Source organism: Natrix helvetica, assembly GCF_964273705.1.
Source record: "Natrix helvetica genome assembly, chromosome: 9".
Classification (NCBI taxonomy): Eukaryota; Metazoa; Chordata; class Lepidosauria; order Squamata; family Natricidae; genus Natrix; species Natrix helvetica.
This window is the reverse complement of record NC_138560.1, coordinates 3,306,428-3,360,290: the sequence shown is the minus strand read 5'-3', so window position 1 is coordinate 3,360,290 and position 53,863 is coordinate 3,306,428. Positions and strand designations below refer to the sequence as shown.

The 53,863-nt window shown below is 46.5% G+C and overlaps 2 protein-coding genes across 3 annotated transcripts; both read right to left on the bottom strand.

Annotated features, from left to right (window-relative positions):
• Positions 1–12,814: 12,814 nt before the first annotated feature.
• TGFB1 (transforming growth factor beta 1) lies at positions 12,815–36,474 on the bottom strand. Of its 2 annotated transcripts, none has more exons than XM_081962566.1 (7): positions 35,433–36,474; positions 25,623–25,786; positions 24,432–24,561; positions 24,086–24,163; positions 19,064–19,220; positions 17,320–17,476; positions 12,815–14,811 (listed from the first exon to the last, which is right to left on the bottom strand). In XM_081962566.1, the coding sequence occupies exons 1-7, from the start codon at positions 35,833–35,835 to the stop codon at positions 14,653–14,655; spliced, it is 1,248 nt and encodes a 415-aa protein (XP_081818692.1). In that variant the 5' UTR covers positions 35,836–36,474; the 3' UTR covers positions 12,815–14,652. The 2 variants fall into 2 exon arrangements, with proteins under 2 accessions (XP_081818692.1, XP_081818693.1); XM_081962567.1 differs by having other exon boundaries at positions 14,716–14,835.
• Positions 36,475–40,740: 4,266 nt separating this feature from the next.
• On the bottom strand, positions 40,741–44,801 carry B9D2 (B9 domain containing 2). Its single transcript, XM_081961489.1, has 3 exons — positions 44,566–44,801; positions 43,585–43,710; positions 40,741–42,087 (listed from the first exon to the last, which is right to left on the bottom strand). Exons 1-3 carry the CDS (start codon positions 44,651–44,653, stop codon positions 41,774–41,776), a joined length of 528 nt encoding a protein of 175 aa, XP_081817615.1. The 5' UTR covers positions 44,654–44,801; the 3' UTR covers positions 40,741–41,773.
• Between the last annotated feature and the right edge of the window lie 9,062 nt (positions 44,802–53,863).

The following is a 53,863-nucleotide window of genomic DNA, read 5'->3' as shown; positions in this document are numbered from 1 at the left end:
TCCCTAGCCCCATCCAGCCTCTTGAGGGTCACCTAGGACGGAGCCCTGTTGAGGACGGAGGGCCAGCTCTGAACCAGATCTGAATAGACCTCTGTTCTGGTTCAGATCACATCCCCACGTTTGGCTCCCACCCCAATGGCCAACCTTGAAGGAAGCCTCAAAGCATCAAGGCACCTTCATGGTTCCATCAATGGTGAGCATCAGGAGATGGTAACAGGCAGAACAATCAGTGGAATGACTTGCCTCTGATGTTGTAGGTGCTCCATCGCTGGAAGTGTTCAAGAAGAGATTGGACAACCCTTTGGTTGAGGGTCTTCTGCTTGGCTGGGAGGCTGGACCGGAGGACCTTGAGCGTCCCTTCCAACTTTGTTATTCTTTCTATGATCCCATCTCTCCATCTCATCAAGCCACAGAAAGCCTGGAACGGTATAGGATCTGACACAGGCAGGGGGCTGGACTAGAACAGGGGTCTCCAACCTTGGCAACCTTTAAGAGTTGCGGACTTCAACTCCCAGATTTCCACAGTTGAAGTCCACAAGTTGCCAAGATTGGAGACCCCTGGACTAGAAGGCCTCCAAAGTCCCTTCCACCAACCCTATTGTTCCATGTTCAATGGCGAGGATCAGGAGATGGACATGTTGGTAGCTCTTCTCCAGAGGGTCCTTCTCGGTCCTGCCCTCTTCTCCCCACAACTCCCGTGTTGTCTTACCCAGCCCTTCTTCAGTGACCCAGATCTCTTCTCCTCACCATCCTCCTACCGTTCCCATATGCATGTCTTTTGATGGCCACCACGTTCCGCGTGATCCATGGAATGAAAGCTCTTCTTCCTGACCTCCTTCCCCTCGGTCACCCCAGCCTCCTCGGTGGACTCAGCCCTAACCCCTGGGGGGGGGAATCCGGCAGGGGGGTGGGAGGTGGCGGGTGGGGAGATCTGTTCCTAGGCTGGGCTGGATGTATCATAGATGCGGCCGGGTCTGGATTGTAGCTTCTGAGTCTCCGTTGCTCCTCTGACAGCTCCTTGGAGGACAGCCAGGGACCCGTTCGTGACCCCGTTCTCCGGCGTCTTGGGTGGTGGCGTCTCCGGAGCATGACTCCAAAAAACACCGTCTGCCTCTTGAGATTAGACATGTAGCAGAGAGACAAGGGGTGTAGGTCCTGCTGGAGCCCCCCAGGCAGGGCTAACACTTTGGGACAGTAGGATCCGTCCATCCTTTGAGAAGGAACATTCAAAGACCACCACCCGATTCTCAGCAGGAGGACGGCCACCAAAGCTTGGAACAAGATGGGCAGAGACCCTCTCCCCATCGTCCTCAGATCTGGGTTTCTAGCTGATTTGGGCTTGATCCCCCCACCCCACCCCGCTTCAGATCTTGGTGGTTTTGATCGAAATCGATCGGGAAGCGACAACACAAGACGGCAGAAGCTCCTCCTGTCTCCAATCCGTGCCATGCTTTTCACGCACCATTCTGAAGGCCTTCTGTTTCGATCAACGTCCAGGATTCAGTCTTCACGAGACAGAAGACAAGCAACGGTTAAAACCTCGAGGCAGGCGATGAAAGGAGACACGCAAAGCAAGGAAGATGAGATCCGTGGGTGCGTTTCAACGACGTTTGGACGTAGGGAATTGGAGCCCTGATAAGAGAAGGGGTGACGTTTTAGGCGCTTTGTGTTTCTTCATCCTCAACAACGTTAAGATGGGTGGACTTCAGCTCCTAGAATTCCCCTTTAAAATGGGTGAAGAAGGAGGAGGAGGAGGAGAAAAAGAAGAAGAGGAGGAGGAAAAAGGAGGAGGAGGAGAAGAAAAGAATAGAAGGAGGAGGAGGAGAAAAGAAGAGAAGAAGAAAAAGAAGAGACAGAGAAGGAGAAGAGAAGAAGAAGAGAAGGAGAAAAAGAAGAAGAGAAGGAGGAGGAGAAGAAAAAGAAAAAAAGAAGGAGGAAGAGGAGAAGAATAAGAAGAAGAAGAGGAGGAGGAGAAAAAGAAGAAAAGAAGGAGGAGGAGAAAAAGAAGAGAAGAAGGAGGAAAAGAAGAAGAAGGATTTTCCCTGTATCTCCCTCCCCCCAACACTCATTGAGCCTTGTGGCCAAGGGAGGATTCAAACTGACCTTCCTGCTCCTAACTGACACCCCCTCCCACAGTATTTTGGGGTGTCTAACCCCCCTCCCTGGCTAGAGAGAACTCAGATGCTCTCCGGGGGGAGAGTGGGGCAGTCATCAGACCAGACGCAACTCTGGATCATTTTTCCAACCGTTATGACCAAACCTTCCGGGGGGGTGGGGGGGTGGCTCAGCCAACACCCCCTTCCCATGATGCCTGGGGGCAGGGATCATCCAGGGCTCCGACTCTCCTCGGCCTGGGAAACGCTGAATTGTGGTTTGCAAATTCTTTTCAAGTTCTCCCACTTTCACCCCCTCGTTGCTGGTGTCAGCAGGAAATGCCTTCCGGATAGGTCAGCTGAAGCAGCTACTACACACAACTCTCCCACCCGACACACACACACACACACACACACACACACACACACACACACACACGGGGCCTCGAATGGCCAGCCGAAGGCTACTGTGCACCGGCTACCTTTCGCAGCCGAGGCAAAACCTGAACTCAAGACCCCTGGAAACTCCCCTGAAAGGAAAGCACCCAGCGCTTCTCCCCTGTTTGTGGGAGATCACGCAGATACTCCGTCTGTGGAGTAAATTCGACCAGGAAAAAGCCAGGGGGAAATTTAAAAAGCAGCTTTAAAAATTCAGTTTTTTTCTATTTTAAAACCCAGAAGAAGAAGAAGAAGAAGAAAAAAACCCAGTTTTTCCTGAACTTCTGCAATTCGAAGAGGTGCGGACTTCAAATCCCAGAATTCCCCAGCCAAAAAAAAAAGAAGAAGAAGAAGCCTGAGCTTTAAAATTAAGTTTTTTTTTCTATTTTAAAGCCAGGAAAAGCCTTTTTTTCCCCCCTCAACTGCTGCAAGATCTGCGGACTTCAACTCCCAGAATTCAGCTGGCTGGGGAATTCTGGGAATTGAAGTCCGCACCTCTTCGAATTGCGGAGCAGCTCCGGATTATAACCCCCCCGCCCATCGTTTAAGGAAAAAAAATGAGATTTCAATCTAGTTATTAGAAATCAGTGCAGCCGTGGCTTCCCCATTGACTCTGCTTGTCAGAAGTCCCCCAAAGGAGATATAGGGGTGACCCCTGGATGCTGCAACCGTCATAAATATGAATCATTTGCCAAGCGTCCAAATTTTGATCACGTGACCATGGGGATGCTGCAATGGTGGTCTGAAGAACAGTCATCAATCAATCCATCAAATTAGAGCTGGAAGGGACCTTGGAGGTCTTCTAGTCCAACCCCCCGCTGAAGCAGGAGACCCTATAACTATTTCAGACAAGTGACTGTCCAGTCTCTTCTTAAAAACCTTCAGTGATGGGAGCACCTACAACTTCTGGTGGCAAGCTGTTCCACTGATTCATTGTCTTCCTTGTTAGGAAGCTTCTCCTTAGTTCCAGGTGGCTTCTCTCTTTGGTTTAGTTTCCATCCATTGTTTCTTGTCCTGCCTTCTGGAGCTTTGGAGAATAGGTTGACCCCTTCCTCTTTGGGGCAGCCCCTCAAATACTGGAATCCTGCTGTCACGTCCCCCCTAGTCCTTCTTTTCTCTAGATTAGCCGAACTCAGATCCTGCAACCGTCCTTCCTATGTTTTACTCTCCAGGCCTTTAAGCGTCTTAGTCGCTCTTCTCTGCACTTTTCCCAAAGTCTCAACATCTGTTTTGTAACGGGGAGACCGTACCCGCTTGCAAATATTCCAGGTGTGGCCTTACTCAGGATGTACACGCTCGAAAAAGACTTCATAAAAACGCAGAAATTCACTTTTTTCAGCGCCATTATTGTAACTTCGAATGGTCGTAAATCAAGGACCACCGACCCTGTTTCCCTGAAAATAAGATCTCCCCGGATCATAAGCCCAGTTGGACTTTTGAGTGCATGCACTAAAATAAGTCCTCTCCTGAAAATATTGCAACGCAGCAGCAGCCATGAGGTGACCACGCTCGCTACCTCCTGCACCCCAAAAATAATACCTCCCTCTCCCCAAAAAATAAGGCCAAGCGCTTATTTCAGGGGTCAAAAGAAAATATAAGACCCTGTCTTATATTCAGGGAAACATGGTATATTACCATAATAGTAATTCAGTTCTCTAACGTATGGTTTCCTCTCGGCCTCTTCCAAGCCCAGCACAAAATTCACCCCCCAAAAAATCCCCCCCCACTGCTGTGAATCACTTTTCCAGCATGAAATCAACCCTCCCATCAGTGCAATATCAAAGAGACAGACCAATTCAGACTTTGAAATGCGCCATTCGATGCACCGGCGACGGCCCTGAGGTTAAGAGGACAGGATTGGGTGTCAGCCCATCCAGATAGTTTTACAGGCTCCTGGGGGCGAGAGGTGGGTGGGTGGGGAGCATTCCACATCTGGATCCAATACAGCACCTCTGGCCACAGGGATGAAGTGGGTGGGAAGAAGGCTCAGTCCAGACAATGACACCCACCCATCCCTTCCCCGTCTCCGTCCCCTTGGTGAGGTCCCACAACACCTCTGGCAAGAGATCTGGGGATCTGGTTCTTGGCTGGGTCAAGGAAAGACGTTCGCATAGCTTTCAGCTGACCCGCTTAGGGGTCTTAGTCACTTTCCTTCCAGGGATCAAAGCTGCTCAGAAGCCGCTCATGTTAGCCCCCGACGGGAGAGGCCCAAAGGGAAACAGCTTGGGGGAATTATATTTTGGCAGGTGGGTCTGAGTTGGCTGCACCGTTGACAGGCGACGGCTGGGAAATTGTTCTAGCAAAAACTAGACTCCTGATTTTCTAACTCTTAGAAGAGGGGATGTGGCATACTGGCTGAGGGATTCTGGGAGTTGAAGTCCACATATCTAAAAGCATGCCAGCTGGGGGATTCTGGGAGTTGAAGTCCACGTATCTAAAAGCATGCCAGCTGGGGGATTCTGGGAGTTGAAGTCCACGTATCTAAAAGCATGCCAGCTGGGGGATTCTGGGAGTTGAAGTCCACGTATCTAAAAGCATGCCAGCTGGGGGATTCTGGGAGTTGAAGTCCACGTATCTAAAAGCATGCCAGCTGGGGGATTCTGGGAGTTGAAGTCCATACGTTTTAAAGCATGGTGCCTGGGGGATTCTGGGAGTTGAAGTCCATCCATCTTACAGCATGCTGGTTGAGGGATTCTGGGAGTTGAAGTCCACGTATCTAAAATCATGCTGGCTTGGAGGGAGTTTGGGAATTGAAGTCCATACCGTCTTAAAGCATGCCAGATAGGGAAAATCTAGGTCATAGCTCTTAAAGCATGCTGCCTGGGGGTTCTGGGAGTTGAAGTCCATATGTATTAAAACATGCCAGTTGGAGGAGCCTGGAAATTGAACTCCATCCGTCTTAAAGAATGTTGGCTGGAAGATGCTGGGAATTGAAGTCCATCCATCTTAAAGCATGCTGGTAGGGAAATCTACACATCTTTAACTTGTCAAGGTTGAGAAACATCAGAATACAGAATAGAATAGAGCTGGAAGGGACCTTGGAGGTCTTCTAATCCAGCCCCCTGCTCAAGCAGGAGACCCTAACCTAGACCATCTCAGACAAGTGACCATCCAGAGAAAGGAAAGGAAAGGAAGAAGGAAAGAAGAGGGAAAGGAAGAACGAAAGGGGAAAAAAGGAAAGTCCAACTTTGGGGTGAGTAATTCCCAGTGCTTTCTCCACCCTCGTCCTGCGAGAATTACATCAGTGTTTGTTTGCAAGCTTTGCTCTAAGCCGAGGGAAGGATTTATAGCTGTGCCAGGAAGACCAGCCACAGTGGAGCAGGGGGTGGGGAGGAACAAACAGCCACAAGATTGAGCAATTCTGCTCCCAGCACCGAGCAGAAGTGTGCAAGAGAGTTAGCCAGCCCCTCTCCCTCGCTTTTGGCATGCTTGGCTCGAGCAAGAGAAGGATTGTGGAATAGACGCTGGCTTGTTCCTGCTGTCGGAATGCAGAAGGTGCATCGGGGTGGCTTAAGCACTCAAGAGAATTTGGCCAGAGAACTACAGGACTCTCCCACACCTCGGAAATACACCAGTCTCATCTCCTTCACCCCCCCTGCCCCAGGAGAGGAAAGCAGCCATTTCTGTAGGAAGGGACGGACGAGAGATCGTGCGGTCACCCAACTCTGAAATGGCCCTCTGGTTGGTCATCAATAACCGGAATTGGTGCCCTCTGGGACCTTCTGGGACTCTTGCGTGCAAAGTGCCAATCCACACCCGGATTAGTGCATTCGTTTATCTTCGCCAACACGAACGTCATTCCAAATGGGCAGCCCAGTGGCCAAACAGTTTCAAAACAGAGGCCAGGGTGGTCCATCCGTCAAACGGAGCTGCATCCCATCCCAGCAGAGAAGAGTCATGGCCACCACCACCCCAAAAAAGGAGGCCAGGCTGGGTTCAAGGCCACCAGCGTTCATTTTAGGAGGCTCTGAACAAGCGAGTCACAAGTTGGTCGATGGGAGAAGCACCCACGTTTGGCTAATGGGCACTGGCAGGATTGGGAAATCGGGCAAGGCTCAGGATGCTGCCAGCATCCAGATGCCAAGAAAGAATTTGACGCGCATCAGGAGGGAGGGAAAGTGTTGCAATGAGGGGCTTTTTAGGGTGTAAGAAACAGATGTGGGTGAAAAGACCAGAATTCTCCAGTCAACGTACTTTAAGATGGATGAACTTCAAGTCCCAGAATTCTCCAGGCAGTATACCTTAAGATGCATGGACTTTGAGTCCCAGAATTCTCCAGCCAGCAGCCTTTAAGATGGGTGAATTTCAACTCCCAGAATTCCCCAGCCTTTAAGATGGGTGAATTTCAACTCCCAGAATTCCCCAGCCTTTAAGATGGGTGAATTTCAACTCCCAGAATTCCCCAGCCTTTAAGATGGGTGAATTTCAACTCCCAGAATTCCCCAGCCTTTAAGATGGGTGAATTTCAACTCCCAGAATTCCCCAGCCTTTAAGATGGGTGAATTTCAACTCCCAGAATTCCCCAGCCTTTAAGATGGGTGAATTTCAACTCCCAGAATTCTCCAGCCAGCAGGCTTCAAGATGGTTGGACTTCGACTCCCAGAATTCCCCAGCCTTTAATATGTGTGGACTGCAACTCCCAGAATTCCCTAGCCTTTAAGATGGGTGAATTTCAAATCTCAGAATTCTTCAGCCAGCAGGCTTTAAGATGGGGTGAATTTCGACTCCCAGAATTCCACAACCTTTAATATGTGTGGACTTCGACTCCCAGAATTCCCCAGCTAGCTGACTTGGGTTAGGCTTAGGCTGGCTGGGGAATCCTGGGAGTTGTCGTCCACCCATCTTTAAGTGTCTAAAAGAAAGTTGCAAACTGACCGATGCACCACCCTAAAGCTACAGGAGGACCTGGGAATTTGCTATTCAGCGTGATCTGAATCTGCAAATCAGTCACAAATTCTTCAGACAGTAAATTGATTGGCGGACAAGGTCTGCGGCTCTGTTGCGTTGAACTGGTCCTCATGAAATGCTCCATTTTCTGGAGGCGCGTCCTTTCTTCCCTGTTTACATCCCTCAATGGCCGGCCAGCAGGAATGTTTGCCGATAGAGTTTATACAGCAAATGCTTGAAGCTATTTTTAAAGTTCGTTTTGGCTCCCGTCCCAGTTTCATCCAGCTTCTCCGTCAGGGTCTCGATGGGCCAGGAAATAAATACAGGTGGTCCTCGACTTAACAACAGCTTATTTAGTTGCTGTTTGAAGTTATAACGGAGCCCTGGGAAAAAAAGGGAGTTATGGCCATGTTTCACACTTTATGACCGTGGCAGCATCCCCACAGTCAGGAGATCCAAATTCAGACACATGGCAACGGACTCATCGTTAGGACGGTTGCAGCGTCCCATGTCATCCCCTTTTAGTGACCTTCTGAACAGTAAAGTCAGAAAAAGTTGGGCGCACTCTGCACATGCTTGAAAGCACTCTGTCCAAAGCCTTCGAGGTGGCTGAAAAATACACAGAGGGCCAGCCTGCAGCTCCCCCCCGTTTCTGTCGGTTCGAATCCTGCAAACTCTCTGAGAACTCAAAAGTTTTTGTCGTTGCCGGCAAGCTGTTACTCACACCGCTTCCTACCCAGGAGAGAGCAAAGAAGAAGGAAGAAGCCGTGTCATTTCCTCTCCCCGTGATCAACGGCTTCTCCCTTTTTAAAACTTCTTTCTGGAAGGATGTATTTACCTGCCGTTCGCCTCCCCATTGCGAAAGGCCATGTGTTTTTTCCTGTCGGCGGCCCTGAACAAAAGCTGTGGCGGTGCAGCTGACCCAAAAGCTTCTTTCTCTCCCTTTAGAATAGAATAGCAGAGTCGGAAGGGACCTTGGAGGTCTTCTAGTCCAACCCCCCTGCTCAGGCAGGAAACCCTCTGCCATTTCAGACAAATGGTAGTTTGATTTTTTAAGATGGCAGCACATTGAAGTTTGATTCAAATCAACACCCAATTCCCCTTTGACCACCCTCGTTGCTATTTAACCATGATTAATCAGATGCTCTGGGTTTACACAATTAGCACCCAGCAGGTAAACCCTGGTTAGTTTTTCTGCAGGTGACTCAGCGCCTTGGATTCAGCCCAGTTATGATGTTTATGACTCATAGGTAAAGGTTTCCCTCGCATATATGTGCTAGTCGTTCCCGACTCTAGGGGGCGGTGCTCATCTCCCTTTCAAAGCCGAAGAGACAGCGCTGTCCGAAGACGTCTCCGTGGTCATGTGGCCGGCATGATTAAACGCCAAAGGCGCATGGAACACTGTTACCTTCCCACCAAAGGTGGTTCCTATTTTCCTACTTGCATTTTTTAATGTGCTTTCGAACTGCTAAGTTGGCAGAAGCTGGGACAAGTCACGGGAGCTCACTCCATTATGCGGCGCTAGGGATTCGAACCACCAAACTGCCGACCTTTCTGATCGACAAGCTCAGCGTCTTTGCCACTGAGCCACTGTGTTCCATTTTATGGCTCACATTAGCTTGCAAATCAACAAAATGGATTAATGAGTTACAATACAATAGTAGAGTTGGAAGGGACCTTGGAGGTCTTCTAGTCCAACCCCCTGCTCAGGCAGGAAACCCTCTGCCATTTCAGACAAATGGTTATCCAATCTCTTCCTAAAAGTCTCCAGTGTTAGGGCATTCACAACTTCTGGAGGCAACTTCTGTTCCACTGATTAATTGTTCTCACTGTCAGGAGATTCCTCCTTAGTTCTAATTTGCTTCTCTCCTTGATTAGTTTCCACCCATTGCTTCTTGTTCTACCCTCAGGTACCTTGGAGAATAGTTTGACTCCCTCTTCTTTGGGGCAACCCCTGAGATATTGGAAGACTGCTATCATGTCTCCCCTGGTCCTTCTTTCTATTAAACTAGACATACCCAGTTCCTGCGACCGTTCTTCGTATGTTTTAACCTCCAGTCCCCTAATCATCTTTGTTGCTCTTCTCTGCACTCTTTCTAGAGTCTCCACATCTTTTCTACATCGTGGCGACCAGAACTGAATGCAGTATTCCAAGTGTGGCCTTACCAAGGCATTATAAAGTGGTATTAACCCTTCACGTGATCTTGATTCTATCCCTCTGTTGATGCAGCCTAGAACTGTGTTGGCTTTTTTGGCAGCTGCTACACACTGCTGGCTCCCATTTAAATAGTTGTCCACTAGGACTCCAAGATCTCTTTCACAGTTACTACTACTGAGCAAGGTACCACCTATACTGTACCTGTGCATTTCATTTTTCTTGCCTAAATGTAGAACCTTACTCTTTTCACCATTGAATTTCATTTTGTTAGATAGTGCCCAATGTTCAAGTTTGTCAAGATCCTTCTGTATCTTAAGCCTATCTTCTGGAGTGTTGGCTATTCCTGCCAGCTTGGTGTCATCTGCAAATTTGATGAGTTCCCCATTTATTCCCTCATCAGGTTAATCAGGTTAAGACCATTGTGTTGAATGGAGTCCTGCCCTCTTCAGAGAGGTGGTGGTGTTATTGTGGGGAGGGGAGGAAGCGTTGAGTTTCATGCCTTGAGCCGAGACAGGATCTAAATTTAATCAATCATAAATGCATCCACTCTAAAAAATATGCTTCTTGCATTATTTGGTTCGGCTTTGTGCCCTGGATAAGACGAAAAGGGGCTTGAGATAACAGCCTTTTAAAACAGCCCCGGGGATAATAATAGTAATAATAATAATAATAATAATAGTAATAATAATAATAATAATAATAATAATAATAATAATAATAATAATAATAATAATAATAATAATAATAATAATAATAATAATGCCAAGCAGTTTTTTCCGCTCCCTATAAATTGCATTTCCTGATCAGATTGTGAGACTCCTAAGCAACACTCCGAGAGGCGGAACAAATCCCCCGAGAACATCTGGCATCTCCGGCAAAAACAGCAGCCCATCATGAGCGTCTCCATTGTGAAAGCGGCACTCAGCATGTGAAAGAATCGCATGCATCCCAACGAAAACAAACAGCCTCCACAATTATGTTTGAACCCCCCAAAATAGCTTGGCTTTCTTCCTTTGCAGGCTGCAGGAGAGAGAGAGAGAGAGAGAAATGAAAGAAATTCCAGGTTTTTTTTATTCTTAACGGACAGATGGCCAACGTCTTGGCAAAGCTGTGTGTTTTTTCTTCTGTAAAAGAAACCCCCCCCCAAAAATGCACTGTCACAAGGCTGCATTTATAGAGGGATAGAAGCACGATTGCGCGTTAAAGTGTTCATACCGCTTTATAAGGCCTTGGTGAGGCCACACTTGGAATCCTGCGTTCAGTTTCGGTCACCGCGATGCAAAAAAAGATGTGGAGACTCTAGAAAGAGTCCAGAGAAGAGCAGCAAAGGTGATTAGAGTAATATTTTAATGTGGTGTGGTTTTAATCTTCCAATAATCATTTTTTAAACTTGTTTTATAACCTGCAAGCCGCCCAGAGTCACCATGTAGGAGAGGTGGTGGCATAATAAATTAAATCAAGGAGAGAAAGAGGAATTTCCTGACAGTGAGAACAATTAATCAGTGGAACAACTTGCCTCCAGAAGTTGTGGGTGCTTTAACACTGGAAGTTTTTAAGAAGAGATTGGACAAGCATTTGTTTGAAATGATATAGGGTTCCTCTATCCCCTATATTCCCCTGACCCCTTGAGCAGGGGGTTGGACTAGGAGACCTCCAAGGTCCCTTCCAATGTTTGTTATTCTATTCTATTCTAAATAAATAAAAATCAATCTATCAGTGCCATGCGGCAGCATCCAACATTGTGGCAAAAGGGGTACCCCAACATTTGTCCTCCTCAGATCCTGTAGTCTCTGTCCACAGTGCCACTGCCTTTCTTTTTTCATTTTAAGAAAGAAAGCAGCTGCCCAAAAAATCCAACACGCTTCTAGGCTGCATCAACAGAGGGATAGATTCAAGATCCCATGAAGGGTTAATACCACTTTATAAGGCCTTGGTAAGGCCACACGTGGAATATTTGCATCCAGTTTTGGTCGCCACGATGTAGAAAAGATGTGGAGACTCTGGAAAGAGTGCAGAGAAGAGCAACAAAGAGGATTAGGGGACTGGAGGCTAAAACATATGAAGAACGGTTGCAGGAATTGGGTGTGTGTAGTCTGATGAAAAGAAGGACTAGGGAAGACACGATAGCAGTCTTCCGATATCTCAGGGGTAGCCACAAAAAAGAGGGAGTCAAACTATTCTCCAAGGCACCTGAGGGTAGAACAAGAAGCAATGGGTGGAAGCTAATCAGGGAGAGAAGCAACCTGGAATTAAAGAGAATTTTCCTGGCAGTGAGAACAATTAATCAGTGGAACAACTTGCCACTAGAAGTTGTTGGTGCACCATCACTGGGAGGCTTTGAAGAAGAGATTGGACAACCAAACGTTTCTTTGTTTGTTTGTTTACTTATTTATTTTATTTATTTATTTCATTTATTTCATGTACAGGTAATCCTCAACTTACAACAGTTCATTTAGTTTGAAGTTACATGGGTACTGATAAAAAAAGTCCCGACTGTTGCAACATCCACACAGTCATGGGATCCCAATTCAAATGATTCGTGTTTATGACGGTTGCAGCGTCCCTGGGCTCACATGACCCCTCCCCCTTCCCCTTTTGCGACCTTCTGACAAGCGAAGTCAATGGGGAAGCCAGATTCCCTTAACAGCCGTGTTACTCACTTAACAACTTCTGGGATTCGCTTAACCACCATAGCAAGAACCGTTGTAAAACGGGGCAAAACTCATTTAAGAAACGTCTCACATCGCAAGAGAAACGTTTGCAGTCGCAAGGACAAAATGGTTTTTATTCATTGATTCACTCTAGGGGACGCTGCTCAGCTCCGTTTCCAAGCCGAAGAGCCAGCGCTGTCCGAATACGTCTCCATGGTCGTGTAGCCAGCATGACTCAATGCCAAAGGCGCACGGAACGCTGTTACCTTCCCACCAAAGGTGGCTCCTATTTTCCTGCTTGCATTTTTTACGCGCTTTCGAACTGCCAGGTTGGCAGAAGCTGGGATAAGTAACCGGAGCTCCCTCCGTTATGCGTTGCTAGGGATTCAAACTGTGGAACTGCCGACCTTTCTGATCGACAAGCTCGGCGTCTTAGCCACTGAGCCACTGTGTCCTTCCTTGCCACATACCCCTCCCCAATTGTAATATCAGGCTAATGGGCTGCCTGGGTTTGTCCCGAACTTAGTTTAGGATAAATGGGGGACCTTTCCTTGCCAGGTTGTGCGAAGAAAGCCATCACGCGTGAAGCCACAATACGGTTTTTATTGGTTTGGAAGTTGCACGTTACATAAATACAGTCCATTTATTAAGGCAAGTTTCGGATGGAGCTGATTTTGCAAAACAGTGTGTGGCCCCAAATGTACTACTGACACCGTTAAGGTTAGAGAGAGAGACAAAAGAGCAAAATTGGGGCAGATCCTTCTCTTATCCTGGGAGCCCCGGGGAGCAAGTCTTGTCCTCTTGAAGAGAGAATCTTTCAAGGCAACCCCAATTCTTGACAAACTTTTTCTCCGAACATTCAAAATCCCCTAGCGTTAGGCTCAAAAACGGTGAAAGTGATGCTTTACAGCAGGGGTGTCCAAACTTGGGAACTTTAAGACTTGTGGACTTCAACTCCCAGAATTCCCCAGCCAGCCACGCTGGCTGGGGAATTCTGGGAGTTGAAGTCCACAAGTCTTAAAGTTCCCAAGTTTGGACACTCCTGCTGTACAGAGGGTCCTCGGCTTACGAACTTTCTTTTAGCAACTGTTCGAAGTTACGAGGCCACTACGAGAAGTGACTTTCGTCTCTGTCCTCACGCTTACGACGATTGCAGCATCCTTCTCCTCCCCCCCCCCCCCCCGGTCACAAGATCAAAATGCAGGCCCTTGGCAACCAACCGGTGCAGCATCCTGGGATTACAGGGATTCCCACCCCTTGGCAATCTTTGCAGCTGCATTCGTTTAACGACCGCGCAATTCACTCAACGGCAGCGATTTGCTTAACAAAAAGAAAAGATTGCTAAATTGGACACTGCTCTCTTTACGACGTGCAGTGGAAATTGTTCTGTTTGTGTTCGTAAGTTGAGGACTTCCTGTATTACTGTCCCAACTGGAATAACCCATCCACCCCGCCTTTTTCGGTGTTATATATGCCAGCACTATAAGAGCCCCAAAGAGTCCCTGATCCCGTTTTTCCTCCATCCAATTTCTCCTCCAGCATCTTCTAACACCAGTGGGAAGCCAGCGTGGGGCGGGGGAAGTGGGGACAGCAGAGCCACAAGGTAGAAGGGAGAGTCCTTCACCCCATGCAATTTGGGTTTTTTTCCAAGAACGAGGTCTGAATATTGTCCGAATGACCACATCTATGAGCTGGAAGACGAGTGTAAAGATGAATTTATCCGGTTTTGGGAATGCCGTCTTCCCTTCCCCACCAGATCCCAAAGCAGAGAATCGGGCATCATCCGGCAACCCAGGAACTCCGCCAAAGTTTGGGCATCTGAAGAAATTCCCTCTGGATCGTCTGGACTAAACTGTCCCAAAGTCAGCCTGGCAGGCCTTCAGCCGTTTTATCCCCCTTTTACAATCCCTGACCCCAATAACATTTTAATTCCTTATTTCCTTTTGCCGTCTTGCAGCAAATTGCTTCCTCCTGCTTCGGTTTGCAAGAGGAGATTTTATCTCTTCCCGGCCCATTTTTTGGTCGCTGCGTGCCTCTCTTCCTCTTCCTTCTTCTTCCTCCTCTTTCTTCCTCTCTCTCTCTCTCCTGAAAAAGTCCTCTCCACCACCGAAGCCAAAGAATTGAAAAAAAAAAAGACCATCCTCACCCCTCCCCAAAAACATAAATTTACCAAATAAAATAATAATAATAATAACAACAATAACAATACAAGTTGTGTTTAAAAACAAAACAAAGAGAGAGAGAGAGATTCCTTTTTTTGTGAAGACAAAAAGGAAAAAAGACGAAAGGAAAAAAGGCACAAAGTTTTAGCAGAGGGGGGTGGGGGGAAGCAAAGTCGGCATCCTCACAGTCCTGACTCCTTCCCCTCCCCCCCCACCTGCAGGGATCGTTCAGACATTCCCAAGTCCACCACCGATCCTTTTTCTCAGCTACACCGGCACGATTTGACAATCATGTTGGAAAGCTGCTCTACTTTGGCTTGCCGGCCGACGTAATACACGATGCCCAAGGGTTCCAGCTCATCGGGGACACAACAGGGTGCAGCTGAGGCCGAAGGATTGTGCAGGTTGTAGAGTGCGAGGACCTATGCGAAGGAGACAAGAACAGCCTGCTGAGAAATGCAAGATCTCTTAATAAAGAAATGATTATCCTCCCACTTTCGGCTATAACCGTGTTGCTTGTATTTTTATGATTCATATTGTTCTGTTTCCCAGTTGCAATGGATGGCTGTGAAGGTTGGACCATAAGGAAGGCTGAGCGTCAAAGAATGGAGGCCTTTGAACTCTGGTGCTGGAGAAGACTCCTGCATTGAGTCCCTTGGACTGCAAGGCGATCAAAGTGGTCAGTCCTAGAGGTGGTCAACCTTGACTGCTTTTTAGAAGGCCCGATCTTGAAGATGAAACTCAAATACTTTGGCCACCTAATGAGAAGGAAGAAGGACTCCCTGGAGAAGAGCCTCAGGCTGGGAACGATGGAGGGCAAAAGAAGAAGAAGGGGATGGCAGAGAAGGAAGTGGCTGGATGGAGTCACCAAAGCAGTCAGCGTGAGCTTCAATGGACTCCGGAGGATGGTAGAGGACAGGAAGGCCTGGAGGAATGTTATCCATGGAGTCGTGATGGGTTGGACACAACTTCACAACTAACAACAACAACATTGTTCTGTTTGTCTCCTAGTATGACTTGATTGCTTATTAGTAACCTATGACTATCGCTAAGTGTTGTGCCTTATGATTCTTAATGAACGTATTTTTTTCCTCTCTTTTTTCTTTTCTTTTTTTCCTTTTGTGTACACTGGAGAGCAAAGACAACTTCCTTGTGTGTCCAATCACACTTGGCCAATAAAGAATTCTATTCTATTCTATTCTGCCACACCTGGAGTGCCACATCCAGTTTTGGTCACATTACAAAAAGGATGTTGAGACTTTGGAAAAAGTGCAGAGAAGAGCAACTGAAACGATTAAAGGCTTGGAGACTAAAACATGATGACGGACGGCTGCAGGATTTGAGAAAAGAAGGACTAGGGGGGAGATGATAGCAGGCTTCTGGTATTTGAGGAGCTGCCACAAAGAAGAGGAGGGAGTCAACCTATTCTCCAAAGCCCCTGAAGGCAGGACAAGAAATGATGGATGGAGACGAATCAAGGAGAGAAGCATCCTGGAATTAAGGAGAAACTTCACAGTGAGAACAATTGCCACCAGAAGTTCGTGGGTGCTCCCATCACTGGAGATCTTTAAGAAGCAACCATTTGATTGAAATGGTTATCCAGCTCTCCATCCTTCCGAAGTGGGTCAAATGAGGACCCAGATTGTTGGGGGCAATAATGCTGGCTCTCTAAACCCCTTGGAGAGGGCTGTAAAGTACTACGAAGCGGTATAGAAGTCCAAGTGCTATTGCTATTATAGGGTCTGTTGCTTGAGCAACAGGGAGTCGGACTAGAAAGCTCTCCAAGATCGCGTCCAACTCTATTCTGAATTGAATTGATTTGGGGAGGTTTGGTGCGGCATGATTTGGTTTGAGGATTGTCCTAGCCAAACGAAGCCTTCGGCACAAGTCTGGACCACCCATAGTTTTCTTCCCTACTCTCTTGAACCCAACTGGGAGAAAACAGGCCATCAATCTTGGCTGGCCAAATGCCAGTCACTTGCTCAACTTTTAGCTAATGCTTTCTTCGTAGGGAGGCGCCAGGCTGCAAAGCCAACCAGGCTGCAAAACCATCCGTAGGCCTGGTGCCTTGGTTTTTTCATCCAAAGCCAGGAAATTAATTATCCTCCTTCCTTTATCAAAACAGCCAAAGTAGAAAAACAGAAATATCCACAGTGTATCCAGCCCCTAAAAACCAACAAGGTCAATAATTTGCAAATAGATTTAGAAGTTTAAAAATGTTGAGCCTGCTTCACAAGGGGGGAGGAATTAATGTTTTTGCAATCTATTGATCAATATTCAACTGGAGGGGGGGATCATATATGTTTACAGGCAATCCTCGACTTACGACCACAATTGACCCCCCCCAATTTCTTTTTGTTGCTGCGTGCAAAACGTTTGTTAAGTGAGTTTTGCCCCATTTTACGACCTTCCTTGCTACGGTTGTTAAGATAATCACTGTGGTCGTTAAGCTAGTGACAGGGTTGTTAAGTGAAATCGGCTTCCCGGTTGACTTTGCTTGTCAGAAGGTCGCAAAAGGGGATCGCGTGACCCCGGGATAATGCGAGCGTCATAAATACGAGTCAGTTGCCAAGCGTCTGAATTTTGATCATGTGACCACGGGGAGCGCTACAACGGTCGTAAGTGTGAAACAACAGTCATCAGTCACCTTTTTCAGTGCTGGGGTAACTTTGAACAGTCGCTGTTGTAAGTCAAGGACTACCTATGGTTGTGCCTTTTTAAAAAAAAATACACATTTTTAATGTCTGGTTCATTTTTTTGTTTTTTTTTGTTTTAAAAATCCCTTTTTTTAAAAGTTTTGAATTTAACATTCTGAATAAAAATAAAAAAGATGAAAAGCAAAAAAAAACAACCCCAGTATATTAAAAATGAACTTTCCGGACATTTCTGACAGGTGCTGGGCAGTCACCTGTGAAGGGAACAAGACTTACCTTGCTATATTGAGTATCTGAGCTCCAGAGGTAAGGACAAGGCCCCATGCAGAAATTGGCATAGTAGCCTTTAGGTTCGTAGATCCACTTCCATTTTAAATCTTTTCGGAAATCGATATAGAAACGCCGTACGCAGCAATTCTTAGCTTCCAGGGCTCTAGGAAAAAGGAGCCAGAAAATACCCTTAAGTCCTTTTGCTCTGAACTTGGGGACCTCCAATTTTCTGAATGGAATGGAACGGAAGGGAACGAAACAGAACAGAAATAATGTAATGGAATGGAATGGAATGGAACAGAACAGAATAGAATAGAGCAGATATAATATTAGAATCGAATATAAATAGGAACAGGAACAAGAGTAGAGTAGAGTGGAATGGAATGGAACGAAATAGAACAGAAATAATGTAATGTAATGTAACGGAATGGAACAGAACAGAATAGAATAGAGCAGAAATAATATTAGAATCGAATATAATAGGAACAGGAACAAGAGTAGAGTAGAGTGGAATGGAATGGAACGAAATAGAATAGAAATAATGTAATGTAATGGAACGGAATGGAACAGAACAGAACAGAATAGAGCAGATATAATATTAGAATCGAATATAAATAGGAACAGGAACAAGAGTAGAGTAGAGTGGAATGGAATGGAACGAAATAGAATAGAAATAATGTAATGTAATGGAACGGAATGGAACAGAACAGAACAGAACAGAATAGAGCAGATATAATATTAGAATCGAATATAAATAGGAACAGGAACAAGAGTAGAGTAGAGTGGAATGGAATGGAACGAAATAGAACAGAAATAATGTAATGTAATGTAACGGAATGGAACAGAACAGAACAGAATAGAATAGAGCAGAAATAATATTAGAATCGAATATAATAGGAACAGGAACAAGAACAAGAGAGGAGTAGAATGGAATGGAATGGAACGAAATAGAATAGAAATAATGTAATGTAATATAACAGAATGGAACAGAACAGAATAGGACAGAAATAATATGAGAAGAGAAGAGAGGAGAATAGAACAGAACAGAACAGAGAATAGATAATATACCAGACTAGAGAGAAAATTAGAATAGAATAGAATAGAATAGAATAGAATAGAATAGAATAGAATAGAATAGAAAATAGAATAGAAAATAGAATAGAAAATAGAATGGAATGGAATGAAATAGGAGTAGAATAATAATGGAATGGAATGGAACGGAACAGAGTGAAATAGAAAAGAATGTTTTGTTTGGCCAAGTGTGATTAGGTCAACAAGGAATTTGTCTTTGGTGCAGAAGCTCTCAGTGTACATGCAAATCAACAGAGTAATAATAATAATCATCCTAATGATACCAATAAGGGAAGGATAAGAGTAATACAGCCTTGCTACTTTAGCAGTTAGGGGTTCAGCTGAGAGATGGCACAAGGGGAAAAGCTGTCCCTGTGTCTGATATATTTATTTGATTGGTTGATTGATCAATAAACTTGATCAATCAATCAAAGTTTTAAAACAGCCGCTGGTGGGAAGCCCCCCAACCTAGCAGGAAGGCGGGGTCAAGCACAGAGTTAGCCTGGAGTCTCTGTGCAACCCCAAAAGGGCTAGGAAAGACCCTCCCCAAATTCCTTGGAGCCTTATCTATTTGGAGGATGCCAATCTGGGGAGATTCCTGTATTAGAGGCAGAAGGTAATAAAGTAGTTAGCTCGAACTCTGCCTGTTCACGCCTCACTTAGTGACGCAGTGACTTACTGGCTGCTGCAGAAATCTGCATCAGGGTTGGCCCGTTTTGTCCGCTTGTGACTCGAGGAATCGGCCCGTTCTGGCGTGGTGGCCATGATCCACAGGTACGGCCGCTGCTTTGATTTCCCAATTAATGGGCCCTGGTCCCCTCTTTTGACCCTGGTGCCTGCAAAGGGAAGGGGATGCATTGACTTGCCTTCCTCGCAAAGTGAGCCAGGATGCTCCATGGAATTGGGATCTGTTGCGACTTTCTCCAAAGTCAGCTCGAAAAAACCACTCGAAAGTTTACGGTTGATGCATTGGGGAGGGAAGGAAGAATCCGAATTATAGGTACTCCTTAACTTTCCACTGTTCTTTTAAATCAGGGGTGTCCAAACTTGGGAACTTTAAGACTTGTGGACTTCAACTCCTGGGGAATTCTGGGAGTTGAAGTCCACAAGTCTTAAAGTTCCCAAGTTTGGACACCCCTGTTTTAAATAGAATAGAATAACAGAGTTGGAAGGGACCTTGGGGGTCTTCTAGTCCAACCCCCTGCTTAGGCAGGAAACCCCACACCACTTCAAACAAATGGTTATCTAATCTCTTCTTTAAAACTTCCTGTTTTGGAGAATGTACAACTTCTGGAGGCAATTTCTATTCCACTGGTTAATTGTTCTCACTGTCAGGAAATTGCTCCTTAATTCTAGGTTGCTTCTCTCCTTGATTAGTTTCCACCCATTGCTTCTTGTTCTGCCCTCAGGTGCTTTTGGAGAATAAGTTGACCCTCCCCTCTTTTTTGTGGCAGATCCTCAAATATTGGAAGACTGCTATCATGTCTCCCCCAGTCCTTCTCTTCACTAGACTAGACATACCCAGTTCCTGCAACCGTCCTTCATATGTTTTGGCCTCCAGTCCCCTAATCCTCCTTGTTGCTCTTCTCTAAACTCTTTCTAGAGTCTCCACATCTTTTCTACATCCTGGCAACCAAAACTGCATGCAAATATTCCACATGTGGCCTTACCAAGGCCTTATAAAGTGGTATTAACCCTTCACGGGATCTTGAATCTATCCCTCTTTTTATGCGGCCTAGAACTGTGTTGGATTTTTTGGGCAGCTGCTTTCTTTCTTAAAATGAAAAAAGAAAGGCAGTGGCACTGTGGACAGAGACTACAGGATCTGAGGAGGACAAATGTTGGGGTACCCCTTTTGCCATAATGTTGGATGCTGCCGCATGGCACTGATTGATTGATGGATTGATTTTTACTTGTTTAATTTATTATGCCACCATCTCTCCTACATGGTGACTGTGGGCGGCTTGCGGGTTATAAAACAAGTTTTAAAAATGGTTATTAAAAGATTAAAACAACACAACGTTAAAATATTACTGGTAGCCCTCGATGTACGACCGCAGTGGAACTCATTATTTCTGTTGCTAACAGTTGTTAAGTGAGTTTTGCCCCATTTTTGGCCACTTTCTGGCCACAGTTGTTAAGTGAAGTGTTAAGGGAGAGAGGGGAGAGAGAAAGGAATTAGTTTCCGAGTTCAGAAATGACTCCTGCATTCGTTCTGGCCATCCTTTTGACCAAAACCTTCCTCTTAACTCCACACTCGGCCGTTACTCATCCATTCTGAGAGCACGCGATGCAATTTTGGCAAGCAAACCAAAGAGGCGAAATCTTCTTTTCCTCCCTCTCCCTCCCCAGGAGCAGAAGGTCAGTAACAGCTTGCAAAAATCTGACCGAAGCTTCTCTGTAAGCCGGAAGTCACCCCAGAGGGTGCCTGCTGCATCCCTGCATGACTCAAAACCTACAACTCCCAGCCACAAAGGTTGGCAGGAAAACGGCCGACAAGAGGCGGAAACTCTGAGACGGAAACAGGAAGGAGAAGTCGCTGCGTTCACCAGCGATGCCTCTGTTCTAATTTGGGAGGAAATAAGGTGTGTTTTGACAGCAAAGTTCTTAAGAAGGGTGTTATGCCTTGCAAGCAGAACACCTATAGTGGACTCCATGCATGGCCCCATCCTGGTGGACAGGGTCCCCTGCTGAATTTTGGTCACCATGATAGAAAAAAGATGTTGAGACTCTAGAAAGAGGCAACCAAGATGATTAGGGGACTGGAGGATAAACCATAGGCAGAACGGTTGCAGGAACTGGGTATGTCTAGTTTGATGAAAAGAAGGACTAAGGGAGACATGATAGAAGACTTCCAATGTCTGAGCTGCTTTTCAAAAGGCAACTGAACTTCCTTATGTATTTTTTTATTTTAAGTTTAATTTCTCATCAAGAAGCTTCTTCAGTTCTAAACTGAAGAAACGTCTTGGATGAGAAATGCAACTTTAAAAAAAATGCAAAAGTTCTAAACTGAAGAAACCTCTTGGATGAGAAATGCAACTTTAAAAAAAATGCAAAAGTTCTAAACTGAAGAAACTTTTTGGATGAGAAGTGAAACATTTTCAAGGGAAAAAAATCAAGAAAGTCCAGTTATCTTTTGAAAAAGCATCTTTGGGACAACCTTGACCTGGACAGTTGAGAATCTCCATAGACATTTGAGGGGCTGCCACAGAAAAGAGGGGGTCAAGCTATTCTCCAAAGCACCAGAAGGCAGAACAAGAAGTGACGGATGGAAACTAACCAAGCCGAGAAGCAACTGAGAACTAAGGAGAAATCTCCTAACAGTGAGGACGACTAACCAGTGGAATGGCTTCCTGCAGAAGCTGTGGGTACTCCATCATCACTGGAGGGCTTCAAGAAAAGATTGGAAAGCCATTTGTCTGGAATGGAATAGCCTCCTGCTTGAGCAGGGGGTTGGACTAGAAGACCTTCGAGGTCCCTTCCAACTCTTGTTATTCTATTCTATTCTATTCTATTATTCTATTCTACACTATTCTATTCTACACTATTCAATTCTACAATACTGTTACTTTCTTTTAGCTGACATAACTCAGTCAGTGTGTCTGGGACGGTGTGTATGTGTTATATTAGTGTGCACAGTTTTCAGCAATTCCGTGAAGGAGATTCTTAGCAGGCTGTACCATATGGGGTGTGTGTGTGAGAGAGACACATGCATACACACACACGCACACACAACTGAGTCAGTGGGCTTGGCACGGCTTGCATACACATCCCCCCTGCCAGCCCCCCCCCTACCCCACCCCAAAGTCTTGGGCTGAAAGAACAGCAGGCATCAGAAGAAGGAAGTTGGCTGAACCAATTTCCCAGAATAAAATTTGACTGTATGAGTTGCAGTTGCGAAGTTTTGCAGGCAGCAGAGATGTGCAAAGGGGGGGGGGGAATAGAGAGGGAGGGGAGAAGGGGAGGCCTCTGGTCAGGGCCTGGGTCTCAACTCCCCCATTAAGGGACACGGCCAAAGATTTATCTTCTGAATACTGGTGGGTTTTTTTTTCTCCTTTCAATTCCCTGCAAATTATCTTTAACCCGGAGCAGCCTTGCAAAGCCGCCATGTGAATACAGGGAGCACATTGATGCATCCCACACTGGCCCATAAACCTCTGTTGACAGAGCAGGAGGGCTGGAGTCATCTAACAGGCTGAGGAGCTGGCCTGGCTTGGCAGGAGTTTGATTTTGCCTGCTGGGCAGCCCTGACCTTTGCGGTTTGCAGCGTCCACCACAGCTTCGCCTATGAGCTGCCTGGAGAGGCTTCCTGGCTGCAGTGTCACATGACCAACAGGAATGTTGTGAAGATATTTCCATCAATCAGAATAGAGCCGGAAGGGACCTTGGAGGTCTTCTAGTCCAGCCCCCCCCACCTGCTCAAGCAGGAGACCCTATACAATTTGACACACAAGTGGCTGTCCAGTCTCTCTTTAAAAACCTCCAGTGATGGAATGCCTAGAAGTTCTGGTGGCAAGCTGTTCCGCTGGTTAATTGTTCTAACTGTCAGGAAGTTTCTCCTCAGTTCTAAGTTGCTTCTCTCCTTGATTAGTTTCCACCCATTGCTTCTTGTTCTGCCCTCAGGTGCTTTGGAGAATAGTTTGACTCCCTCTTCTTTGTGGCAACCCCTGAGATATTGGAAGACTGCTATCATGTCTCCCCTGGTCCTTCTTTCTCTTAAGCTAAACATACCCAGTTCCTGCAACCGTCCTTCATATGTTTTAGTCTCCAGGCCTTTAATTATGCTAGTAGTTACTCTCATCTGCACTTTTTCCAAAGTCTCAACATCTTTTTTGTAATGTGGTGACGGAGACTGGATGCAACTCTTCCAGGTGTGAGGTGATTAAGGCAGGGGTGTCCAAACTTGGGAACTTTAAGACTTGTGGACTTCAACTCCCAGAATTCCCCAGCCAGCCATGCTGGCTGGGGAATTCTGGGAGTTGAAGTCCACAAGTCTTAAAGTTCCCAAGTTTGGACACCCCTGGATTAAGGCTTTAGAAAGCGGTACTAATGCTATGTAATAAAATAAAAGGAAACGAAGGGGAGAAAATAGTACTCTGTAAGCCGGCCAGCGTCACCTGGCAAGGATGACAAGTAACGGGAGCTCACTCCGTTACGCGGCGCTAGGGATTCGAACCGCTGAACTACCGACCTTCTGATCGACACGCTCAGCGTCTTAGCCAACTTAGCAGTCCCTTAGACTGGACATAAGTCACTGTTTTCAACGCCGTTGCAACTTCAAAGTGTCAGTAAATGAATAGTGATGAGATGAGGAGTCTCTCCCCATAGATCAGGGGTGTCCAAACTTGGGAACTTTAAGACTTGTGGACTTCAACTCCCAGAATTCTGGCTGGGGAATTCTGGGAGTTGACGTCCACAAGTCTTAAAGTTCTCAAGTTTGGACACCCCTGCCATAGATGGAGTGGTGTATGGGAGCTATGATCCTTATTCTGGGAGTTGAAGTCCACAAGTCTATTCTGGGAGTTGAAGTCCACAAGTCTTAAAGTTCTCAAGTTTGGACACCCCTGCCATAGATGGTGTGGTGTATGGGAGCTATGATCCTTATTTAGAGACTTAAATTAGCAAATGGGGTCAAATGAGATATTGGGTGGGGCAACCCCCCCCCTCATCCCCCGCCCACTCCCCCTTGCCCGGTTCTTACCTTCAATTTGTATCGCTAGATCATTTCGTTGGCCATCACAGGAACAGTGAGTGCTAAGTCGGAATCTCCCCAGCTTGTCTGAAATACATACGTTAGGATGGGGGGGTGGGGGGTGAGGATTGGAGCCCTCTCCGAAGCCAGCAAGCTGTTTTAGAGAAGCCCCTCGCTCACCCCCAAAGCAGAATCACTAGAATTCTGGGAATTGAAGTCCGCCCATCTCAAAGCTGCTACGTTTGCAAACAGGATTCTGAAAACGAGGTCTACCTTTTCGTTGGCACAAAGGAGAGCCGGCCCCCGGTGCCCCCCGCCCCCCTCCCCGGTCATGCCTCCCCTCCTTCCACCTTACCTCTACTTGCGAGCCACAAGCGGAGAACAGTGGTGGCATCGAAGGAGAGCCATTCTTTTTCGCTCTTCACCTTTAACGACAGCCCTTGAAGGTAGTACCAAGTGGAATCATTCCCTGAGTGGTCTTTTTGCTATAAGGAGAGAGGGAGGAGGCAAAACGCCTTAAAGGGACAGCTTCTGTGGACATTTACAAAGCCCAGCAAACGACCCTTGCCTGCTTTGTCTCGTCTAGCTTTTGGTTTTAAAAGAAAAAGGTTCTAGTCCTCAAACCCTTTTTTGTTGTTGTTTTGGCTTTTTTTCTGCCCTTTGGGCCAAACGAAACAAAGCTATCACCCGTTTCGCAGCAAGGCGGGGGGTGGGTGGGGGGAGATCAAAGCCAAGGGGTTTATAAAAGCACGTGAAAAATAAAACCGCAGTTTCCCTCTTTTTTCCTACTAAATTTATCCACTCTGGCGTGAAGAGACTTTCCAGAGTAGACTATAAAAACAGAGGGGAAGATTTCAGATTCCAGTCCTGTGTTCCAATCCTGTTTTTCCTCCATCCTATTCTGGGCGCTTTTTTTTTTTGCTGTGGTTATTAAGTGAATCACTTCAGTTGTTAAGTGAATCATGCAGGCATTAATCGAGTCTGGCGTCCCTTATTGAGACTTTGCTTGTCAGAAGCCAGCTGGGCAGATAAGAATTGATGATCATATGACCTTGCGGCAGTACAACAGGCATAAAGACATGCCAGTTGCCAAGCTCCCAAATTTTGATCACGGGACCATGTTAGTATGATAAATCAGTTCTCTAAGTTACTTTTTGTAACTTCGGTCGGTCACTAAACGAATGGTTTACCTCAAAGAGTCCCTGTGCTCTGGGAACGGTTAAGGAGGAGCTGCCCTCACCGCCTTTCTCCCACACCAACTCTCCAAGCTTCGCTGTCTCTTGCTCCTCAAGGAATGCAGCCCCTCCCTTCTGGGAATCCAGACTACAGTCTACCCCACCCTACCTAGTAAATCTCCAGTAACTTTGAATGGTCAGTAAACGAATGGTTTACCCCAAAGACTCCCTGTGCTTTGGGAACGGTTAAGGAGGATCTATCCTCACCCTCTTTCTCCCACAACAACACTCCAAGCTTCGCTACCTCTTGCTCCTCAAGGAATGCAGCCCCTCCCTTCTGGGAATCCAGACTACAGTCTACCCCATCCTACGTGGTAAAGCTCCAGGCGCTGCTCTTGCCCATGTCCAGAGGCTTGCATCCTCAGCTCTGCCCGGTACAGCAAGTTGGGGTCACTAATGGCATTCCGGATGTCTTCGATGTCGAATCCAAAGTAGACATTTTGGTTATCCTTCTTGTACTGATCGCCGTAGCTTTCTAAGAGAGAGGAGACAGGAAGCAACAACTGGAGATGAACAGAAGACCCATTTTATGACTGTTCATGCTACAGTGGTTAAGTAGCAAATCACCGAAGTTGTTAAGTTAGTAAGTTACGCTTGGCAGAAGGTCGCAAAAGGGGACCGCTTGAACCCTGGGACACTGCAGCCGTCATAAATACGAGTCGGTTGACCTGAATTTTGCGTGCAAAAATGTGGCAACTTGTATACGTGTAAAGAACGGTCGTAAGTCACTTTTTTCAGTGGCATCGTAACTTCAAACGATCGCTAAGCAAACTGTTGTAATACGAGAACTACTCATAATCAGGAAGATTTCTAACCTCGGGCTCCCTTTTTACCCAGCTCAACAGAATCAGCAAATCACTGAAATCTCCAACACTGGAAGTCTTTAAGAAGAAGTTGGATAACCATTTGTCTGAAATGGTGTAGGGTTTCCTGCCTAAGCAGGGGGTTGGACTAGAAGACCTCCAAGGTCCCTTCCAACTCTGTTGTTCTATTCTATTCTATTCTACTTTACTCTATTCTAAATTCTTCATTATTCTATTCTATTCCATTCCATTCCATTATCTATTCTGATACTAATTCTATTCTTTCAATAGACTTTATATTCAAGATCTGAGCCCAGCTATATGGGTCAGGACCAGTTGTATGACCTCTGGGGCTCAGCTGTTTTCAGAACACTGGTTCATCCATCCATCCATCCATCCATTCATCCAGGCAAACCGGAGGATTTCCAAAACACATTCACCAACTCAACCCAACCTCATTTCTCCCCTCCCCCCCTTTTATTTGCCCGTATGACTTCGTCACAGCATCTATTTCAGCTACAGGAAGGGTCTATTTTTAAAGTCTCTCTTCCTTGGGAGATCAAAGGAGCTTTGACTTTGGTCAAAGAGACAGAGACCATGGGTTGTGCTTTTTTTTGTTTTGTTTTTTCAAGTTTCTCTCCAAGTCTCCAACCACAGCATTCGGGATTGTTCGTTTGTCAAAAATATGCACCGTCTTCCGTTGCAAACAAACAGGACACAGCAATTTGGAGAAAACAAAGATAGAATCCAGGGCGAGGAAATTGGAAGGAAGAAAGGAAGAGAACCTTCAGAGAAGGAAAAACAAAAAAAAATATTCGTAGATTTAATAAAAGAGAAGAGAGCAAGAAATTGAAAGAGACACACAGAGAGAGAAGATAAAGAAAAAGAAGAGAAAAAGGAAGATACAGAAAAAAGAAGATAAAGAGGAAGAAAGAGGAAAGAAAGAAGAAAAAAGGATAAAGAAAGAAGATAAAGAAAAAAGAAAGAGAAAAGAAGATAAAGAAAAAAAGATAAGAATAAAGGAATAAGAAAAGAAAAAAGATAAAGCAAGAAAGAAGATAAAAAGAAAGGATAGAAAGAAGAAAAATAAAAAGAAGAAAAAGGAAAGAATGAAAGAAAGAAAGATAGAGAAACAAACATTCCCAGGTTGCCAACTTATCTAAGGAGATTGACTTTGTCTGCTCTTCTGCTCACAAACGGCAGAAAGCAGCCAATGTAAGTTTGTGGACTTAGCCATCCAGCCCAGGAAGAACTGATGAAAGAAAATATATATTGTGTTTTTCAAGCGAGCGTCCTCCGAACTCCCATGAAATCATACTGTGTTTTCCCTCCCAGATGCCGGGAGTCTGACTCAGTCCTGGGGTCATCTTTGAAGCTGCCAAAATTATTATTCAACATTTGGTGGTCTCTACCGTAAAGCACAGAAGCCCCGTTGGGGGGGAGAGAAGCAGGAAAATTGGCTCCGCCCTCTCCTCCTCCTCACCCCCCCACGACCATCACCACTAGGGACCACTTCCTTATCAGTGGTAGGACAGGGAAAATGGCCCCCAGATTGCCCACTTCCCCTCTTTAATGGATGTGGTCATCCTTTTTTTCATTGTTTCCAGATGACACAGCCGGGGGGAGGACGGGACGGGGGACGGACAGTGACCGCAATTTCTTCCAAAAAAAAAAAAAGGAATTTTGCAGGCTGATGTTTTACAGCTGCACAGAGCCAGATAAGGTGTTGGGCCTTATCAGCCGGAGGAAATTCCCAAACTATTTTTGGGACTTTCCAACATGACAAAGCCCAGAAATAAAACAAGCTCCCCGAAATTATAGGGCGAACCCAAGTTCCCTGCGGACGTCAGTTTTCCTGGCTGCAAAATGGGAAGATGTTGATGAGGTCCTTAAAAAGGGCTACTAAAAGAAGAATCTTACGTGGAACTTTAAAGAGTGCCCTCTGGGGAGTTCTGGGAATCGAAAGCCCGTGGATCTTAATGCTGTTTGGGGTATTCGGGGACTTAAAGGTAAAGGCTCCCCACGCAATCGTTCCTGACTCTAGGGGGCGGTGCTCATCTCCGTTTCAAAGCCAGAGAGCCAGCGCTGTCCGAAGACGTCTCCGTGGTCACGTGGCCGGCATGACTCAACGCCGAAGGCGCACGGAACACTGTTCCCTTCCCACCAAAAGTGGCTCCTATTTTTCTACTTGCATTTTTCAACATGCTTTCGAATGCTAGGTTGGCAGAAGCTGGGACAAGTCACGGGAGCTCACTCCGTTATGCGGCGCTAGGGATTCTAACCCCCGAACCGCCGACCTTTCTGATCGACAAGCTCAGCGTCTTAGCCACTGAGCCACCGCATCCCTTCTGGGAGTTAAGATGCTTCAATTTAAAGAATGCTGCCTGGGGAATTCTGGGAGTCGAAGTCCACATACATATCTTCAAGCTGCCAAACACTGCTTTAAGTGATTTTTTTTTTTAAAAAACAAAGCTCTCCTTACTTCAGTGTAAACCTGTGGACATAGGTATGAACTGCCATGGCAGGTATATGAATCATGGTAGGCCTATTTCTCTCTCTGAAATAGTCTCTAGTTGGACTAGAAGACCTCTAAGGTCCCCTTCCAACTCTTGTCATTCTGTTATTCTTCTGCTCTAGTATGAGATGCGCAGAGGCAGCTCCCCAGACCTCCAGGGGTTGAGTGAAGCACCTCCACCTTGGAGATTTGGGGAAGCACCTGGGCTACAAAAATCAGCGCTGAGGATTTAGAATTAGAATAAGAGAGTTGGAAGGGACCTCGGAGGTCTTCTAGTCCAACCCCCGCTGCTTAGGCAGGAAACCCTACACCACTTCAGACAAAAGGTTGTCCAATCTCTAAAAATAAATTTATCACTCCCCGCTCCAGAATGGGCACAGGTGGGCAGCATCTCTCCACGGTTGAGCCTTCGGATCTGGAATGGCTCCCTTTGAAGGAGGTTCCTCCAGGTTTGGGGCTGCTGTTGGAGGTCAGAAAACAGCCCCGATGGGACTTATGGGGGAGAAGAACCCGAAGCCACAAACGGAAGCCCGTTTTGGGACCATGCGGGGGGTGGGGTGTCCTTATCCCCGAGAAAAGGAGCACAGGACATCCGTCTTTGGAGCTTCACGTTATCAACAGCCCAAGTGCTTTGCTAAAGTCATGCTAAGCGGATGTGTCTGTCTCAACCTTCCCCACAATGTGTGCCCCCCCAACACACACACACACACACACACACACACACACGCACTTGGGGCTACCGTCTTTGTGTTCGCCTCTTGCGTGACTTTGAATTTGTGTGACTGTGGCACGCTCCAATGGTCGCAAGTGTGAAAAACGTTTCACACTTACAATCCTAAACAAAGGGTTGGACGTCAAGGGAGATCCATATTCAGGAGTTGAGCGATGGAAATAAAGGGGATCTCACACACGCACAGACACACAAATGCACACACACACACATCTGGTCCATCTTCGCTCTTTCTGCAGTCCCACAACACAACACACCTAAGGAAAAATGTTCTTCTGCTTACACAACCTCCCCCCCTCTACCCTGGTTTCCTGGGCTGGTTGGCACGTGCCGGGATGGTTAAAAAAATAATAAATCCATCTTACCTTCTACGAGACCACAAAAACTACCCAAGGTGCCACCCATCCCTGCAGGGCCCGTGGGTTTGTTTAGGCGGCATGCCAGCCACACCCAGCAGGTAATTACACCTTGAACCAAGAGACAGAGTTGGCTGCAACCTGGGTGGGAGCCCCTTCTTTACGGCAGAATCTGTCCTCCCCCCACCCTGCCCCCCACCCCCCGTCTGTTATCTTCTCCCCGCTCAGTTCCCGAGAAGTCCGGATGCTGATTTTGCAGCCCGTGAGGGATTTTCCATCCGAATCTATTTTATTCTTTCTACCGTTTCCACCTCCGCTTAAAACGCGACTGTGGATCCGCGTCTCCAGTCGGCAATCGACAGTCCGAGCTGAAACTCAGTTAATCGGCTCAAATTCGCAAACTGTGTCAAACTTCCAAATACCTAATCTGCATATCAAAGGATAAGGTCTGCAAACACGAATAGAGTTCATTGAACTGGGTCTCTCGGCGGAACTGCGCTTTCCCAAGAACAAATCCCCGTAGACATACCTACACACAGACACAAAGCGCACACGCCCTTCGAGCATCACCGTAGAATCGGCCTTGTAGGCATTTCCACGCCAGGACAAGCTGCCCTTATAAAAATTGGTTTCTGTATCCCCCCCCCCTCTTTTTTTTTTCTTTCCAGGTGCCCCTAAAGGCAAACTGTTTTTTCCTTTTAGGAATAAATATTTTCTTCTTTCTTGTGTGGATCGCATTTTAACATTTATTCTTCCGCAGCCCCTGCTCGAGTTGGGACCCCAAATTATTACTTGTGGTGGACACAAAGCATGGCTTACGAAGGCTTGGCGACAGTAAACTTGGTTACCAGCTTATTTCTTGCTCCGTTTTTTTTTTTAGCTTCAGGCCTTGATAGAGGAACAAAAAGCACCCTAGTTAATTCTGTCTCCCAAGGGTTGCTGGAGGGGGAACCCTACAGCTAGGAGTGCCAGGATTTGAAAATAGAAGGTGCCAACTTAGGCCTGGCCGTGCCAAGCGAATTTCTACATGTATAAATATAGAATGTTATAGGGTTTCCTGCTTGAACAGGAGGTTGGACTAGAAGACCTCTAAGGTCCCTTCCAAATCTTTATTCTGAAATTCAGTTCAAATCCTCTTCGGCTGTTTTAAAAGGTATTGTTAGGCAACTGAGTGCCTGCGCATGCTGCTAGTCCTCTATGAGTCCACCACTGGCAAGGTAGAAGAGGGAACTGGACATTTTGGAGCAATCAACCAATTTTAGCAGGGGAGAGATAAGTCCTCGATTTATAGCCATTCATTTAGTGACTGTTTGAAGTCACTAAAATATCTTATGATCGTTTTTCACACTTGTGGCCCCTGCAGCAACATCCCCAGTGATCCATATTGAAACCCTTGGCCACTGACTCCTATTTGCGACGGTCGGTGTGTCCCGGGAGTGTCACATGATCCCCTTTTGCGATCTTTTGGCAAGCAAAGCCACTTAACGACGGTGTCGTTGCAAGGGATTCGCTTAAAAACCCTGGCAAGAAAAGTTGTAAAAAAAAAAGTCACTGAACCCCCGTCCCGCTTAGGCAATGTCGGGCTCTCAGTTCCGGTCGTAAGTCGAAGACTACCTGGCCAAGGGGCCCATCGTGCTCTGAGGCGGGACGAGCCCAGCAATTTCACCGCCGGAAGCGAGACCTCGAGTTTACCCAACCAATCTCCGTTTGCACCCGCCACCGTTCTTCCCCTCTGCCACAGCTGACGTTGCAGAAACCGAAAGAGAGAGAAACGCATCCGCTTAATTTAAAGAAAAGCTTTTCTCCCAAGGCCCTAATCGGGTTCATTGAAAGAATTTCTACAAAGGTAGCATTGGATGCAAGCCGGGAGGGGGAAAAATGTCAAAGGAAGCCGGGAATTATAAGGATAAAGCTTCTGGAACGTGCCCTCCAACAACCTCTTCTGAAAAATAAGTTTAAAATAAAAATCTTACTCCTGAAACTAGAGTTTGGGGCTGCAGAAGTGAAATCAAGGCCCATTTTATTTTTGTTTTGAAAAAATTCCCCGGGGATTTCATCGCTGCCTCCCGGCAAAGCAATAAAAAGAGGATTTTCTTCTGTGGGCAGCTGGCCTCTTTCCTCTCCTCCCCGTGTCCCATTTCTGGAGCTGCCAACCTGGCTTCTTACAGGAGGAGGCTTAAAAAAGTTAAGCCCAGTTCTGTTGCTAGATGCTGTTTCCAGTTTTGGGGGTTACCTGAGATTTGTAGAATGATGGGCAACTTTGTGACACTGCAATGCAAAGTCTCCCTAATGTGTTTTGTGTGTTGTTGTTGTTTTGATGCAGGTACCAAAAGATAGAACTTGCGTTGTGATGTCGGGATGTAGGTATGTGATTTTGGCATCAGGAAAGTCATAAGGGATCAGACAACTACCTGTATTGTATTGTATTGAACTGTATTGTATTCTGTTGTATTATATTGTATTGTATTGCATCGTATCATATTGAACTGTATTGTATTGTATCTAACAAAATGAAATTCAATGGTGAAAAGAGTAAGGCTCTACATTTAGGCAACAAAAACGAAATGCACAGGTACAGTATAGGTGGCACCTTGCTCAACAGTAGTAATTGTGAAAGGGATCTTGGAGTGCTAGTGGACAACCATTTAAATATGAGCCAGCCGTGTGCAGCAGCTGCCAAAAAAGCCAACACAGTTCTAGGCTGCATCAACACTGGGATATAATCAAGATCCTGTGAAGGGTTAATACCACTTTATAATGCCTTGGTAAGGCCACACTTGGAATACGGCATTCAGTTTTGGTCACCACAATGCAAAAAAGATGCTGAGACTCTGGAAAGAGTGTAGAGAAGAGCAACAAAGAGGATCAGGGGACTGGAGGCTAAAACATATGAAGAACGGTCGCAGGAACTGGGTAGGTCTAGTTGGAATAAAAGGACTAGGGGAGACATGATAGCAGTCTTCCAATATCTCAGGGGTTGCCCCAAAGAAGAGGGAGTTAAGCTATTCTCCAAAGCACCTGAAGGCAGGACAAGAAGCAATGGGTGGAAACTAATCAAGGAGAGAAGCAACTTAGAACTGAGGAGAAACTTCCTGACAGTTAGAACAATTAATCAGTGGAACAGCTTGCCTCCAGAAGTTGTGAATGCTCCAACACTGCAAATCTTTAAGAAGATGTTAGATAGCCATTTGTCTCGAATGGTAGGGTTTCCTGCCTACGCAGGGGGTGGGACTAGAGGACCTCCAAGGTCCCTTCCAACTCTGCTATTGTATTGTGTTGTATTGCACTGCATTGCATTGCATTGAACTGTATTGTATTGAATTGTACTGTACTGGTAGTCCTTGACCTATGTGAGCTAAAATTTTTGTTGCTAAGCGAGACAGTTGTTAAGTGCCCCATTTTACGACCCTCTTGCCACAGTCGTTAAGGGAATCACTGTACTTGTTAGTTGTTGAACCCGGTTGTTAAGTGAATCTGGCTTCCCCATTGATTTTGCTTGTCAGACGGTCGCAAAAGGGGATCGTGTAACCCCAGGGAACTGCGACCATCATAAATACAACGAGTCAGCTGCCAAACGTCTGAATTTTGTTCACGTGATGCTCAAATGGTCGTAAGTGTGAAAAACGGTCCTTTTTCAGTGCCTTTGTAACTTTGAACGGTCACTAAATGAATTGTTTTGAGAACTCCCTGTATTTACAGGTAACCAGAATGGACTCATTTGTTTAGTGACCGTTCAAAGTTACAACAGCATTGAGCAACGTGACTTAGGACCGGTTCCCACACTTATGACCATTGCGGTGTTCCTACGGTCACGCGATCTCCACTTGCAACTTTCACAGCTGGCATCCGACAAGCAAAGTCAGTGAAGGGCGACAGATTTGCTTAAACCTGGCCGGATTCACTTTACAATGGTGGCCAAACAGGTCGTAAAATGGGGCATGACTCACTCAATGACCGCCTTGCTTAGCAACACCTCAGAGGGGGAGGACCGCCTGTAACGTCTGACCATACATGAGCCATCGGCCAGTTGGCGTTGCTGCTGCTGATTTTCACTACTCTTGGCTTTATTGATGGTTTCCTCATCTCGAGAGTTTCCCTGCCGTCTTCAAAACACCTGGTGGCCCCTCCTGAAGCTTCCCACGGGGATCAGGTGAGCCCCTGCCTGCCCCCTTTAAAAAAAATTTGGGGGAGAAAGAAAATGGGATATTTAAACGTTAAGAAGTTTGAGAAGAACCAAAAGGGCTTTTTTTAGAAGAACAGAAGAGCAGAGGGACCTTAGAGGTCTTCTAGTCCAACCCCCTGCTCAAACAGCAATACTCAGTTAATAATAAATCTGAGGATCAGAAAGTCTCATCTGCTCTCGTGTCTGTGCTTGTTCAGAAGGAGGCCTTTCCTACTAAAATAATTTTCTACTTCTAATCGAACAGAATAAGAGCTGGAAGGGACCTTGGAGGTCTTCTAGTCCAACCCCGTTCAAGCAGGAGACCCCATACCATTCATCTATAGGGTTTCTTCCACAGTTTGTGAAGTTAATAGAATTAGCAGAATTGGAAGGGATCTTGGAGGTCTACTAGTCCAACCTCTTGCTCGAGCAGGAGACCCCATACCATTCCTAACAAACGGTCGTCCAGAAGATCCGGTGACAGATCCAGCACAGCTGGCTGGGGAATTCTGGGAGTTGAAGTCCACCAGTCCTAAAGTTGCCAAATATTGGACACCCTTGCTCCATACTTGTCAAAGCCCCCAGAATCTGAGCTCTCCTTTTCCGACTCACAAATCCGGAACAGTATTTTTCAAGAGGGGCCACCCCAAAAACAGTAGCTTCTCTTCTCAAGGGCCAATGAAGTCGCCAACAGTGAGAACTGAAGCTGGTGGAGATACTTCCTCCTACTTTATCTCCATCGATGCAGGAAGCACCGTCTTCCTTCCGGATCTGGTCCGTCAGCCTGCACCCAGGGACACAGAGACAGTGTCCCAGACCAACCCACTCACTCACCAACCAACCAACCTAGTCCCTTTGATGCAAGAGGGATCTTGGAGTCTTAGTGGGCGACCAGTTAAATATGAGCCAGCCCTGTGCGGCAGCAGCCAAAAAAGCCAATGCAATCCTAAATTGCATGAACAGAGGGATACAAGCAAGATCAAGTGAGGTCCTAATACCACTCTGTAAAGCCTTAGTAGGACCACATCTAGAATACTGCATCCATACTATAAAAAAGATGTGGAGACTCTAGAAAGAGTGCAGAGAAGAGCAACCAAGATGATTAGGGGACTGGAGGCTAAAACATACGATGAACGGTTGCAGGAACCGGGCATGGCTAGTCTAGCGAACAGAAGGACCAGGGAAGGCAGGAGAGCAGTCTTCCAATATTTGAGGGGCTGCCCCAGAGAGGAAGGGGTCAAGCTATTTTCCAAAGCACCCAAAGGAAAGACAAGGAATAATGGATGGAAACAAGGAGAGATTCAACCTGGAAATAAGGAGGCATTTTCTGACAGTGAGAACAATCAACCCGTGGAACAGAAGTTGCCTTCGGAAGTTGTGGGAGCTTCATCCCTGGAAGCTTTCAAGAGGAGACTGGATAGCCATCTATTAGAAATGGTGTAGGGTCCCCTGCTTGAGCGGGGAGGGGTTGGACTAGATGACCTATAAGATCCCTTCCCACTCTGCTCGTCTCTTAATCCGATGCTCCCATTCCCCCATCCCTCTACAGACTCACCATTATCAATGGGGATCATCATGAAGCGGTACACTTCCTTGGCATAGTATTCCTCGTGGATGGTCTCCTGAGGCTCCTCAGCTACCATCTCTCGGATGACTTCCATGGTGCTGTTGTAGAGGGCCATGACCTCTTCGGGTAGGGTCTGCGACTCCGACTCTTCCACCTCGGGGGGTTTCGGGAGCTTGAGTTTGCTCAAGATCTGACCCCGGATGGCTTCGATCCTCTTCCGTTTCATCAGGTCCATGTCCAAGGTTTTGCAAGTGGAGAAGGCCCAGATGGAGCACAGCTGCTGGAGGGCCACCAGGAGGAGGAAGACCAAGCCCGTGGCCTGCTGCTGCCAGCCCAAGACCCCCATGGCCCCCGAGAAACCCCGGGGCCTGTCGCAGCTCCTTGACCCCATGGTGGTGCCGTTTCCCCCTTGCCTTTCTGCTGGCAGGAACTGGTGGCTCAACGTCCTCCTCCCTTGCCAGCCAAGGAAGCTCTTGAAAGTGGCTGCTCAGAGACCGTCTCGTTCTTCTTGGCTTCTTCCTTTTGGGCTGTCCAGCCAAAGGGCTCAAAATGCATCCTTTTCTGCTTCTCTCTGTCCGGACCAGCTCAGCTTTCAGGCAGCCGGTTTCCAGACGGGACGGAGACTCACGCTACTGCCTGGCACCGCCGACGAAGCCCATGTGTCCGGATGCTGCATCTATCCAAACTCAGCCCCTGGCACCGGATCAGAGGGCTCTCGTGCCCCCTGCTCTGGGGAGAGGCTTGCGGGGTCTTTTGCCTTGGCTTCAGGAAGGGTTGAGACCGCTTGAGAAGCTGTCACAAGCCGGAGGCCTTGGGAACCTCACCGGAATGTGGCCAAGTTTGGCAGGCAGGCAGGCGGTGTTGGGGCAAGGAGAGAGCAGGGGCAGGCCTGGGAGATGCCACCAGTTCTCCTCCTTCCCTGGAGCCAACTGGCCCGTTCCTGTCTTCTTCCTCGGCGGGAAGGGCTGCAATTACACCACTCTTGTCGGGACTTGCTGACGGGCGAGCTTGGAGGTTTATAAAGCTTTTTTTTTTTGCCTCTCCCCTGCACGGGCTCCACCCAGGAAGTGGAGGGAAAGCACAGTGCCGCATATAACCCAGCGCTCGGGGAAGAGAGAGTGCTGGACAGTTACTCTGGGAAGAAAAGGGAAAGAAGGGAGGAAAGGAGGGGAGGGAAGGGAAGGGAAGGAAAAAGGAAAGAAGGAAAGGAAGAAAAAGAAAAAAGAAAAGAAAACAAGAAGGGAGAAAGAGTGGGAGAAAGAAAGAAAAGAAGGGAAGGAAGGGTGAGAGAAAGAGAAAAGGAATGAAAGAAAAAGAGGGAGAAAGAAAAGAATGAAAGAAAGAGGGAGAAAAAGAATGAAAGAAAAAGAGGGAGAATGGAGAAACAGAAAGGAAGGAAGGAAGAAAGAAAGAAAGAAAGAAAGAAAGAAAGAAAGAGAAAGAGAAAGAGAAAGAAAGAAAAGCTCAGTCATTTGTCCTGAACGGCAGAGGATCTCCTATTCAAAGGGGGTTGGACTAGAAGACCTCCAAGGTCCCTTCCAACTTTCTTATTCTATAATCCCTGATCATGTAATCAACGGAACGGCGGTGTGCCTTCAGAAATTGTAGGGGCTCTATCACTGGAGGATGAGATTGGTAGCCACCTGTCTGACAATGTACAGGGTCTCCAATTGAGCAGGGGCTGGACTAGAAGGCCTCTAAGGTGCCTGCCGACTCTGTGATTCTGCATCTTGTATTTTCAGACTGACCTCTCGCCGTACCTTCATGGTGGAAAGTGGCAGAGCCTCTTCCTCTGGGCTTTGCCACGGAAGCTGACAACAAGCCAGGTGTGGGTAGGATATGTGTTGAATGGCCATTGGCGCCAGGCCCAGGGCCACCTTCCATGCCAAGGCAGAGAGGAACAGAGCTTAAAAAAACAACAACCCCAATGCTGCTTTCGAACCATTTTTTTACCAATCACGACACGGGCGAAAAAAAAGCTCTATCGATTCTCAGTTCAAACTGAGTTTCCTGGCTACGGTCCAAGTCCCCGGGTCAGTTTCGCAGCTTCTCCCTGTCACCAGATATTTCAAGCCGCGTCTTTCTTTGAGAGCTTCACCGGACACTCAATTCATTCCCCTCCCCACCCCTCCATTCCGCATATCCCAATAGAACAGGGGTGTCCAAACTTGGGAACTTTAAGACTTGTGGACTTCAACTCCCAGAATTCCCCAGCCTGGCTGGGGAATTCTGGGAGTTGAAGTCCACAAGTCTTAAAGTTCCCAAGTTTGGACACCCCTGCAATAGAAGATGGATCGCCACATGCCTAGCAAGGGGGCCCTTCTGGCCGTGGCTGGAGCTATTTCGGAGCAGCTGCGTCAGGGAGGGTGGGGAAGGGGGGGGCTTTGGGGTTGAGTTACACCCCGAATGCATCCCAACCATGTTCCCCGTGGTGAGAGCCAATTTTGGGCTGCAGATTTACCCTGCGTGTTGCAGGGTAACTAGCTGAGGAAGATTGGACGAGCATTTGTCTGAAATAGCCTAGGGTTTCTTGCCGAGCAGGGGGTTAGACTAGAAGACCTCAAAGGTCCCCTACAACTCCTATTCTAGTCTGTTCTGCTCTACTCTTATTATTTTCTTTTCTATTCTATTCTGCAACATGCTATACTATAATTATATTATTTATAAATATAATATATAATAATAATATAATATATAATAAATATAGAATATAGAATAAATATAGAATATAGAATAAATATAGAATAGAATAAATATAGAATAGAATACAATACAATAATATATATTAATTCTTTCTCCGTCCCTTTCTCAAGGGACGCAGGTGGTCCTCGACTTAAGACCACAATTGAGCCCGACATTTCTGTTGCTAAGCGAGACAGTGGTTGAGTGAATTTTGACCCATCTGTATGTCTTTTTTTGCCGCTGTTAAGTGAATCACTCTAGTCGTTAAGTTAGCCACACGGTTGTTAAGCGAACCTGGCTTCCCCCATGCTTGTCGCAAAAGGGGATCACGCGACCCCCTGGGACACTGCAACAGTCGTACGTGTGAAAAACGGTCATGTCACTATTTCCAGTGTCGCCGTAACTTCAGTCACTAAGTGAAGTGTCGTAAGTTGAGAACTATCTGTACCATTTTTGTCTTTTCCGGAACTGGTCAGGTTTACTTACCCCTTGTATTAACTCAGCCGCTGGTGATGGGTGGATTTCTTTGTAATACACACACACACACACAATAACAAAACCAATATAGCAATGATGGAATATGCTTTCCTACAATCGTCCTGCCCCGAAAATCTCTTCCCTTCTTTGTGAAATTTTCCCAGCGGGAGATTCCATCGAGAGTCGGGCTGATTAAAAACCTGCCTTTTGGGTAAAGATGAAAAGGAGGCGGTAACAGGTAGCAATTTCCCGTATCCGTACAAGCGGCCGAAAAGAGCTGGAGGCAAAATTGGAAGCACGCTTTTATGGCCAAGTGGGAGGTCCTCGTTTAGCGACGGCCCCATTCAGCAACTCTTCATTCCCGGTCACCATGACGACAGAAGGAACTGGACCGCCAATCTTTTTAACGTTTTCAACGATCGCAGATTTGCAAAGGCAGGGTTTTCCCAATCTTGACCACTTTGAAGAGGCATGGACTTCAACTCTGGGGGTTGGAGTCCATACCTCTTGAAAATGGCCAAGATTGGGAAAACCCTGCTGGAAATTGAAATTGCACTTTAGATTTTTATCCCTTCTTTCATTTATGATTTTAAGGTGGCAAAACACACCCAATATTCCTTCCCCCCCTATTTTCCTCACAACAACCCTGTGAGGTGGGCCGGGCGGTTTATAACAGACAGAATAGAAATAAAAGAAAACTTATAATTGGTTTTTGGGTTGATGGTTGGGCCTAACCTTTAGATTTTTATCCCTTGTTCCATATATCTTTAAGGTGGCGGACATATCTAATGTTCCTTCCCTCTATTTTCCTCACAACAACCCTGTGAGGTGGGCCGGGCGGTTTATAACAGACAGAACAGAAATAAAATGAAAAGTACAACCGGTTTTTGGGTTGATGTTCGGACCTAACATTTAGATTTTTATCCCTTCTTTCATATGTATCTTTTAAGGTGGTGAACACATCCAATATTCCTTCCCATTTTCCTCACAACCACCTTGTGAGGTAGGCCGGGCTGTTTATAACAGACAGAATAGAAATAAAATGTGTAACCGGTTTTGGGGTTGATGGTTGTGCCCCAATTTTAGATTTTTATCCCTTCTTTCATATAGGATTTTAAGATGGCGAACACATCCAATATTCCTTCCCCCCCATTTTCCTCACAACAGCCCTGTGAGGTGGGCGCAGCTGTTTATAACAGGCTGGATAGAAATAAAACTTGTGACCAGTTTTGGGTTACTGGTTGGGCCCCACATGGGCAGTGATTTTACTGTCAAAACCCCAACTCCCATTTTCTTTTTAAAGCAACGTCCTCCATTTAATCGAACTTTATGCCATCTTTAAAAACCTGCTTATTTCCCCCTTGGAAACTTGGAATTATAGTCTGTTGGTTGGATCGGTCTCTCTTTAGTGGCGAGGGACGGAGTACTTGATGTTTTGTGGTTCCCTCCTCACGCCGCTTGTTTTTATATATGATATTGTGTTATTGTTTTATGCAGCGTGTTGCGGTTTTTGTCTTGTGAAGCTGCCCCTGTTCTTTTGAGGTCAGGGCAGGTTAGAAATTTGAGAAGAAAGGGGGAAGAAATGTTTGGCTTATCTCTTTGTCTTGGATAAATGAGAATTACCAGATTTAATACCGAGCTGCAAGCTGTTTTAGCATAAGAAATTATAATTCTGGCTATATATATGTATGCATGTATGTGTGTTTATATATTTTATATTGTTGTATATATATATATATTGTTTTGTCAAAACTACAGCTTTGGTGACCTCTGCTGGCCACAGCCAGAATTACAACTCTCTTAGTATCTCAGATAGGACCAAATTTAGGCTATTAAATCTGGTAATTTTCACTACTCCCAAATAAAAAGGTAAGCTTTGTGACCACACTTCAAAACTCATCTCCTTGAAGAGGTCTGGACTGCAGTTCCCAGAATTCCCCAGCCAGCTAATGGAATTCTGGGAATTGAAAGTCCACAGACCTTAAAGCTGCCAAATTTGAAAAAATAAAAATAAAAATTGCACCCCTCCTTCTATCCTACAGCACCAAAGCAGGCCCAGGATCACTGATTACAGAGTAACTGCTGGCATTTTCATTAGGAGCGTTGTTTTTTTTTTAAACAAACACACACAGAAAACCAATTAAAAGTTCATGAGAAAATAGATTTTTTTTTCCTCCTTGAGAAAACAGAAGAACAAGCACCAAAAACTCCATGTAAGAAAACTGAACCAAATGGGATTGAAAGAAGCACCATCACCACAGTTGAAAACTGCCCCTAGGAAGAGAAATCAGGAACAAGAAAAACGAGCCCGGGGCCCAACAACGAATCGCAGCTTGGGTTGCAAAAACAGAGCTCAAAGTTCGGAGTTATGGCTTGTGATTCTCACAGGTCAAACAGGGGGGTGGGGGTCTTCCTTCCCAGAGCAGGTGGGGGAGAGGGCAGCCTCCCTTTCGCCCCAAGTCCTTCCGATTCCTGAACTTTGGGGATTCACAGACCTGTCAAGCCACCCATCAAGCTGGAACAAGGTCTGACAGCGATTAAAAGGGCAGCTCCGTTGGCCTTGGAGGAAACTGGGGAAGGGAAGGGCAGAGTCAGTCCAAGCAAGGCTTTTTGGAAGAAGTAAGGTCTGCAGAGGCAGGATGAACAGGAGAGGCAGAGCTCAGGCGAGGAGCAAGAACCACCTCCTCCTGATCCAAGAGCTCGGAGAGTGCAGAGAAGGTGTGATCTGCACAGACTGAGCAGGCTACTCGGGAGGAGTGTGCCCCACCCACCTTCACAAGGCACACCTGGGGAATGAGACTTAAGGAGACGCTGTGGGGAGGGGCATTTGTTGGGAGTTCTTGCACTCCTTTTGGAGTTCTGGACTAACTACCTGGATCTTTTGCTCCCTGAATTCCTTGATTTGTTCTTGTTTTGCCAAATACATTTGGGATTTCTTGCCGTGCAGACAGTGCTAGGCTAATTGCAGCCAGAGGCTGCTCGAGGTTTGTGTTGGGGATTTGTTACCATTCTGTTCTGGGACTTGCCAAAAACGAGTTTGGGAAAATTTGGAGCAATAAAGGGGCGGTTTGAACAGCCAGCTGTTTGTGTTCTCTCCGTGCTGTGCCCTGGAGCATCACAGGACCCATCTTCCACCTCCAAGCCCAGCGAAGGGCCTCCGTCCTCAGCTCTCAGCATTCCACCCCATAGCGGTCGAAGTTACGGAGTAGCACAGCCAGCTGGAAGTGCACGGTGCCCATGGCGCAGGTCTGCAGGCGGTAGCGGTCGGCCCCCGTGTAGATCAGGTCGCTGCTGATGAGCTGCGGGCCCCCTCCCACAAAACACTGGGACAGCTGCTCCTGCCAAGAGCCCAGCGGGCGCCAGGTGACGCAGTCCAGCTGGTGGAAGCCGGGGCTGGAGGGCACGTGGCAGAAGCCGTAGCCGTACAGTTCGGTGCGCCCAAAAGCATCCTGGTGCCACACCTGGACATGGAGCTTGGGCCAACCTGGCGGGGAAAGAGAAAAACAAGACTGCTCGTTGGTTTCGAATTTAGTTTTTTTAAAATTCTGATTTTAATGGCTTTTTAAAGCTCGCTTGAACTTTTATTATATTGTAAGTTGCTGACAATTGCCAATTGGTGAGATGGGTGGTGTAGAAATTCAAGGAAGGAAGGAAGGAAGGAGGGAAGAAAGAAAGAATGGAGGGTAGCAAGGAAGAAGGAAGGGAGGGAAAGAAAGAAAAGGAAGGGAGGGAGGAAAAGAAAGAAAAAAGGAAGAGGAAGGAAGGAAGGAAAGCTCCATGCTGGCTGGGGAAGTCTGGGAGTTGTAGTCCACACGTCTTAAAGTTGCTAAAGTTGACCAACAATGACCGCAATCCACGGGCCATTCAGCAGCACTGAACAGCCAAATCCTTCTGCTTCTTCCATCTATTCAGCCAAATTTCCTTGGACCCGTCCCGTCCTCTCCCTTTCCCATTTCTAGTCCAGTTCCTCTTTCATAATTAGGACCAATTTTGGTTTTTGAATCACTGGCTCGGATCTGGCACAAAATCTATCCCCTTCCTCAAGCAGGACGTCCCCCACAAATAAAGGGAACCCTAGAGGCCAGTTTTAATAATTGTGCATTGTCCATTCAACTAGGAAGAAAAATAGGTGGTTAATAGCAGAGTTGGAAGGAAGGTGTCAAAAAGGTCATTTTTTTCCCAAGGGAAGGCCTGCCCCCCCCCCCCTTTTAAACCTGCCTTGTGCCGACAAACAGCTTCAAAATCAAACTCCCCGGAAGACAAACAGCTTTGGCGCTGCTCAAGCTGAGAAACTTAATTTGGAAAGCTACTTGCCTCCTGATTTATAATCCCTTGCAATATTTATTGCATCGGTTGTTTTATTTTTCGCCTCTGCCGCGCTTCGTATTAAGCACCTAATAAATAAAATCATTACAAACGGGCGCTACTAACTTCAGGGAATCCGTTGCTACCCGGATGGGTGGAATTAATAACGGAATGATGGAAGGGCCCTGGAAGGGGAGAAAAAAAAAGGGGGGGCCCTCTCTGTGCCAGCGCAGTCTACCTTTGAATTCCAAAGGGAAGGGAAAGCTTTCTATATACCCTCTGTTTGAACTTTTTCTGAAGCCATCTACTTAAAAAGAGCACCAAGGATCCCACACTTAGGTGATGCCATCGGGATTTTTAAAAAAATATATATTTGTATCCCGCTTTTGTTATTTTTTTACAAATAATTCAAGGCAGCAAACAGATCCCACACACCTTCCTCCTCCTATTTTCCTCACAACAACAGCCCTGTAAAGTAGGTTGGGCTGAGGGGGAAGGACTGACCCAAGGACTGGCTCTCCTGTCTTAAAAGTGGGACTAGAACTCCCAGTCTCCTGGTTTCTAGCTTGGCGCCTTGATCCCTAGACCAAACTGGCTCTCCAGTAGTCAGGGTAACCAGGATGCCATTCACAGCTATCAACCACGTCCATCTCTCCTCCCTCTTCCTCCTCCTTACCTTGCAAGCCCTTGGTGGCAAAGTGGACATCGATGGGATGGCACCAATAAGCCACGTCATCTAACTGGGGGTGGTCGACCTGCGTCTGCCCTTCCCGAAGCCCCGAGAGCAGCTTCCAGGCTCCACCTGAGAGAAGAACCCAGCCGTCGTTAAAGAGAGCACCAAGGATCCCAGCAAGCCAACTATGCATTCCTTTTTCTTTGGCTTCTGGCACTCTTAACCTTTAAAGAATAACAGAGTTGGAGGGGACCTCGGAGGTCTTTTAGTCCAGCCCCCCACCCTGGCTTTCATTCACCAAGCGGCAGATCTGGTGATCGCCATACAAGAGTCCCTTTCTGGGAGAGGGGCGGTCTAAAAATCTAAGAAATAAATAAAATAAATAAATAAGAGTGAAGAGGCTCGTTTCTTGGGGTGCCTTTCAGCTCCCCAAAGGGGCCTTTCCTGGTGGCCTCCCATCCGTCCAGGATATCTCGCAGACCCTGCCCTGCTTGCAGCACTGGAGGGGACCTCGGAGGTCTTCTAGTCCAACCCGCTGCCTTCATTCATCAAGTTGTGGATCTCGTGATCGCAACACAAGTTGTGTGTTTTATTTGCTCTTTTTTTTTATTCTTACAGCATTACAGTTCACTCAACAGCATTGGAGGGGACCTCGGAGGTCTTCTAGTCCAGCCCCCCCCCCCTTGCTTTCATTCACCAAGTTGTGGATCGCTTGATGGCAATACAATCTCATTTCTTGGGGTGCCTTTCAGCTCCCCAAAGGGGCCTCTCCTCATGGCCTCCCATCCAAGTCCAGGATATCTCGCAGAGACCCTGCCCTGAATGGAGCATTTCCCTTCCCCACTGAATAACTAGCCCTCCCTTTCTTGGGGGGGAGGGGCTGCAAGCGGGGACCCCCCCAACTGCCCCAGGATGCTCCCCCCCCACATGTGTCCCCCCCGCAGAGAGACCCCCCGCCTCCTTCCCCCCCCCCCGCGCACCCACCTGTGTGGATCCCCCATTTGCAAAACAAGGAGCTGCTGGGGAATCCACTGGCTCCCACGATCTGGCCAATGACGTGCACTTCGGCCATGGCCCTTGGCGGGCGGAGCCAAGGCGGTTGCAGAAACCAGGCTTCGATGCAGCGGCGGGGCTCGGGCTAAACCCGGGTCTGGCCCCGCCCGGCACCCGCTTCGGCCCGGGTTGCTTGCAAAGGTCCAGGCGGCGCAGCAACGGGCAAAGCGGGGCGCGAGGAGGAGGAGGAGGAGGAGGAGGGGGCGGAGCCTCCCCGCGGTAGTCAAGACGCCTCGCCCGTCCCGCCTCCGGATTGGTGCGTGGGGGAGAGGGCGTGGCCCAGAAGTGGGGTATAAATACAGGGGCTGAGCGGCCTTGGAGTTATGGTTAAGCTTGTTTCATTCCCCTACCCCCCCTTTTTCTTCATTTCATGGGTAATTTCCCTCCTTCCTTGGGCTGAGCGAAGGAGAAATCAGATTGCAGCCTGTTTATTTGTGAAATGTTGAGGCTGCCCTTCTCACTCCCAGAAGGAGTCCGGCCTGGGTGCAATTTGTGTGCAACACACGCAAATAAATGTACAATTGAAATTCATATAGCTAGATAGATGAGAGAGAGAGAAAGAGAGATATAGCTAGATAGATAAATAGTACGATAGTGATAGAGATAAAGAGAGAGAAAAATGAATTTCAATCTATATTTCAAAAGCTTTCCCCCAAGGAGAGTGCAGGAAGATAGAAATATATATATTTATATAGGTAGAATTTGTATGGAAAGGTACCAAATTCCGCTCCCCCCATGTCAGCAGTAGACGGCAATCAGTAGTAGTAGCCAGCATAACACTAGATAGATTAGATACATGATAGATAGGTAGATAGATAGATAGATACCAATAACCCTTAGACTTATATACCCCTTCACAGTGCTTCAGAGCCCTTTTTAAGCAGTTTACAGCGTCAGCCTCATCTGGGTCCTCATTTTACCCACCTCAGAAGGACGGAAGGCTGAATCAAACTTGAGTCTGGTGTGAGATTCGAACTGCCAAATTGCAGGCAGCTGGCAGTCAGCAGAAGTAACCTGCAGTACTGCACTCTAACCACTGTGCCAACGTGGCGATAGATAGATGATGATAGATAGATAGATAGATAGATAGATAGATAGATAGATAGATGATAGATAGATAGATAGATAGATAGATGATAGATAGATAGATAGATAGATAGATAGATAGATAGATAGATAATTAGTGGATGGATGGATGGATGGATGGATGAATGGATAGTACTTAGCACAGACTTATACACTGCTTCACAGTGCCTTACAGCCCTCTGTAAGCGGTTTACGGAGTCAGCCTCTTGCCCCCAACAATCTGGGTCCTCATTTGACCCACCTCGGAAGGAGGGAAGGCTAAGTCAACCTTGAGCCGGTCAAGATTGAACTGGCAAACTATAGGCAGCTGGCAGTCAGCAGAAGTAGCCAGAAGTACTGCACTCTAACCACTGTGTGGTGGCGGCTCTATCCATGAAGAACGATTTTAATTTGTCTTCAGCTCCTGAGTTCTTGTGATTTTTTTACACTTCAGACACTGAGAAGAGAGAGAGAGAAGCTTGGATTTTTATCTCACGGATTCAGTTTTATTTAGAAAAACGTGGGAGTTGATCCAAAAAAACCTAGGCATTTAAATGTCAGTGGCTTTTTTGCTGTCCTAACGCAACCATCGGTGCAGCTTCCAGAGGCACCAAGGCGATGGATTTGTAGATCTGTGCCTTCATTTTGGCACAATTCAAAAAACAGGATGCATAAAATATTGGGATTTCTTTTTTTAATATCCCCAAATGCTGTTGCATCTTGCAGGAATAGCGGTTTCCAGGTGACAAGAGACTCCCGAGTTGGATGTATTTTAAGCCTCCTAAAAAAAACAAAAACCCATGCCAAAATAAAATGTATATTTACTGTAGAAAATCGTTTGGTGGTGGTTGTTTTTTTTTTTAATGGTTGAAGAAGAACGGGAAGCTGAGTGCTTGATTCTGATGGGAAATCAAGATCCTCTTGATGTATGATCTCGTGTGGAGTTTACAAAGCAGCAGGAAGCCATTCAGAGGAATAGCTAATCGCAAACATCGACAAGATTATTTTGTAAAAATTGGAAAGCAAGCAAATCAATTTGGATTGTTACTTCAGCAGGGATGGTGTTTGGCATCTCTCGCCCCATTAAAGCTCGCAAGCAACATCAAGTTAAGGCTTTGCATGTCAATAGTGTTGAATTAAGATGCCGACGGATTTTAAAGCAGCTCCCCTATCCTCAAAGCAAGATAAAACGAATGCAGGAACTCCTCGACTTATGATCACACATTTCTGTGGCTAAGTGAGGCCATTGTTAAGCGAGGTTGGCCCCACTTTACGACCTTCCTTGCCACATGATTGACTGCAAAACTGTTAAGTTAGGTTGTTAAATGAATCTGCCTTTCTCATTGGCTTTGTTTGTCGGAAAACTGCAAAAGGGGGGGGGGAATCACGTGACTCCGGGACACTTGCAACCGTCGTAAATATGAATCAGTTGCCAAGTCTCTGAGTGACCACAGGGATGCTGCAACGGTCATAAGTGTGAACAGCGGGATCAAAAGTCACTTGTTTTTGGTGCCGTTGTGAATTCAAACCGGTGGAAAAATAGTTACCACATTCCTGATTATTTTTAATATTTTTTCCTAGCATGGTCTTTCACAGCTAGCCTTTGACAATACACACTTCTGTGGGGTCTGCAGAAGGAAACCAGAAGATTAACACAACCTTTTTCTCAACCTCAGCAATTTTAAGACATAGGAACTTCAAAAACACGCCGGCTGGGAAATTCTGGGAGTTTAAAGTCCAACGGTCTTAAAAGCTGAGAAATTCTGGCCTAAGGAAGAATCAAAAGCACCTTGTCTCTGACCCTTCAGAGGTTTTTCGCAGGCTGGGAGAGCTTAAATGTCCCATGTTCGTTCTTTCTTCCCTTCCAGTTTTTTCCCCCCACTCTTTCTTCTGATTTGGAATTGCTCTGCAGGAAAGCAGAGGGGCAAGATTGAAGTGGAAGATGAGAGGAGGGGGGGGGGGAGTCATTTATCAAAGCATCCAGAAGCTACCCTAAGGCCAGACAGGAAAGAAAAGTGGAAATCTTTAAGGAGGTAACTTTTAATCAACACCAGGAGTATTGGGGTCTTTTAATGCAGAAGGAATTGCATCTTATTGTTCATCCTTCAACTTTTCGTCTTATTATTAAGTATAATAATTAGGCCAGTCTCTCTCTCCCTCCCTCCCTCTCTCACTAGAATTCTGCATCCAGTTTTGGTCACCACATTATAAAAAAGATGTTGAGACTCTAGAAAAAATGCAGAGAAGAGCAATGAGGATGATTAGGGGACTGGAGGCTAAAACACACGATGAACAGTTGTAGGAACTGGGCATGGCTAGTCTAGGGAAGAGAAAGACCAGGGGAGACAGGATAGCAGCCTTCCAATATTTGAAGGGCTGCCACAGAGAGGAAGGGGGTCAAGCTATTCTCCAAAGCACCTGAAGGGCAGCAAGGAACAATGGATGGAAACTGAACAAGGAGAGATTCAACCTAGAAATAAGGAGAAATTTCCTGAGAGTGAGAACAATGGAACAGAAGTTGCCTTCGGAAGTTGTGGGAGCTTCATCCATGGAGGCTTTCAAGAAGAGACTGGATTGCCATCTGTCAGAAATGGTGTGCGGTCTTCTGCTTGGGCAAGGGGGTTGGACTAGATGTCCTCCAAGGTCCCTTCCAACTCTATCCTATTCAATCAACCCAATCCACTTCACAGGGTTGTTCTTGTGGGGAAAAGAATGAGGATGATTATAAAACAAAATTTAAAAAAAAAACTTAAAAAAATAAAAATAAAACCCAGAATGTAATTGCACTAAATCACTCATACATTCGCTGCACTAGACTGTAGAACAAAATGTTCGGTGTTTTACAAAACAACATCAAGAAAGGAAGGGAGGGAGGGAGGGAGGGGGAAATACAATTAAGGCTCGGGGCCAAGACATTTACAATTTAAATCAGCACCACCTCATTAAAACCAGGGCCTCTCTCTTCCCCCCATGGATCCTGATACCAGCCCCCCACCCACCCCCAGCCTCTGCGAAGCAGCATCCGATGAATATGAAATTCAGAATTTCAGGCACGTCCGTCTTCCCAAGGGGACGGCAGGTTGGATTCAGAAAAACACAGGTAACAGATTGAGGTTTCCATCTGTCCTTATCTTTTCCTACCTGGGCAGTGATCGCGTGTAATCACCTTGGGCGCTCGTAAAACCCCGTTGTTCCCCAGCTTTTAGTTCCTGGCCCTCAATTAACCGGTACTTTTCTTGGTTCAGATAAACATGCTGTTAAAAAAATGACCCTTCTGGTGTTACTTGAAGCCTTTGGCTCTGACCCCAGTCGACTCTGGGCTTATGGGTTTTGTTAGGTGGATTTCTTAATTGGTAAAATATCCTAATTAAATGCCAGGGGTTCCCACAAAGAAGAGGGGGGTCAGGCTATTCTCCAAGCCCCAGAAGGCAGGACAAGAAGCAACGGATGGAAAGTAAACAAGGAGAGAAGCCACCTGGAAATCAGGGAGAAATTTACTGCCAGTGAGAACAATTAACCAGTGGAACAGCCTGCCACCAGAAGTTGTGAATTCTCCAACGCTGGAAGTTTTTAAGAAGAGATTGGACAACCATTTGTCTGAAGTGGTATAGGGTTTCCTGCCTGAAGGAGGTTGGACTAGAAGATCTCTGAGGTCCTTTCCAACTCTGTTGTTCTTTTCTTTTCTGTTCTGTCCCAAACCTTCCTGGATTTTACAACATGTTCGTAAAGAAAAGTAGGGGCCAGCATGGCTAACGTCCCTGTCCAACTGTCCCCATTTATTTGTCCCCATTTCCTGGGTTCTTATTCATGTTTATTCTTATTTCTGTTATCTTGTACATGAGTGACAAACTAAATAAATGAAATAAAATAAATAAAAATAAAAGAGGAAGCTTTTGAGTTTTCGACGCATTTTCAAGTTTGTGGCTAGAACAGTTTTTACCTCAGGGTAAAAAGGTGGAAGAGGGGTGGACTTCAACTCCCAGAATTCCCCAGCCAGCAAGGTTTAAGACAGATGGACTTCAACTCCCAGAATTCCCTAGCCAGCAAAGTTTAAGATAGAAGGACTTCCATTCCCAGAATTCCCCAGCTGGCATGCTTTAAAATGGCAACACAGTCCACTCTGATTCAAATCAACTTCAATTCTCCACTGGCCATAGCTGGCTGGGGAATTCTGGGAGTTGAAGTCCTCTTCAAGTTGATAAAGTTGAGAAATACTGTTCTGGGTAGTGAGAATGTATGATATGTGTGCTTGTGAACTTTCACCCCAGAGTTTCAGATAAGTGTTTTTTTTATTATTATTATTTTGGGGAGTGGGCTAGCAAGAAAGACCCCTTTTGCAAAATTGTTAAGCTGAGGGTTCTTTCCTTGCGAGAGAAATGAACTGTCAGGGGAAAAGAGGTAAAAACAAAATGGGGTTTATGCCAATGATTTTTAAAAACAAGTATTTCTGAACCGACTCAACTGAGGAGAGAGAGACGCCTGCTGGGTTTTTTTCAACCATAAGGCCTAGGAACTTGATACTTGTCAAATCAAAATAACTACCCGTAGGCAGATTAAGCTACTATGGCAAATTTTACTTTGATTCTTTAGTCGCGTTTTCAAATGCCACATGCTTAGCTAACTTTCCACATTGATGGGGAGCTAGAAAACACACCTTGAGCCTACTCATATCTCCATTCGGTAAACGATATTATGAATGCTCAGAAAGAGCCTTTTGTGTTTAAAACAATAAAGGTAAAATTATTGAGTCAGGCTCAGCTCCTGAAGAATTAATGCTATTTTTCTTGGCAGACTATTATATCTTCTTTATTTTTTCCCCCTTTTTCTCCTGTTCAACTGTGTCTAATTCTCGGAGACTCCCTGGACAAATCCTTGCAGTTTTCTTAGCAGGGTTTTTCAGAAATGGTTTGCCATTGCCTCCTTCCTAGGGCTGAGAGAATGTGGCTGGTCCAAAGTCACCCAGCCTACTTTGATGCCTAGGATCGGACTAGAACTCGCCATCTCCTGGTGATTGGCCCAAAGTCAACCAACTAGCTTCCATGCCTAAGTCAGGACTAGAACTCCCAGTGTCCTGGTGACTGGCCCAAAGTCAACGAAGTTTTCATGTCTAAGGCAAGACTATAGCAATAGCAACAGCATTTAGACTTATATACCGCTTCACAGTGCTTTCCAGCCTCTCTAAGCGGTTTACAAAATCAACCTCTTGATCCAACAATCTAGGTGTCTTCATTTGACCCACCTCGCAAGGACGAAAGACTGAGTTGAGCTTGAGCCTGGGGAGATTTGAACTGCCGAACTGCAGCTAGTAGTCAGCAGAAGTAGCCTGCAGCACTGCAACTCTAACCACTGCGCCACCTCGGCTCTATAATTCCCAGTCACCTGGTGATTGGCCCAAAGTCACCCAGCCGGCTTTTATGCCTAAGGCGGAACTAGAGCTCTCAGTCTCCTGGTGATTGATCCAAACTCACCTATCTGGCTTTCATGCCTATGGCGAGACTAGAACGCACAGCCTCCCAGTTCCTGGCCCGATGCCTTAACCACTGCACATAACAGAACATCTCCACCATCTTCAACTTCCTGGGAGTTTTGAGGGTCCCCCTCTACCCATCCAAACAGCGGTCAGGCCTGACCCACCTTCGCCTTTAGAAGGCAGCCGAAGGCAGGGAGATGCGCTGACTCAGCAGCACACCTGGCCCAGGTACGATACCTGCCCTCGCGGCCTGTGACTTCCTTGACTCCAGAGTTTTGCAGCTAGCCTCAAAAGAGATTCCGAGAGTGGCCCTCTGGAACTCACCGACTCTTTCATTCCTTGGAATGAACGGCGGCGCAGCCATTCTCAACCTTAACAGTCCCCCTGTTGTGATGATTCTCCAATTTTCTGGATGACACCCTCTCTCCCTCCCCCCCCCCACACCCTGACTCCTGCTTTGTTAGCCCAGCTGCCGCAGAGCCACAACACAGACAACGGCGTCAGCACAATTTCTCCAGCAGCATCTACACAAAAATTACTACCTTTAATTACGCCGCGCAAATCACTTCCAGGACGGATCTGCTAACTCTCCGGCACCGCCTCCAGGGGGCGCTGCGTTTGCATGTCAAAAACCTAATTGGGAAAATTGGATTTTTGTGCATTGATTTTTCTTGCTTGCTTGCTTTCTGTCTGAGTCTTCCGGGTTGAAGGGGGGAAAAAAGACTTCAGGTCAGATTCATTCCTGCTACCGATCTCAATTTTTCCGGCACATCTTAAGAAACGTAATGGACCTTTTCCATTTCTTCCACAAGTGAAGGGGAAAACAGTTTTTCCAGGTGATAGGCTATAAAAAAAAGCTATCAAAGGATCTGATTTATTTTCAATTTCAAGGAAATACTGGAAGCCTGTCCCTCTGTTGGGTATGGCTAGTCTAGTGAAGAAAAGGACCAGGGGAGACAGGATAGCAGTCTTCCACTATTGGAGGGGCTGCCATAGAGAGGAGGGGGTCAAGCTATTTTCCAAAGCACCTGATGGCCAGACAAGGAATAATGGATGGAAACTGACCAAGGAGAGATTCAACCTGGAAATAAGGAGGAATTTCCTGACAGTGAGAGCGATCAACCAATGGAACAGAAGTTGCCTTTGGAAGTTGTGGGAGCTTCATCACTGGAGGCTTTCAAGAAGAGACTGGGATGCCGTTTGTCAGAAATGGTGTAGGGTCTCCTGCTTGGGTGGGGGGGAGGGTTTGGACTAGATCAATGGTGGGATTCAAATAATTTAACAACCAGTTCTCTGCCCTAATTATTTCTTCCAACAGCCAGTTCACTAAGCTGCTGAGAAAGTTAACAACCGTTGAACAGTCGTAAAATGAACTAAGTCGAGGCCTACGTGTATTCATAAAAACATTGCTGGTTGTCACCTAGGCATCAGGAAAATAAGATAAATGCAGGCATGTGACAGCAGAAAATGTCTCTCTCATGGCCTCTGTATGGCCCACAGGTTTCTAGTCCTCTTGAGGGGATAGAAATGCCCGAGAACCTTACACAGGTTACCTGCTTCTCAGGGGTTGTCTGAATGAGACAGAACATTGCATTTCTCAGCTGGAACAGGGAGATGCTTGCAACAACCTTTAACATCATGGCAAGGATCGTCATCCAAACATATTACGTTCTCCCACCTGCCCACCTCCCCAACCTCCATTATTACTCATTGCTGAAGGCGCCGCACACCTTTCCTACTACAAGAGTTTGTATTCCACCCGGAGCCTGCTTTTGAGTGATTTATAACCCATGACAAGGCTTGTTTCTTTCAATAAAGAGAGAATATAATGGCCCTGGAATAAGTTAGCCACCGCGGAGAAGTGTGAAAAGCTGCCCTGGAGACCAAAGAACCGATCTTCGGAATCCACCCTAGCCAAGTAGCTTTCTTCTTCTCCTTCTCCTTCTCCTCTTTTCTTCCTCCTCTTCCTCTTCTTCTCATCCTTTTCCTCCTCTTCTTCTTCTCCTCCTTCTCCTCTTCCTCTTCTTCTCCTCCTCCTCCTCGTCTTCTTCTTCTCCTCTTCTCCTCCTCTCTCTCCTCTTCCTCTTCTCCTTTTCCTCTTCTTCTCCTCCTCCTTCCCCTCCTTCCCCTCCTCCTCCTCCTCCTCCTCCTCCTCCTCCTCCTCCTTCTCTTCTTCTTCTTCTTCTTCTTCTTCTTCTTCTTCTTCTTCTTCTTCTTCTTCTTCTTCTTCTTCTTCTTCTTCTTCTTCTTCTTCTTCTTCTTCTTCTTCTTCTTCTTCTTCTTCTTGTCACTGGATGTTGGCCATCATGTTGGTGATCCTATTTTTATCAACAACCACACGCAAAAGTGCTGCTGAGTTTTGCCCAAACCAATCAGTCCCTTAGATTTTGAAGCCTGGACCTCGTTTGCCTTCAGTCTTTCCCTGGAGGATTAAGTGAAGGATGCCATATTTTTACGGGTGTCGCATCACCTGTCCGAAATATTCTAACTTCCACTTTTTAATGACTTCCCTTGGCTTTTCCAGGTGGCTTATCCCCTCCTCAGTTCTGATTTTGTCAACCCAGCTTACGTAACATCCACATTCCAAATGCTTCTGGTCTCTTCAAGTGGCTTTCCATCAGACACCAACTCGCCACTCCATAGATCAGGGGTGTCAAACTCGGTTTCATTGAGGGCCGCATCAGGGTTGTGTTT

What these genes read in the sequence shown, in the direction of transcription:
- TGFB1 (XM_081962566.1), bottom strand. Translation starts at nt 35,835, where the DNA reads ATGGGGTCAAGGAGCTGCGACAGGCCCCGGGGTTTCTCGGGGGCCATG. An exon ending in GATGATCCCCATTGATAATG is followed by an intron (nt 25,787 to 35,432) that starts GTGAGTCTGTAG and finishes CCTCTCTCTTAG; the next exon opens with AAAGCTACGGCGATCAGTAC. An exon ending in GCAGATTTCTGCAGCAGCCA is followed by an intron (nt 17,477 to 19,063) that starts GTAAGTCACTGC and finishes CCTTTTTCCTAG; the next exon opens with AGCCCTGGAAGCTAAGAATT.
- B9D2 (XM_081961489.1), bottom strand. Translation starts at nt 44,653, where the DNA reads ATGGCCGAAGTGCACGTCATTGGCCAGATCGTGGGAGCCAGTGGATTC. An exon ending in CAAATGGGGGATCCACACAG is followed by an intron (nt 43,711 to 44,565) that starts GTGGGTGCGCGG and finishes TTCTTCTCTCAG; the next exon opens with GTGGAGCCTGGAAGCTGCTC. An exon ending in TGCCACCAAGGGCTTGCAAG is followed by an intron (nt 42,088 to 43,584) that starts GTAAGGAGGAGG and finishes TTTCCCCGCCAG; the next exon opens with GTTGGCCCAAGCTCCATGTC.